Source organism: Phasianus colchicus, chromosome 4, assembly GCF_987193195.1.
Source record: "Phasianus colchicus chromosome 4, bPhaCol1.hap1.1, whole genome shotgun sequence".
NCBI classification, from domain to species: domain Eukaryota; kingdom Metazoa; phylum Chordata; class Aves; order Galliformes; family Phasianidae; genus Phasianus; species Phasianus colchicus.
Genome location: NC_143439.1, coordinates 48,902,802 through 48,974,890, shown reverse-complemented (window position 1 = coordinate 48,974,890; position 72,089 = coordinate 48,902,802). Strand labels below are relative to the sequence as shown.

The 72,089-nt window shown below is 35.5% G+C and overlaps 1 long non-coding RNA gene across 3 annotated transcripts; it reads left to right on the top strand.

Annotated features, from left to right (window-relative positions):
* The first annotated feature begins 16,814 nt into the window (after positions 1-16,814).
* On the top strand, positions 16,815-39,864 carry LOC116226045 (uncharacterized). Of its 3 annotated transcripts, XR_004166217.2 has the most exons (5): positions 16,819-16,887; positions 31,273-31,392; positions 36,774-36,880; positions 37,667-37,725; positions 38,983-39,864. It is a non-coding gene; the product is annotated as an uncharacterized LOC116226045 (long non-coding RNA). The 3 variants fall into 3 exon arrangements; XR_004166218.2 differs by lacking the exon at positions 31,273-31,392 and having other exon boundaries at positions 16,815-16,887; XR_016466466.1 differs by lacking the exons at positions 31,273-31,392; positions 37,667-37,725 and having other exon boundaries at positions 16,815-16,887.
* Positions 39,865-72,089: the final 32,225 nt, after the last annotated feature.

Below are 72,089 nucleotides of genomic sequence, written 5' to 3'. Positions count from 1 at the left end.
TCAAATCTTTCTAAAATGAAGGAAAAGTAATGAAGATTGATTTAAAAAAGAGATTTCCCTGTGCAACTACAGGAGATGTAGAACTGTGTAACTGATAATTTTCTATCAACAAGTAGTGTTTGTCTACAGAGACCTCTCATTATCAGTTTTTAAACTGAGAGCTAAAAATTGCATCATATCTTAAAAGGTTGACTATGTATTGTATGATGTTAGTCTCCTTTCAGTCATCAGATTGAAAAGAAATGGGCTAGAATACTTTGAATGGAAATGAAAATTAGATAGTTCTTGCATATAAAAAAGAAAAAAGGTGAACAATTATTTAGAACAGTATTAAACCTGAGGAAAAGAAAACATGCCATTTTGCATTAGACTATTGACTTTGTAAAATATACTCTTCTTGAAACTAAGTTATTTACATAATTTTATTTCTTCAGATTAGCAAGAAGTTATGTATTATGGAGTCCAGAGAATAGCTTCTCCAGTCACAATGTTTCTATTCACTTCACATTTTACTTCCACCTTCTCTAACATCAGTTCATATAAACATCTTTAGATTCTTTCCTTTTCATATACTAGCCCTGTAGAAGATTGACAGCTATATTTCTGGCCTTCTTTTGCTATTCAGTAGTCTGATAAATGGATTCCTACAGGATCAGGTAAATTGAGGCAAATGCTGCATATCTGTGGTATTCAACAGTTTTAAATTTGAATATAACTGATCATTAATTACATGTAAGAAAGTATTTCAGTTTTATCACCTTGCAAAATTTACGCGTGTGCCAGATAGTGATAGAGATATGTGTTGTGATAGCTGAAGGTGGAGGATTAATAAGGATGCTGAGTTGAGTAGCAGTGACCCACTGCAGATCACAGGGAATGAGTGGAGCAGTTACCAGGTCAGCTACTCTCAAAGCAAAAAAAAAAAAAATCAATAAAATGCAATCTTTCTTATAGCTGCTAAGGGTTTATTTATCAATCCAATTATTATAACCATTATCCTGAGTAATTTGCATATTAAAGCTTGGAAATGTCCTTCTGTGAAGCAGTTGTTTTCTGTTTTAGCCATGATGGAGGAATGTGATTTGCAATCAACAACTTTATGGAGCTTAGAAGAAATGCTGTGAAGCAGTTTGAGTTATTTAATTTAAGAAAACATTCTGAATGGATTTTCAACTAACTTCATTCTAATAAACACACAGTGATCAGAATATCAGACATTCTCAAGTATCTTTAGATGTATGTGAAGATGTCATAAGTTTGATTCCCCTCTTGCCCCGATTCTGTATTATTCACCTCTTTTTGCAGTGTTGTAAGTAAAGATTTCTTCATTCTGTTTCCCAGCTTTTAGATGATGAACATTTCATAGAATCGCAGAATCATAGAATGGCCTGGGTTGAAAAGGACCTCAAAAATTATCCAGTTTCAACCCCCCTTGCTCCCTTGTGGGCATTGTTGTCAAGCCACCAGACAAGGGTCAGGCACTGCCCAGAGCCATACAGCCTAGCCTTGAATGCCTTCAGGGATGGGACATCCACAACATCCTTGGGCAAACTGTTCCAGTGTGTTAGCACCCTCTGAGTGAAATATCTAACCTAAATCTCCCCTGTCTTAGTTTAAAACCATTCTCCCTTGTCCTATCACTATATACCCTCATAAACAGCCATTCCCCCTCCCGTTCATATGCTCCTTTCAAATATTGGAAGGCCACAATGAAGTCTGCCTGGAGCCTTCTCTTCTCCAAGCTAAACAATCCCAGTTCTCTCAACCTTTCCTCATAGGAGAGGTACTCCAGCCCTTTGATCATCTTAGTGGCCGTCCTCTGGACCCATTCCAAAAGCTCCATGTCCTTCTTGTACTGGGGACCCCATGCCTGGATGCAGTACTCCAGATGGGGCCTCACAGGAGCTGAGTAGAAGGGAACAATCACCTTCCTCTCACTTCTGGCCACCCCTTTCAGATCTTCTGTAAAAATTATTTTGCATATCTGTATCTCTTTTAAATAGTATAAAGTAATTGTTGACAATCATAGATGAAGGGATTTGGAATCTCTGAAAAAACATTCTGAAAATGTTAACTGATTACATGGAGTTTTGTTGTGCTGTTATTTTCTAAGTGTCAGCTCCTAATTGTTTTGTAAGTTTTCCATTATGTTTCCCAAATAACTTACGGTATATATCCTCCTAACAACATAAAAAAATGCACTATTGCACAGCTAATTGCACTTATCTGTTTATAAATCTATTTAATTTGTCCATAAAAAAATCAGAGAGGCTTTTTACACTTCTCTGACAATTCATAAAGGCAAGATCCAGAATCATATTTCTCAGAAAAAAATGCAAAGTGCTAACCTCAGTATTAGAGCTGAACCTCTAACAGGCACATTCAGAAGTCTGCTGAATTACACTGCTATGTTTGATTTTTTTTCTTTATACAGTACAAGAGGAGACATCTCCCAGGGTATGTATCTGAGATTTAAATAAGGTTTCAACACAGTTAGGATGTCTTGTCCAATATTGAACATATCTAGCTGAAATCAATAGCTGCATAATTGTTTACCACCCGTTAGCCTTCTTATTAAAGACAGAGAAAGGCAGTACTCCGGCTTACTCCTACTGCATGTATTCTTATTATTCCATTCATAACATGGTCAAAGAACAAAAGATTTTATTAAAAAAAAAAAAAAAAAAGGAAACCTAAAAAGGACTACTGTAGGAATATGCAGAATATGCACAGCTGTGCTGTTCTATGAGGCTGTTTCTAAGTGTTTGAATAAAATGTTCACAGAAGAAAATAATTCCGAAAAATGTAGTGCTGAGCATTTCTGTTATTTTTGGCAGCCATAGAGCAGCTGCTTGAGATTACCCCTAGATTATATTGTCACTGAAATTATTACCAAATTATAAATGGTTTTTCTCTGTAACCCTGTAAACTCATGTACTCTCTGAATTAACAATTTCCATTTATTTCATTTGTTATTATTTAAAATATATTCAACTTTTCCTGCTTTTGGGATATTGAGATCAAGATACAGTCATGTATTTTGCTGGCTTTCCTCTTACAATGCCATATGCAGCTTTGATTGATTTCTGGGTCCACCTCTAGGCTCAGTGCCTTGTCAATCAGCAGCACATTTCCTACCCATTTGTCTGCATATCCACTGCCCGTTAGGTGCAAACATTTGCAAAACTCCAATAATATTTTAAAAATAATTTTGTCAGCAGCACATTCCACCAATCTTTCTGGTCAAATCAGTTATTATAGATCATTCAACAGAACTGATTTCAGTCCAGTTCTGCCCTGTAAAGTTCAATATCATAGAATGAGCAGCATGATAGCTATCAGTTAAGAGGACAGAGTGAGCTCCTCCCACCCTTAATCAGCTGGATCCTTAAAGACTAGGTAAGCTTAAGAAATGTTGTTGGCATCGGACTCACTTGTCTGTCAATAAAATTATGTTCTAAGATTTTTAGAAGAGAAGGTCACCGTTTGAGCACATACTATAGTATGCAGTTGTGCTTTTCACTAGAGATGTCATTAAATTAAATTAGGAGGAAATTACAGACAAATGAAGGGAGTTTGTTTTTATATAACGTATAAATAAGCTGTGGAGCTTCTTGCTGCAGGATGAATAAATTAAAAGTTATTCTGCAAGTTCATAGAAGAAAATCCATTAAAAACATTTTAAATCACAAAGTCTTGAGAAGCCCCTGAATCACTAATTACTGGAACCAGGAATGCTACTCAAGGCAGTGTCAACACATCCTTCTACCCTTGTGCTATTCCCTAGGGAAGTGCTACCTGGTGTACTTTAGAGACATACTGGTGCATGCAAGCTGCATGCAATGCCCACTCTGCTGTACAATCTCATGTTTTGTGGAGATGCTCAGGGGTCATTCATTCTGTGCAGAGGTAACTAAGGTTTCCCTCTCTAATGGAAAGGGACTGTTTGTTTTCTTTTACTTGTGGCCCTTTCACAGTCTTTCAGCTGCAGTCAGGGCAGCTACTGATTAAAGTGTTGTCAGATACAATAATTGAAACAGTTCTTTGAACATACTGCAAAGAATTTTAGCTCTAATATGAGCATAGATTAAGATTTACCTCATTTGTCCCTGTCTATACAATGTGTGACATTTAAGAAAGGAGTTAATTGTAATTTTCCTACTCATTCATTCAAAATAGTTTCTGGCTTGCTTAATTCTTCAGGCGTTAGCTTGATGGCAGGTTGTATGTACCTTATACTGCGGATTCCTTTGTGTTCTGTTGCTTCCCCACTGATCTCAACACTCGTATCATTCAGACTGCTAGCACAATCAAGTGCCTGCCTCAAATGAAACAATTGCCCAGGAGCCAGTGAATTTTCAGACCTGTGAAGGAGCAGTAGGAGTTTGATGTGGCTTCCAATGGGAATGCAATTGAAAAAGAAAATCACTCCTTTGGAGAGAGCTTGGCAGTTCCTGGAATAGAACAAGAGAGCCATTAGCTGCCACCCTCTCAGATATCACAGCTTCACAGGGAGCAGGCTGGCTGGAAGAGTTTTTCTGTTGGCTCAGCAGGGAGCCCCTAAACAAAACAAAGCTTTATGGAGACATCAAGAGGTACATATGCATACTCGGAACTGGTGCATTCCTTCTGCCTGCTAAATTTTAAGGACCTCATCTGCAACTATGAAGTAGTTTCTCTGATGTTCTGTAACTGTGCAATCTCAGACACAACAAAATCTAAAAGTTAAAAACAGTGACTATCATCAGACAGTATGACAAACATAGATGTATTCTATATCTGTATCCTTTCTGGAGGCAAAACAAAGTCCTAAAGCTTTCAATTTTTCTCCATCTTTTCTCAAGCAGGAGTCACTGTAATTTAATCTTGCTTGAGGCACTGAATTGGCTGTGTCCTTCTGCAGATGTTAGCTATCAATAAAATAACTTTCTTCAGAGCTATTATGCTACCTTTCTGCCATGACAACTTATTTTCTACATCTTCTCAAGCTCTGTTGATTTCTAGTAATGTCTTTCTTTGGCGGCATTTTATGGCAGGACTTTGAGGAATGAGTCAGGGGTTTCTGATGGTTCTGAGTTTCATACCTAAGGAGACAGGACCTGTGCTGAGGGCACTGGGACTGTATACAAATAGGTCAGCAGCATACCTTCTGCCTCCCATCCTGGTGAAGAGACTAAAGCAACAGTAGAACCCACTAATAACAAAACAACAAAAAAACAGACATCTAGACAGAGAAAGCTATTCATTGCATATCTCATAGTCACTATTACTAACTGGCTAGGAAAAAGAACAGGACTCCAGGCTGCATAACAGCCTTTCAATTCTATCTCTGTATGCCAGAAGTTGTTAAAACTCTTTCTTTAAATAATGGTAGTGGGTTGCTGAAAGGTGGAGTGACAAGTGTAGTTACCACAACAGATATCTGCAGTCCTGGTTAAACTAGGACTAGCAACTGGAAAGAAAACCTGCACTGGAGGAATGTTTTTTTACTTGGATTTAGTTTATGGGAAACAAGACAATATTACTAAAGCAGCTTCATATAATAGAGAACACAGGAGTGAGTGTGGTTGCAGAGCAGGAGATTCAATGGGAGAAATGCAGAGGCACCCATTCAACAGTCTCTGTGTGAGCTTGCATTGTCATGTGCAGAGGTGACTGAAGAGGATTTTGCAGTCTCTTCACAATGTACTCCCTATGCACTCCCTCCCAGCCACATGGTCATATCATGATGGTGAGATCTTACTGTCAGTGCCTCATGAAGATTCATCAGTGCATCTGAAGAGGAGATAAACCCTTCCCGCTGCCTTTTTCTGTCAACTGGACCCAAGGATACAATTTCCTGAGTGACTTGAAAAATGCTCTTCCTGTGATCCTTTTTCTCTATAATATAAACAAGTACTATTTGTTTCTGTGTCTGTTCAAGGTGCTACAGACCACTGATTCTGTTCAATGAGTAAATACGTATTAGTACTATGGGAGTAATAGGAGTATGAGAAATAACAGTAAATAACGCTAACACATGAGATACTAGCTTGTAGAAGAAAACAAAAATTAGGCTTAATCTGAAGCAAGATCTAGATTTACTCTGCTGCTCTTGCTTCCAGACTAGAAGGTCTTTCCACATTTTATGAGTATATTGACATATAACATAATACATAGTAACATGGAGTTATTTAAGGGACATATGAACACAGTACTAAGGGACATGGTTAGCAATGAGATTCAGTAGATCAGGTTAATGGTTGGACCTGATGATCTTTTACATCTTCTCTAATGCTGGTGATTCTATGAACACCATTAAAAAGTAATGTGGAACATTATAGGACTGATGGACTAATATGTCTTGGTTTATTATGCTGTCAGAGAGAAATTAATCTGATAGAATGAAGGTAAAATATTCCCAAAGTATCAAAATAGGGATAGTAGTAGAGAGTGGGAGAGACAGAAAAACAGGCTTTCGCAATGACAGACCTGATCTCTGCTGGGTTGTTTTTTTTGTGGAGAATGGATCACAAACTCTCCTACACTGAAGAATGAATCTATCACAGCATGCATAACTTCTTTTCTATCAGGAACAAAACAAATATCTTTTTTTATGCTAAGCCCTGTCTTAGAAATAGATTTTTGCTGAAAGCAGTTTTGTCAAATCAATTTTATCCTAATTCTGAACATTAAAAATTTTCTCCCTCTGTTTTCTCTAACTTGATGTAGCTATGTTTTTGGAGATTATATTTATTTTTTTTGTCTTGAACACTATAGGATTCATGCAAATCTCCAGTATTAATTTAAGGATTTATTCCTCTTTTCTGTAGAATCTAAATGTATACTTCTGTATGTGTTTTGTTCAAGCTTTGGCTTTCTAAAATAGAACCTACTTATATGCGTGGCTCTTCAATTAGGAAAGTAATTAATGATGCAGTGGAGTGAAAGCTATCTACAAGATAACCTGTATAAATATATACTGTTGGTGCCAAAAAGTTAAAATAATGTGCACATTTCAACATTTCAGGTTTTCAACTATAAATCCTGACAGATCAAAACACCATTTATCTGGAGGGCACTTCATAAGACCCATGTGTGAAATCATTCTTTACTTGTTGCAGCCAGAAAATTGTTTATGAACTATTGTTTCTGGCTATTTGGAGGAGAGAAAGTTCTTTTGCAAGAGTCTTGCAATAGATTTCAATTAAACATAGAAATATACAATAAATAAAAGAAAAACAGAAGTATTAGCTAAGCATGGAAGTGCACAGTAATAATAACTTACGCATGTTGCCATATGAAACATTTCTACATATTGCGGCATGACAAAAATACAGGAGGACCAAAATATTTAATGTATTCCTAAAATGCTTGAGTTTACAGTGTCTCTCTTCATGTATGTTTATGTGTATTATGCAATGTTTATATAGCTATGCTCTTCCATAAAATCAGATACCTACCCTTCCAATACTTTGATTTAATCACATCTCTCATCTCTTAACAGGAATCAGGAAAAAAAAAAAAAAAAAAAAAAAAGCAACCAAAACAACAACACAGATTTAACAATAAAGTCAAGGAGCATCATGGAATTTAGTCAAGTAGAATCTTCAGATAATTATGAATTTGGTAATCTCTGTGGTTATAATTAAATATCATTGTCAATGAGAAGATGCACCATATTCTTGCAAGTGTGATTTTGATGGATTTTGAAAGAATTCTTTTGAGATGTGGTTAGTTTTAAATGTCTTTTTGAAGAAAAAAGATAATTAGAATGGAAAAAATGCTTTTAGAGGCTTATGCTTCAACTATTAAGATTGAAGAAACAAATGTTTAGTCACTATGTAAGTTGGCCCAATACAATATGAAATATTGAGTTGAAAATTAGGAGTACATCTGAAAGACAATCAGTAGTGTTTTAATTACTTAATAATTCAAAGATGTAATGGAAACAGATACAATTATTTGTATAAGACAGTTCCCTTGAAAGGCCTTTGTGTTGTTTTCGTCTCCTCTCACTCTTTTCAGAGTTATGATATAGTATGTCCAGATTTATTTTTAGTTTTCCCCAAGCATTTTCTAGTGTTTTGAACATTGGCAAAACATCATGATTCTGACCAGTTTGGCTGCACTCTGTAATGTCAGCCCAGACCAGATGGCGAGCCTCAGCTGCTGTGTGAAACAAGTTAGAAACCAAAAAAAAAACAAAACAAAACAACCCACCAAAACAACAAAAAAAACCTATGAGCACTTAAAATACTAGTGGGAATTTTACCAAAGATATTTTCCAGAAAACAAATGTTGTGTTTTTGTTTGTTTGTTTGTTTTTTTACTAAAATCTTATGAAACTGCATATCATGTACAGGTAGATACATTTGGCTGCTGAATGATCAACTCTGTTTTTTGTCTTCTATAGGTTTTTCTTCTCTTTCTAATATACTGTCTGCAACGTTGATTTGACAGATGTACTTCACCACACACACTTTTTTGCAGCTTGCAGGGGTTACAAAAGAGGCTGCAGGGAGAACTAGGGTTTGATTTTATAAATAAATGAAAAAAAAAAAACTTCCTTCTGTATTATACTTTGTTACTGTATGGTGCGTACAAGACTGGGACCAATACAAGACACAAGAAATATAGATAGGTATAGATGTAGGTTAAAGTGTTTTTAGGTGGAACAGTGGTATTGAATGAGTAACGTTTTCCTTTCATGCATGGCTGTCTTACTCTATGGAAAGAAGATTTTATTTTTCCAGTGGGTGTTAATGAGAGTAAGTTGATGTATTTTTGTTCCTTGTTGAAGTGGAAAGGAAACTTGAGCCTTAATTGCCCTGATACTTGTTGACCAGTGGAAGGAGGTATAACTAATTATGAAACAGTAGGACGTGGACAGTGGGTGCAGAAATGAAATTGGATATTGGATATTTTCACCAGTCCTAGGTCCAGCTGTTCCTCTAGACCTTCTGTTTTCTTCTTCCTCCTTGGCTTTGTTTCCCTATACCCTTGCTTTTACTCTTTCCATAAGACTTCAAAACCTACAGTCAAGAAGTCCAAAAATGGAGTATAATATACAATTTTTGTCACCTCTAAATACAACTTAAGATACTAACAGTAGTGTTAGTGAAAACAATTCTTCATTAAATTTACAACTGTAGAAAAGTAATTGCATCTTCTTTTGGGGGAGAGAAAATTACACTATGTAGCTGGAAAGCCAGTGACGCTGAGTCATTTCAAAAAATAAACACGAGTCTTGGTCTTCCTTTTTGGAAAGGCTGTTAACTAGTAACAGCCAGATTGATCATTCATTCTTTTGTGGATGGGATGAATTATTGGGTGATGTTATATTACTTGTGGAATGTAAATTCTAGGTGTTATATGCCTTAGAAATATGCCTTATAAACATGGCAATGCACATAGTATTTTGGATAAATCCTTCACTGGCTTCATAATGGTTTTCAGCTGTAATAGTAATTTAGTAAAATAGTAATCTAAACAACCTGAATAGCAATACAACATACAAAATAAAATTTCTGCAGCTAACAGGGTGTGTGACTGACATTCATGGGTTGGGCTCAGAAGATAGTGTCAGACCACTAAAAGCTCATAGAGCTGGTTATTCTTTGAGCAATATGAGCATGCAAAAAGTAGGGGTGTATCCATCTAGTGGGTAATTTCTTGCCACAAGAACCATTAGTTTTACACATTGCAGCTAGTACACAGCACTACCCACTCTTTGCATGGCTGTAACTATTCAGTAAGTTTTACATAACAAATACAAATTCAGTCATGGCTACATACAACTGATTGTTATTAAAACTATTCTCTGCTGTTGTTTTTAAGTGGAGCAACATCTTGTTCTGCTGTAATCACTGCTGCAGTTGTGTAAGGCTTTTGTGACAGTGCTGGGGAAAAAAATCAGCTGCTGCTGTATAATGTGAGTTAATGAAACAGTGAACAGACCAAATCTAGAATGAGCTAACAAACTCCCAGTAAATCTACTTCTGGTACAGAAAGATCTAAAAGACAATGTAGCCTTTAGGAACTAAATAAAATATTTATAGTATCTTGTTCTTTATTTATCAATGCCATCAGCAACAAAACAGTTCTTCATTTTACAGAGGCTCCATTTATATAGCACTGCATAAGGGAAGCAAGTGAAAGTAAATGGACAGAGAAATAACCTTGTTTTTAATGGAATTTAAATTAAAATCAGACAAATGCAACCCTGGAAAAAAAAAAAGAAAAAAGAAAAAAAGAAAAAAAAAAGCAAGCCAAAATCAAATATCAACACAATTCTCAAACTTTAGTATATTTATGTGTGTGTAAATATGCATGTGCTACATAAGTCATACTTTCAGCTATAAAACTTGTATATGGTATTCTTCATTTGATCTCTTCTGACTAATTGTGTCAAATGAGTGACGTCAGTTTGGATAAGCTTATTTTTGTATTAATGCTTTATTTAAAACAAGAAATCCTGCTGCTTCATCTGCAATTGCACATATCCATTCCCTGTGGCTGGGAATAATTAACTTATCTAAAAGCATGAGGAGAAGGAAGAAAATCTCATTGTCTTATTGCAACAAGTTCAGGTGATGCACTGTTTTCAAATGTTTCCATGTGAGCAATTCTATAAAAAAAAACATTTCCATTTCAGTTTATATATTTAATTCAACTACATACAAAACTAAGGAAAATGAAAACTTTTCATATGCACTACTTCTTCTTCTTCTTCTTCTTCTTCTTTTTTTTCAATTTGATCAGTCAAAATCTTTGTCCAACTGAGTGTTCACAGAACTTCACTCTTGCTCAGTTAACTTCTGTTCATTTCTCTACAGGTTTGTGCTGTCTGACTATAAGCCAAATGGTGATTCACAGTGAGCAAAGAAAGTGAAGTCCCAGTGGCCAGTCTCATCACCTTTAGTGCTTACTTTAACTCATTTAAAAGCAAAATGAAGTGCAAGTGAATGAAAATTGCAAGTGAAATGAAGTTTGACCATAACTGTTATGGACGCTCTTCCATGTTTTTGCTCAGCAGAGAAAGGATTCACTTTTAATTCCTTTGTACCTTAGCACTGCTAACCACCTTGCTCATAACCAGGCAGAGAACCTGTTGCCAGCTATCATGCATCTTTAGTGTGCCTCAAACATAAGACAGAACACCAAGAAGAAGCAATAACATTCTGAAGGTGATATCATGAAGCTGAAATGTGGCTATGACATCAGACTCTCATGTTAGCTCTGTATTTTGCAAACTGGCTGATCAAGCTGGAGCAGAGGAGGAACCTCAACCTCACAGTATATATTTGCATGGCATATTATGCCCTAGGTTTATAGGTTGGATAAGTGTAGTGTTACATGGTAATGAGGAGCACGCTGGAGTGAAAAGCTTTTCTGTTTTACTGGAAGGCATACTAGGTTGGTTATCAAACGTTATCAAACATGGAGTATTATAAATATACTCCATGCTTGAACGTTGTAATATAGCACCATACTCATGAAGAGGAATGGTAATGGTCTCAAAGTATATTAATGTGCACTTTTCCTTTTGGATGCGATTTTTAATGTGATAATCAACAATTTCATATCTGACTGGACTCTATTAGATCAGACAGGACTGCATGAGTTCTGTAGCTATTTAGCTTCTGGGAGGTGATTGGGGAACCATCCCTGAATATGCTTAAAAACTGTTTGGATGTGATGCTCAGGGACATGATTTAGTAGATGGTTGTTAGGGTTGTTTGGTTAGGTTGTGGTTGGACTCGATGATCTTTAAGATCTTTTCCAACCTGCACAATTCTATGATTAAAAAAGACAACATACTACTTTACAAATGAAAAGGAAAGGAAAATCTCTTTATGTTGTCATCTATTTCATGTTTCAAATCCATTAGCAATATTTTAAATCTTTGTGTCTATCTGCTTTTGTCTGGCTCAACAACTTTTATCTCCTGTCCTGGGAGAAAATTATTGATCAGTTTGAGATACAAGTGCATTAGTACATAAAAAAAAATTTTGGGGACTCCTTCCATAATGAAGAAGTAAAGGATTACAATGCTGACTGGTATTTTGAAGAATGGCTTATTTGAAAGAGACCAAAAATCCTGACGTTGCTAAAGCTTTATTCAGTTCCCTGAGCTGCCTTTGTGCAGTCAGTGTCTTTTAAATACTGTTATATAAGTCAGCTCACATCCTATTTTAATAGTTCAGGCTTTTGAAATGAGCTTTTTTGACAGTACAAGAAACATTAAAAAATAAAAAAATTGATTTTAAGGAGTTCTGCCAGTGAGAAGCGTGTGTTCATTGGTCCTTTTTATTCTTTAAGACCCACTATCTTTCACCAGTGTTATTAGTCCCTGAGGAAACTCAAGTTATCCATACTCCACAGTGAATAACAAAGATTTTATTCTTTTGTAAAATATACGCCCTTCCAGATTTTTCTGAGGTAGGAAAAAAGCTGTTGAAGAGAACTGAACATACTTTTTCTCCATCTGTGAAGGAGAGAATGAAAAATATCTCAAATGAAAGAAAAGTCTTAGATTACCTTTCTTGGAAATGTTATTTTTTTCCCCGTGGTTGTATTTTGTTTTAAGAAGGCTGGAAATAGCTTATTTTTCTCCTCCTAGTATAAGATGAGATGTGAGGAAGAGGTCTCTCATCTCTTTTGAGAACAGTAGTAATATGGTTTAAACTTAGCAACTCCCTAGGTAACACTGTCAATTCTGTTTTGACAATCAGTGATGAAGAAAAGTATCCCAGAGCAAGAGATATTAATATTTTAGTAGGTGGCATCCTCTCCACTAAGTCAGTATTGCTAAAGGGCATTTTGATGATGGTGTTTCAAGATATAAAGCTATTATCCTGGTCCCTTGCAAATGCTGAGATACAACACAATGATAATTTTACAAAAACATATAAGAATGGGCATATTTACTTGTGGTTTTCTTCATCTTTCCTTAATGTAAAATGAGCTGAATGTGTGTTCCTAATGTCCTTTTAACTGTTTCAAACAGATTTGAATATAATCTGTGCCCTGACAATGCATAACTACAGTTAATTAACATCAATATTGGGTTTAAGTCATTATGCTAATGGACAGCAAGTCATATACATCAGAAATTTTTGTGAGATTTAAATAAACAAAAGTCTAGCCTGATGATAAAATGCTTTGGGGAGAAAAAGCTGCACAAATGGATGTTATTTATTTCTTACAAGGCTTCTTTCCCAAAACCTATAAGCAGATCTCTCCTTTTGTAACTCCTGCACTCTGAACTTCTTTATCTGATGAGCGGTTCTGCTCCTGAGCACTGTGTCAGACTGGGCTGGGATAATGGACATTGCCTTTATGTTTATAATCTCTTGTGAAAATTGATTTATATTTTCTCTGTATGTCAGGAGGAAAAGTCACAGCTTGGACTGCAGCTCTGCAAAAGCAGCTGGAGTTCTAAAAATCCCATCTATTCCTGTGTACAAACCAGTCACTGACTGTACTGTAACCATGGAGACCTGCAGTAGATCCAGGAGCTGATTTTAACACTCATGCTTCAGACCAGAAGATGTTGGATACTCTGCCTGATGGAGGTCAACCTCAGAGGAAGGTCACTGGAAATACAGCACCCTGGAGACCTCTAAAATCACTAGGGTCTGGGGTCTTCTCAGAGAAGACTTTCACTGAGACAACCTCTGCATTTCAGGCAAAAATAAGAGCGTGAAAGGTCAAAAATCTCTCATGCCATTACTTGACTTTCAAAAATACTTTGAGTCATGCCTATTATCTAGAAACCCATGATATTTTAGCTTCTCTTGCAGAAAACTTACCCATAACCTTTCTAGCAAATAGAAAACATGTAGTAAGATTACACAATTATATCTCAAATTCATGCAGCTGTATAAAAAAATCCTTATATATGTATCATGGACAGAAATCATTGTGTGGAGTAAACTGCTTACTTCAACGTTGTTACATTATGGGTACATTTGATTCAATGCATAAATATTTTTTATTTTCTTGCTCTATATTTTTTCCTTGTTCCACATTATTCCCCTACCTTAGCAATTTTTTATTAGAGAAATGACTTATATCAGATCATAAACAAATAGCAGTTTTAAGTCATGTCTCCATTAAGATCTCTAACTGCATTATGTTGGGATGGCAATAACTGCTGGATATTTCTTGCTGAGTATGATCAAAGATAGGGATCAAAGAGCTTTAAATAGTGATTTAGCATGAGAAGCTATGCAAAACCAAAGCTGCTTCAATAGCAGGAAATCAGGGGAGCAAGTTGTGAGCTGAAAAAAGAATAATGGCTAACTGCGAAGAGTAAAATAAAAGGATTTTGGTAAAGGAAATAGAGGAGACAGAACATGATAGAATCTTTCTTTTGCCAAAACTGACACACAGCATTTATCAATCATATTTTTCAACTCAGACCAATCATACTTTTCTATTCAGACAGCAGAGCTTTCAGCATTTGGCTTAGCTTACTCAGTACCATGAGCCCTGATATTCCAGTAAGTGATATAAGTCTGTGTGCCTCAGAATAAAGAAGATATATTGTTAGGTGCAGCTAATATTTCTTCTGTATATAAGGTAGCTATATTATTGAACAGGGCAAATGATTCTTAAGACTGTCATTTCCTAATTGAGTACAGAATATCTGATGTTAGGAAGGAAAGAATAAATGGAGCTAGACATAGGAATTCAGTCTCCGAACTCTAAAACTCCTACTCTTCTACCTTTTCACACTTTTCTTTATCATTTTTAGATAATTTTCAAGCATTTAACTGCTACCTACTACTATCTAGACACAGGAAATTCTGTCTTCTATTTTGCGTGAAAAGACAAAACCATTTGAAGGGGGAATTCTGCATTTGTTATTTTTCCCTGATTCTGCTCTTTGTAATACGTTATGCATGGACAGGATGGAGAATTTCCTGTTCTTGTTTTAAATGAACAAGAGTGATTTTGTGCATTAAATACTTCCTTTACTAATGGGCTATGAACTTTTGTTAGATCAACCAGTAACTAGGTGGCTGGAATGGCCCTCACTGAAATTGCAGCTTCTCTTTGCTCACCTCCAATATGACTCTTACCTGCTTAACTGTGATATTGATACATTTTTCCTCTCCGAGGATGAGCCTTTCTTGGAAGTTGTTCCTACCCTGTGATATATAAGAGTCAGAGATTCTGATTTGGCTATGTTTCCAATACATACCATCTTGATCAGAAGAGAAGAAAAATGAAAAAGGATAAGAAGGTAAGATAAGAATGCCTTTAGTCAACAAGATCATGGAATCTGGAATACTAGATAGATGCTGGAGAAGCAGGACTATAGAAAAAATGAAAGAAAAAGAATAACTGGAGAGTAGTCACTCCCAGCTGGATTGCTATAAGCTCTTCCAAATGTGGGAGGTGACCAAGGCTAAAGGATCGATGTTTATTTATATAGATATTGAGAAGATAGGGTGGAAAGGTAATATGAAAAAGGGAGGCATATATAAGGAATAATAACATGATAAAAGGCAGAGAATATGATGAAAAAAGAATAAAAATAAATATATTAAAAATGAGGACTCAAATGTTCAAGAAAAATAAAACTAGAAAACAAACAATCCTTTCTTTCTAATCCTTCAATTAGCTACTGCAGTTGTGGATTCTTGAAGATAAATTTACAGTTCTTTTTTTTTTCTGTAAAAACTTAGAAACATAGCTCTGTTTTTAATAGAAATCTTTCAGTTACATTAATGCTTGCCTTTAGGTTTTGAGCTTTTTTAAGAAAAAAAGATGAATTCAGACTCATGACAAGAAGTAGGGATGTAAATTGTTGTGATGAGGAAAGATCTGAATATGATGGAATGCTCAGCCTATTGCAACTACCCTCTTTTTTCTTCAACTTCTTCCTCCAACGTAGCCTTACATGTGAGGCTTCCTTAGGTATTTCTTGTAATAAGACTGACTTGTCTAGGAGATGAGTGATGGGTGTTGCTGTGTGGCAATCAACATCATTGTGTGAAAAATTTTAGAAGTTTGCCTCCGGAAGAGAGTGCTCAAGAGCACTGGTGGAAGATCTAGCCTGTGATCAAATAACTCCAGCTTGCTATGAGAATGCCACTGTATCCTGTGAAGGCAAGATACAAGTTGGTGCCTCTCTACACCCTCTTATCTGCTGGCAAGGCCAGGAAGATAGAAACAAAGGAGTTTCTGCTGAGATCGCAGAGCCAGAAGCTGCCACTCCAAGAAGAACTGACTCAACCACTTTGGATTTGAGCTGTCACTCCAAAGACAGTTGACTCGACCACTTTGAAAGCATTGAAAAGGGGTCATCATCACCGTGGTCACCATTGCGGTCATCGTCGTCAACAGAACAGACCGCTGCTGAAGATCAGTGACTGAACTATGAGCCACGCTGGATCCATGGTGGTGACTATCTCCCTCTTGCTTCCTATAAAGACTCCTTGCTTCTTCTTTCCCATCTTTTCTATTGCCCTCCTTCCCTTCCCCATTACCCTAATTCATAATAGTGTCCATCCTCCCCTTCCCCATCTCCCTAATTAAGATTTGTAATAAACTGGTTGGACCAACATTTGAACTGTTGTTTCTTAATCTCACGCCAGGTATACAGATATTAAAATAACCTCCTCTCTGTCCTTGGAGCAAAATAAAGGCCTTGCCTAGGAGGACAGTGAGCAACAGTACTGATAACAACCACAAAGCTGTTTCAAATTAGGCAGGAAAGAACTGTTAGCAGACACCTGGTTCAACAGCTGAGTGCAATTGAGCACGTGCCTTAGAACCAGCTTATGGCTGAGAGTCAGTCACCTTACCCCACAAGTTATAGGCAGTACTCTTAAGTCTACTGAGCTTTTTTGTATGGTGGCTGATTGTATGATAGGAGCTTCCCTTAAGCAGGTATGCTTCTTGAGGTTATGTCTGAATAGAGATCACTTGTATATTGATGTCAAGAATCCTTACTGATGCAGATCTTTAGTAGTAATACTTTGTCTTAGGCTTTGTTAGCTTTCCTAAAATCGTATCTTAGGTGATTGTAAGCTTTATTGTCTCTGCTGAGATTCAGTCTTTGACCTTGTTGCTCTCTTCAGATATCTGAAGGGTGAGTGTAGAAAGAGGTTGGTCTTTTCTCACTTATCCCTGGATGAAGAGAAATGGACTCAAATTGTGTTAGGGGAGGTTTAGGTTGGATATCAGAAAAAATTTCTTTACAGAAAGGGTGGATAAGTACTGGAGTGGGAGATGGTTGAGTCACCTCCCTGAAAGTGTTTAAAAACCATTTGAATGTGTTGCTCTGGGTCATGATTTAGCAGAGGGTTGTTAAAATTAAGGTAGTATCGTTAGGTTGCAGTTAGACTTGATGATCTTTAAGGTCTTTTCTAACTGGAGCAATTCTATGTTTCTATCTGTAATCCATTGACTGAGACTGGGTCTAGGAGTGGATTCAGCTGCACCTAGGCTCTTGATCTCTGTGGCTCAAGGAGCTGAGAAAGCAAGGGAGGGATTGGGGGGGGGGGGCTGCTCCGTATCTTGTAACGTAGTGGGAGCATTAACTATCCTTCCCAAGTTCCCTTCTATGGAGATATTCAAGAACTGTCTGAATGCTGTCCTGTGCAACTTACTGTAGGCTTTATGGAATGGTTTGACTCAGTGATATCTAGCAGCCACTTGCAAATCCTGCATTTCTATGATTTTGTTGAATTTCTCTAGTGAAAAAGGCTTTTGTCATAGCTAATCATAATTCTAGTGTTCCATCTTGTGTTCTTTCTTGTCTTATCAGCATGAGCCTTCAAAAGCAGTTTTGCTTTATTGTTTCTGCAGCCTTCTATTAAATAACTGTGGACAGGATTAGTGGATACCTTAGCCCTTTCCTTTTAAGGCTCTCGTCATACATGTTCTAGATTTCCAGTGGTCTTAATAGCTCTCCACTGGGCTTCCTACAGTTGTTGAAAGTCTTTCATGAGCTTTCAAGCCCAAATGTTGTCCTGTATGTGCTCAGAAGTGTCCAATGCAAAGGAAGAATCATTCCCTTGTTTTGTAGGCTACAGTTCTGCTATTAAAGTTCAGTATGCAATTAGGTTTGATTACAAGGGCACACTGCTGTCTGTGCTTCTTCAGATTTTTTTTGTGTACTGGATTCTTTTCTGAAAGGCCACTCTCTAATATTACATCCCTGATGTGGAACTCTGAATTTGCTTGTGCTGAAATTCATTGTAATTCTTTGTAAAAAGTTGAGTTTTACACAAAGGTGAGAAGAAAAATATATGGAAAAACTGAGCTGGAGGAAGAAAACAGAAACATAAAAGAAAATACTTTCAAGGCAGAAGACAAGAATGAAGACTAAGGGAAAAAATAGGAAAGTGAAAAAGTACAACAGCCATAAAAATGCATGTTTGCTTTTAAGTTGCATTTACATTCAAAAATGTGTCAGATCTAAGAAACAAGGAAAAAAATCATTGTTACATTTCAAATACCATCATTCTTTTTGAAGTGGCTGAATTAAAAAGTGTAAGAATATGTATGATGGTGTTTGGAGCAGCTGTAAGTTCTCTGATTGGATCTGCCAAATGTAAAAATATATTCTTTAGGTTCATGAACTATTTTGCTTCCACCTCTGTGCAGGTGTCACAATTCCATCTGTATTTCTCTCTAACAATCTGGGTGACTCGTTCTTAAATTAGCCTTTGAAGAAGTTTTTCCTATAGCAATAACACCTAGCTGGTGCACAAAAATGTGTTACTGTCAGGAAAGGTTCGTTGTTAGAGCTGATTTGCAGGTTTTTATTTTTTGTTATTGCATTTTAAAGTATAAGTAACAAAGTAACAGACAAATCCACCTAACCCTCTCCTCCTCCTTAACCCATACTACTGTGCTAAACATTAAAAGGAAGAATCTATATCTTATAGAAACTCAATTTTCTTCTCTGCAAATATCAGACTTTTTTAAATCATGACTGGTTCAAAACACTTTCCCACTTGAATCAAACAAAATTCAAGGTTTCTGAACACTTTTAACATGATTACTTTAGCAAAGAAAAAGAAAAGCAATTATGAACCAGTTTAGTTGACTAATTACACTTCACAGACTCCCACATACTCATTTCTGTTAAGAAATGCTTTCACTTGTTTGGTGTGTATTCAGACCTTTCTAAATGTCTGTGGACTATTAAGCTTTATCTATCACTTTTCCTGAAATCATTGACTTATTTGTAAATGAAGGAAAGGCTTGAAATGTTCAGCTGTTGCAAAATAGAGGACTTTGAATACTGTTAAAATACAGATGGTACTAAAGGAATAGCAGAGTAGAGATAATATTTTGCTACTTCTATTGCATCTTCAGCATTAGCACCTCAAACCATTTAAAATGCAACAATAAATTTACTTATGAAATGATTGAATACTGTGGAAATACTTACCCGCTGTAACTTATCATCTAAAGAATTCCAAGTTCTCTCGGATAAATTGAGTATATATATTTGTGTTATTGAAATTGTTCTTGAAAATATTTGGAGTCAAGAATGACATTTCATTCAGTATACAGAAGGCAGAAGTCAGTAGCTAGGAAATAATCTTTACTTGCTATTAGAATTCTGTTTACAAAATCACTCAGCTGTGTATTTATGCTCTGAGTTATAAAATGAGTCTCAAAGAAAAAAATAAATTCAAATGGCCACAATTTATGAGAAACCGTTTGCCACACGGAGGAGTCACACCATCATTCTTATTTTCTCCATGGATTTGTGTTTTTCTTGATAAAGATGCTTTAGGAGCTAGTAATTCTCACAAATGTAGGAACTCTGCACCCATTCATGAAGTCAATGAAGTTTTAAAAGTTTGAAAATCAGACAAATTGTTCTTCCAATCAAAACTATTTTTTTATTCACAGTTAGTGAATAATTCCTGACACTAAAGAGTTACTAATCTTTCAGAACCATAACTGTCAGGATCACTGTTGCAAACAGAAACATTAAAAGCTTAAACTTTTTTTACATGGAAGTTTTGCAGTAACTGACTGGTCCAAAACAAGAAGGGTGATTTAAACAGAGATGCATAGAAGACTGATTTATTTCTATCATTTTAATATATAAAATATTATTAGTAAACTGTACATATCATTTTAAACTATGTAAAATTTGTATGTTATCAATGGTCCTTCAACCTGATGAATGTCCTTCAACGAAAAACAGTGAAAGAAAAATATGGGAAGAAATAACGGGGGGGGAGGGGGGGAAAGTTCTACAGAGGGCAGGTGGAGAAGATGCAACTTTGAGGCATCATAAAACCAACTTCATCAAGTCTTTGGCTGGTGTATGTTTACAAAGAATTATATAGGCTTCTTCTGGGAAATGCATCTGAAATCTCTGGAAAGACAGGAGAGTCTGAAAGTGTACAATTTAGAGCAGTAACACTCTGAATTGTCTATTTGTTCATTTTAAGATCCAGTTTGTGGTGATCTATGGAAGCTGTCAGTGAGCAACAAACCGTCTGTCTGCCTTCTGATGTTCTTGTATCTTTCAGTGGTATCTTATTAACTGGCTGTAGTGCACTTATTGGCTTTTTCTGGGAAGGATTTCCAAGGTAAAATCATCACCATTCATTCTGAAAGTATCACCTTTTGAAAAATTAGTATGTCCACATTTAAAACATGCTATAAATCTGTTCAAACAGATCTTATTGTCTGGCAGGCATTTGCTAACTTGTTCGTTTCAGAAGTTGCTTTAGCCCACCAATGCTACGGTCTTGGTTTTAAAAAGCAAATGTGTGCCACTAGTCATTATACAATGTTTTATGAAATATCTTACACACTTCTGAATATAACTGCAGAAGAACATTCCTTCATAGAGCACTACTAAGTAATGTTTCTGATAACTCTATGACCCTATTTATGGATAGCTTTCATTCACATCAGAAGCAGAGGATTTAAAAGCACTAACAAAACTAATTCCCAAGGGAATGGATGTAATAAGAAAGTTGGCACTGACAAGTGAACTCTGGAATATCTCATCACAATGGGAAATGTAATATATGTTACACTATACTTAATGAGTTTGAGAAATTCATTTTAATTCACAACAGAAAAATAATGTGCCTATATTACAAAATCATAGAGTGCACAATCAACAGTATTGTGCTAAAAAAGCAATGTGGAAAGGCAGAAGCTATTGTCTGGTCCCTAATGATTTAGGAAGGTAGGACAAATATAGAAAAGCATCTCTACTAATGAGGAGCTAAAAAACACATCTGTACTCAGTATCATTAATTCAGTGGGGATATTCAGAGAATAAAAGTAAAAACACTGCTGAAGAAAAGGTTAGGGCAAAATGGCTTAACTGAGAACGGGATAATTCTGTGTTTATCAGAAGAACAGCATTTCTATAGAAAAGATTTCTACCAGTATTGGCTGCAGTAGTCGCACTGAGAAGAAAATAACTGCAAGATGATCAAATTACATTCCTGTGAAAATATGCTGATCAGTTAGAGAAAGACTCAAGACACATGGCCAAGAGATATGTATGTATTTAAACACTGAACCTCTACAAAACAACATCTTGCATTTTAGCATAATATAAAATTCATTGCTTCAGGGAATAAGCTAGGACTTTCTAGGGTATTTCTGCCAGTTCTAGAAAATGTCATGCATATGCAGCTGAAGTGAGTTTAAAAAGAAATAAGCAAGTGAAATTAATGTTAAAATTACTACTTAAACATTTGGGACTATCTCTAATAGCAAACACAGTGGAATTATCCCACATGGCTGTCCTGACACAGAATGAGATCCTCTAATTGGTATTAAGAATTTCTGTAGCTGCTGTCACCTAGAAGTTAGCCTGATTCTTCTGAGCTGTGACAATTTCTAAGTGAATGTTGAATGTAATGGTACAAACAACAGTTGCATGTAGGAGACTAAATATGTACTGTAATCACCTGTTTAGAGACCTTGTCCTGGGCACCTAAAAAAAAAAAAAAAAAAAAAAAAAAAAAAAAACAAAAAAAAAACAGAATTTCTTAGGTAGCTTTGCATGCTGTTTCCTGATAAAAGCAAGGCATTATGGAGTGATTATCTCTAAGGACTGTTCTTTTCTGTCTTTAAAACAACTTGAGTAGAATACACTTTGCTGTGATTGCTAGAAATGAAAAATAGGGTGAACAGAAGATATTGTGGCTTATAAAAACTTGTATGAGTGTAGGTGCATATGATAGTGTTTTTTAGATATACACCTGCAACAGATAGTATTATGCTGTAGATGTTTTATTGTGTGTGCACATTTGAAAACAAGTGTAGCCTTACCATTCTTCCCATGGTATGCTTTTATGACAAGAAAGATGACTCCACTTAAAACCCTAAAACTCTGCTCTCTATTTAAATAGTGTCATTACTAGTCAGAAAACATATTTCCTTGAACATCTGTTATTAACAGTTACTGGTGCACCTACATTTTTTTTCTCTCAAATACAGCAGATTTTGTACAAAGCATGGGCAGGAGTAAAAAGACATTTTCATTTAAACTTTTTACTTTTGTTTGCTTGTTTACCTTGAACTTGAAAACACAGTTTGCACACTCAGTGAGACTTTCATTGTACTTGTATTTGGGGAAATGACTTTAAAGGATGCTGCAGGTCTGTAGCAAGGATAATTTTTCTTGATCCTTAACGGCTTTCTCCAAATATTGCAACAAAAATTGCAATAGTTGCAATTCTTCTGATGAGCTGAAGTGGGTTTGTACTGGAAACAGAGCTACCCTCAAGATAGCACTTCCTCTGATGGCTTCCTTGTTAGACCCTGCATTAGCTTCTGGATTCAAGAAGACATTGTGACCTACAATGTGGTTTCACTGATGAAAAAAAGTGTAACAGATAAATCCATAACACTCCCTCTGATCCTGTGGGCTCTCCATTGATACTGAAATATATTTTTCTTCTTTCACATAAATTTACAATCTATGAGGGAGATGGGCCAGCTAAAGAAGGTACATACTCAAGTTGGTTCTGCAGGATGCAGCACTGCTACAGCCTAGAATGATGTTTTGAGCAAAGGATTTTTCTTCTACTCTAAGGCATTTGAATTCCTGGTAATAACAGGACAAAATCAACCTAGGAAAGTGGAGTAGGGTTATTTTGATTTGGTGATACACCCATTGTTTTCAAAGATGATAAAAATAGCATATTTGTCTAAGATATCATTTCTATTTTATCAAATTTTATTATTTGGCAAGTGACTCTTGTTTTGAAAACACTTTGGTATAATAAATCTGAAAGTTTTCTTCTTGGTGACACTAGATTCTCTTCTGTGATTTCTTAATCTTTTTACTTACTCTGGTGGTCAGCTCACTTGCACTTCAGAGTGTCAGAAAATTTCTAGGGTAAGGTGGGCTAGTTTTTACCTATTTGTTATGAGGATTGAATGATACTAAATAAAGACTAACAAGGATTTATTTTGATGCTTTAGATTTTAGAAAGCTATATGCTTCTACCACATTTGGGGCACTGAGTAACCTATATCTTTACAGAACACAGCTTTTTTTCTGGAAAGGAGAGCTGAAAGGAACTAGAAAATACTATGCAAATACATACTTTTGACTAATCTCAGAGCTGTAATAGTGTTCAGTACCATTTCTATATAGCTTCAAAATATTATGTGCACGCAGCAATTTAGTTTATGCTCACAATATTAATATAGGAGAATATTCATCACTCTAAACTACTGACTACACAAGCTAAAAGAAATTCTTGATATTTCACAGTTTTCTTTAACAGAAAATATTAATTAAACCTGATCTCTTTTCACATCTTACCAAGACTGTGTGCTTTATGCTTACTTTAAACTCATAAGAGAATATTTAGAGAGCATGAGAATTAAAGTGAAATTGATTTGTGAAGCTGAGATTCTAATTTTAATTTATGTGTTATTGAGGGTTAGTTTTATTGTAGTAACACCTAGAGTTCCGAAGTGGAATGGGCTCTTCAAAATTCTCAACCTTTTTTTTTTTTTTTTTTTTTTCTAATTAACTCCTTAGAGTTTTGGGTTCCGGGTAATTTTCAGTGTTAAAAAGAAAGGTACTTTTCTGTACTGCTTTCATTAGAAGATAATGTAAAATTTTGGAGGAAAAATTGTTTACTGGAATCTATGTTGTATGGATACAGTAAAACTGTCTGCTTCATCACCCTAATTTTTTACTCCTTATGCCTTTCATACCATATGAAAAGGGGGAAAAGAAACCTGGACGAGTTCTCAGTCTGACAAAGTGCTGTGGGATGAAACACTCTAGCCTACTCAGGGAAAATCAACTTTTCTGAGAGTTTTCAGAAGTCAACTTAATTTTCTGCTTATTGAAAACATTATACTAGCATAGGGGCAGTTCTTCCTTAGTTTCTTATTTTTGTTGATGCAAATGGCTCCTCATGACCACTCTGATACCAGAGGTGATGATTACAACTGTTTCCATGGGAAATGGTATGAGTTACTTGTCTCTGCACTAAAAACAGAGTAAATGTTCTTCTCCACATCCCTCAGTTTTAGAAAATGAAAATCTCTAAAATCTGAATTATCTCCAATTCCTTGTGTTGATTACTGAGATGCTCTTAGAGAACTAAAATTCTGGTGTCTGAAGTTCTGAAGCTTTTGTGATACTTGTACCACCAAGAAAATCCTGTTGCGTAGAGGTTGTTTTTTTTTTCTAAATCTAATCTTATTTTTTGTAGAACCATGTTTAATTATATGTGTATTATTGTGTTTATTGAAAAAAACTCTTCATTTTCTTTGAGTATAAATCCAATAAGACATAGCATTCTTTTAGAATACATAATGGGCATTAAAAGCATTTCAAAATAATGTTTTTGAAATACTCCCTCCTACATTGAGAGAGGAGTGTAAATATTCTTTCCCATGGTGTAAATGGGAGATGCAATAAGCAAAAAATAGATGTGGAGAAAAAGAATGTGGGATGCAATCTTCAGAAAACACCTGAAAGAAATAAGAATTTAGATAAAAGGTCCTAATTTTGAGACAGATAAATGCTTTTGCATGCTTTCAATGATCTTGTCAGTAGTCCTTCAAAAGTGTGATAAAATCAAATTCTTTAACAACATATATATTGCATCATTCAATATCAAAAGCCTACTCAGATGTCAGTACGCTCAGGAAAAACAGCTTTGTTTTAGTATAAGTGAGTGTGCTGTTTGCTATTATTTACTCATCACCATGTGTGGCTGCTGCTAAAATTCTCAGAAGGAATACAAAATATAGGAACTATTATTCTTTTATGAAGCAGGTGATTTTTTTCAAACCAGAATTATCACTGCATGGACTCTTTAGAACACTTTTCTAAAATGTGAAGAAACAAAATCCCAAATGAAATAGGAAAGGCAAAGAAGCCTAAAAAAATTTGGAGCATGAAGCATGAGAGTATTAACAGGTTCATAAGATGGTGATATGGAATATAAAACTTTTGATTTGTTCGGTAGTGCATTCATGACCTCAGTTGATAATTCATAATCCATTTTTATCTTGTGGGATTCTCCTCAGACAGCAACACAGTGATCTGTATGATGCTAACTGGTTAACTGAGAAGTATGATCTCTCTCATGTTTCACATATGACATTCCCGTAGTTTCATGGAGCAAAATGAAAAACAGAGCTTTAAAATGTGAGTGGAAGTCTTGAGAGTTCTGTTAAGGTCAAGAGGAGACACAATGTGCATTTCTGATGAAAACCAGCAGTTGTAAGAATGATGTCAAACAAAACTGTTACAGCAGTTCGTTATCCTAGGTAGTCATCTACTAAAGTAGAACAGGCAATCTTCATTTTCCAAGGAATATGAAAAACAATGGCTTATGTTGTCCTGCCTGATCCTTTTTTGTATTAAAGAACCATAAGGAATATGATGGAACTCTTATTTCAGCTTTGTTGTATCTTAGTGGACTACAGTGGGTAGGGAACTGTTATTTCATTGAATATTTTCAAGCTCTATCTGAAGCACTTCAGAGATAACTGTGAGTAATTGACTGTATCTTGGCTTTTGTTTCTTGTCATTGTTTGTAGTGTTAGTGTTGCCTGTGGAAGTGGAGAGGAAATAATAGTTACAAAGAAAAAATACACTTTCTAAGCTTAACAGAAATCTGAGTTGCAGATTTTTGGATTCTCCAAAGTAGTTAGAACTAGCTACTGAATAGGGAGTTCTCTTTCAGATACTGAGTCCCTGAAGTGTTTGCTAAATTCTGCAATGGCAAATCAAAGTAGCCTTCAGGAAGGACAAGGTGCATAAGGAGAACGTGGTACAAATAATGAACTATAATTTCTCTGCAAGTTCCTTCCATGATATCCTGCTACTGCCAAAGAATACAAATGTCAAGATCTATTAAGAGGATGAGTGACCGTTATGGATGCAATGAGGTGTCTGCTTAAGGAAGTCACAGTGCTGAGGAAGGCACGGAGGCAGAAGAGCTCCAACAAGTAGAAAATTCTTTTGTACGAGAAAAATCTCTCAGGTGAAAATGTGTGAACTCTGTCAGATATTGGAATGCTGAAGTCATTAGTATCTTTCATTAGCTCTTACGCAAGGGAAAAGTACCTAAAACCCTTTGTCAATGGTATAAATGTGTAGTACATTCTCTATTTTTCTCATAAATGCAATTTTGTATGTTACATAATGTGTTCAAGTTGTATTTCATTTTTAAATTAGTTGTATCTTTCCTCTTTCTGATCAGAACCTGTCAGATCAGTTCATACTCTTCTCCTTTTTGAATTGTTACCTCAAAAGTTCTGCTTTTGAAACATCGGGTTCTGCTAAGACCATCTTGCTGAGTACAGTTTCTCTCAGAAGCTGTGTATGAAGACAAAAAAAAAAAAAATTATTCTAACAGCAATATAAAATAAATGACAATACTTTTTTTACTTCACTGAAGGGGAGAAGAGATGATAGAATTGTTCACAACTGAAATCAGGAATGCCTAGAGACCCGAGTTGAAGGCATTTTTCTCTGTTTTTAAACTTCTCCTCTGTAACTGTCTGCCAACAGTTTGCAGTCACAAAAATTTTAAAGATGAGTCTTTCATAAAAGTGATTAGATAGTAAATTTTACTTTGTTTGAAAAAGCCATGAATTTGCCACCTAACAGTATAGTTAGAATACAGATATTTGCTATCCTCTTGTTATACATGATGCTGGCATTCAACTAATGTATGGAGATCTATAACTATAAATATCAGATTAGAACAAATACATATTTAAACTCAGACCCTTTAGTAGATGATATTGTGAATGTATACTTGAAGGTCTTTTCCAGTCTAGATGATTCTATGGTTTTCTATGTGACTTGTACTATCACTAACAAGCATTTTTTCTAGAGCTGCCTATCAGATTCTAGCTTTTGAACAGTATAGAAGGAATGATTTTAACTTGATGGAGTAAATACTCTAATGGCTTAAAGAGCATTTATAGAATGCTACTGTGTTTTTTTTTTAAGCGTGAAACTAGAAAGTGTAGTTGTATTTCCACACTTTTTCCTAATGTGATCAGCATTTTGTTCTGAGATGTTCATGTTGTTGTCCAAACTCTTGTGAAGACATTTTGCTGTTGGCAGTGACAACTATGGCTTAAGAACAAAAATGGAATTCCTGGTTTATTTTAAACTTTAAAATTATGTTGAATAGTCACAGTGCTTAAATCTAGAAATCTCCAAGTCATTCTGTAGATTTTTCTGTAGATCCTCATTGTTACTCACATGAGGAAGAAGTTATCAAAGTTGAATTGAAGTACTCTCCAGAGTAAGGACTGCTGCTAATGGTTTTGGGAGGGGAAAAAAAAGCAAAAATGTTTAAGAATGGTGGCCCACTGTTAGAAATAGGAATGTGGTATACTTAGGATCTTGAGGAAAGAAACCTTTCATAGAGTTAGATACTCTACTGCACTTCTCTATGTGAATAGTGCAAGTTAAATAATAAATAAAACAAAAAGCTTTTCTTCTCCTAAAATATGCATTATCTTAGTAATTAGGGCATTGGCCTGAATTCAAATCCCCATTCAAATCTTCCTTCTGTTGAACTCAGTTTAGGAATTACAATCTCTATCCTCCAGGAATACACCATCTTTAAACTATTGAGTGTGTTAGCCTCAGCACCTGTTTTCTCTCTTTTTGGAAGTCTTCCACTTTATATAAATAATTAAGAACTGCAAGACTGATGTGGATCTGCTGTTCTGACACTTCTGTTGGAGATTTAACCACTGGCCTGCTGGTTGCAGTCAAAACATTCTTATCTGTGTCAGGTATTCTTTATATGGAACAAAGTATTTATGAAAATACTTTTCACCTCAGTGATAACAGGACAGTGGGAAAGAGGATTATTTTAAGAATTCTATCACCTACAGTATCTGATTCTTCAAATAGGCCTCAAAGCACGTTATAATTCATGTGACATCTTGAGGCTATCACAGTCAGCAAACTGTTGAATCTCTGTTACATAAGGAACTTTCCTGCTAGCAGGATTGGGCAGAAAGGAAGAATCATTGACTGAGGAGTAAAGTGTCCATCTCAATCTAAGGAAGAGAAGAGGCTTTTTTTTTCACTAAGCAAACTTTTTCTGAACATGTAACATCAATGATTTAATTAAGATGTCTTATTTTATAAAGGAAGTAGCTGTTTAGTCAGTAGCAGATTTTTGGCAAGGGAAGCTTCTGTGTAGAAACCATGTTAATATTTTTGGATTTAGCTTCTGTCAATGGAAGCATTCCCAGAATTTGAAATATGGTTGATTTTTAAAATGCTTTGTTGCAAACTGTGGTCCTTACAGCAGATAAATGCACTCAGGTTTCTTGTATTGGCCTAAAGGGCTAGTCTGTATGCCCCAGATAATCAATTCAAATTTTTAGTGATTTTTTTCTTTTTCCTTTTAAACTCCCTGAGAAGCTCCTCTGCTGTAAACGTCTACTTTTCCTCTTCTGATAGGCTGTGTACGTTACTACCTTGTCAAGTGTGACTCTGAAAACCGAATAAATATAAATATAAAGATTTCAGTTGTTCATTTTAGTGTCATTGATTTATTGGTTTTGTCTTCACCATACAGCTTTTAGAAATTTCTTATTTCCCTTTTACTTTTGTGATCCTTCCAGTGTGATTTGGAATTCATATTTAACATCTTTTTGTAGCCAATGGTGGTTTTGAAGGACTGCATTTCAAAGGGATGCTGGTAAAGAATGAATATCATTTTAAATGTCTTTTGAGGCTCTGTGACTTACAGTAAGTGTTGTAGAAACACAAAGAAAACCTGTTTTCTTGGCCTCAAGCTCTAAGAGGTTAATTTAGATTATCGTTCTGTTTTTACTTGTTTTATGTTATGAAATAAATCAATAGACCTCCCTTTCAAATAGAAGTCTAAAAATTATATATAAAAAAAATTCAGCTGGGATTCTCACCATGAAACTTCCTAGACCCTTAAAGAAAGTTTCTGTTACAGCATTATTTAAAGACAGAACGCAGTTTGGGGGAAAAGAAAGAGCGTAGTTAAGCTGATGAGAGGAAAGAAAATCAGATGTGAAGGCTTTAGAGGATATATCCATTCAGTGTTTGCAATCTCCAAATGTAGAATGTCTGGAAAATTACATTTTGCAGAGGTGCTGATTGAGTAGGACAGTTTTTCCCTCCCCTCCCCTGTCTTTAAAAAAATAAACAAACAAAAAATAAAACACTCCACACTTAAAACATCAAGGAAGCCATCAGGCTATTGGATTTCCTGTTGAAATCACCTTCTGAGCTCTCAGATGAAGTATAGTCTCTTTTTGGTAATGCTTTACAAGATCATTACTCTCAACATGACTCATTTCCAGAAAGAATGAAGCACTAGTGATTGCAAGAGATTGCTGAAATTAGTTCTTTTTTGTCTGCCTAGGTTAGACTGTACCCATGTTGCCTTTGCTCTTCTGTCTGATTTGATCTACTTCTTTGTGTATATGATAGAAGTCTGCCTGAACTGACAGATTTGAACAGTTGGGAATCTCAAAATATCTTCCTTTTATATAGTTAAATCTTAAATTAGCATTAAAGAAATATTTGAAGTTTAATGTCTTAAAGTCTGAATCATCCATAACATAAAAAGGCCAAGAAAGAAGAGGTCTTCAATAGTAAACAGTGACAAGCAATAATGAGAAAACATCAATTTAATTTATGAAAGAAAAAAACAACATAAAAACAATAAAAAATGCTTTAAACAGAAATCAGACATCAACATTACTATATCAAGAAATATTTATCATGAAAAGATTTCTTCAAACTCTTTATGTTTCTAAACAGCATTAGTAGAAAAAAAATTGTCACAGAAATTGATGTTCACTGCAGAAATTGGCTTAGCAGTTGCTCCTATATGTAATTTCTGAACAGCTGCCTAGGAAGAAGCAAATTTCAACTTTCAGATTGTATTAATATAACAAAGATGGCATTATGTCAAGGACAAACTGCAGATGATTCTCACATCAGACTGGTAGAAATCAAAACTTTTTCATCTGCCTTCTGAATGGCTGCACTATTGGAAGGGGAAATCAGGCCTCTCTTCTTTATCTACATGCTTACATAACATATTAGGACAAGGGCTGTTTTTTTTCCCTCTTCACCTCCTAAATATGATAATGTTTCTTCATTTGCATTAGCTTTAGTGAAGTCTATTCTAGTTGAAGTATGCACCCCTCTCATACAAATCAACATATCATCATTATTCTAAATACCTCGCCAAGCACATAATCCGTGTTTGCTTGAAGTACACAGTGAGTCTTCTACTGCTTTGTTTTGCTGAAATTCATTAAGTTCTTTTATTTTAATTTTCTAAGAAGTCTTTTCTTTATTTAGAGCTAATATTTAACTGTTTTTTTCTTCAACAAGATTTAAAGAAAGAATAAATTTAAATATCTGTAATTATAGAACTTGAAACTGTTAAGCAATAAAGTAAATGCACTGTTGATGCATATTCACTCTCTGTGGGGATATTGACTTTATCATTAAATGGTTCAGTCCTGCAGTTATTAAAACTCTAACTGTTTTCCCAATAGTCATTACAACAATTGCTTTTGCATTTGAATGCTAAATAAATCTACTGTGGTTCAGCCTGCTGTGACAACCTTATACCGAAATACAGTTCTAGCTCACTCTTCTCCTGACTTCCACTTAACTATTTCAGTTTATTCCACTTTTACTGCTCCCTTATTTTAGTCTTTCCTCTTTTAATGTGTTATACCTTCAAATCAGTATGGAATGAGTAATAAGCTGGAAAATACATCAAAACTCACTGGTCCTCTTCACTACAGGGTTAAACTTCATATTTGACAACAATGCAGTAACTCTGCAGAAAGATTGATACTTTGCGAGTCCTTCAGGTCCTGTGTACATTGTAAAGAGAAATTACTTTTCTGTCAGTATGAGCAGAGGTAAGATCTGCAAGGTAATTTTTTCTCTTTTTTTTTCCCCCAATATTTGATTTGATAAAATGCTTCATAGTAACCATAGTATAAACAATCTTTTTATGGACTAAGATTTGGCATCCTATTTAGGTAGTCATGCCCCTGTTGCCACTGGGACGACTCATTAAATTATGATCCATCTGGAGCTAATGTGACAGAATTGAACCTATATCAAAGCCAAGGGGGGAAAAAAAAAATTCTGTAGTATTAATGCAAAAAAGGTGCAAAATTATATGAGACTTTAACGAGCCTTGACATAGCCACAGTAATCAAGAGCTGGAGGTGGTCACGACATCCATCAGTTGTGGCTCTCTCCCCCTGAAACAGTATTTTTGTGTCGGTCAAATGCAGTTATGTTTTATGAGCGTGTAATGCAGTGAAATGTCATAATTCAGAACCAATATCATTCTCATTAATGCTGTCATTTTGACTAATATCAGATATGACTGCCCTGATTTGACCATTTCTGGTCAATAATGTTAACAACTTTTCCAAATTTACATCTGAATGTAACTACAGTATTTCATCTGTGCTCTTGCCATGATTAATTTGTTAAGACTTTTCAAATATATCAAGTATCATTAATTTCCCATAGTAGGTTTGCATTTCTTAAATTTAATTGAAGATTTAAACATGCTGGTATCCATTAAAATAAAATATTAGACTGTTAATTTACACTCAAGGAAATATGATTTTGTGCTCATCTGACACGTATGTAATAGCTCTGAGTTAAATTTGAGAAATTTTTATTCTTGGAATAGGTGGCATAGGCTTTGTTTTAGAATCATACAGCACACCATGAGCCTAATCTCCTCCAATTGGTGTTCCAAAAATTCATTATGAAGTCAGCTAAAAACTATAATAATAACACCTGTGTTGTTTGTGATGAGTGTAGAAACACAGTACAAGTAACTCTGTCATGGTTTTATGGAACTGTGAGAAGCAGCGGGACCAATGCCCACATTCTCCACCAAGAATGTCAATGGTTTATAGGCTGGTTCAGCCTAGTTCCATGAAAGGGGAAAGGGTGGAGAGATGGGTCTAAAAACAAAACAGGCAACAATCTGAGGAGAAACAAATTTAATAAATCAGATATTGGGATGCAAGATAACAGACTATAATACAGTATAATTGGCATTGAAGATAATAAATCAAAGAAAGAAAAAGAGAGAGAGAGTTTGAAAACCCAAGGTCTTACTCTAAGTAAACTGAGGTATTACTCTGAGAGCAGAGACAAGCCAGAAGATTGAAAGGGTGGTCTTGATCTGTGAACAGTTTTTATCTTTCCCTCTGAGTGGAAACAGTAACAGAACAACAAACAGTTCTCAGAGAGATGTAGTTCTTCTCTTTGGGGACAGGCATGCAGAGCTGGAGCATTAACTATTTAACTCCCAGTGCACTACGTGATGTTATGATGTGGAGTACTGGCAACCAAAAATCATAAAGCCACGACAAACTCTAATATGTAATTTGGATCTGGCCACCGCCGGGCTGTGGGTACTGAAGAACATTACAGAAGAAATAGTCTAGAGAAGGAAAGGTTGAAGAAGTATGGTAGGCTGTGGAGCAGATGGAAAGAAGGCTGCAGAAAGGTAGATATTTTTCACTATAAGGAATATTTGGGCAGCACAGGCTGCCCAAAGAAGCTGTGGATGCTCTGTACTTGGAGGTGTTCAAGACCAGCTTGGATGGGGCCCTGGGCAGCCTCATCTGTGGACAGCCCTGTCCACAGCAGGGCATTGGAACTGGATGAACTTTAAGGTTCCTTCCAACTCAAGCCATTCTATGATGACTTTGGGCCAGTAGGCGTAAAAATCAAATTACGTGGCAGGGTAAAGGCAGAACTTTGACACTTTTGCTCTTACAACACTTAGTGACAGTATCCCCTCCTCTCTCTTCAAGGGCTTTACTAATAGATACTGTGTACTTTCATTCATCATTCTTTAGATAATTGGATGCTATGTGGACTTTCCATAATTGCTCACTACCACAGTTGTCTAATACTTCCCAGTCAGCACAGATAAGTATTATTGAATAATATTCATTCTGAATAATGGCATCCAGTGGCACACTGAAACATAACTATGATTGTGTATACAAATATGATTTTACAAAACAAAATATAAGTTTTCTGCGTGAAAATCTAGAGATGGAGAGAGTGAGAGATGGTGGAAGTTTCTTTCTGGATACAAATGAGAGCAACAGCAATAAATGGCTTAATTAAAATAGCTTTTTTTTGTAAGAGAGAATAAAACCATTAATACAAGTAGATATCTTTGGATGCTGGGAACCCTATTGCTGTGCAAATACCAGTAGTTCAATCATTTCCAATGAACTTGTATATACACACAGTTAAGCCCTTTAATTACTTGCTGTGATGTCACTTTCTGCAATAATCAGTAAAAAAATAACCCTGAAGATGAGTTAGTCATACATTCAGTATGAGTTTGTTGGTATTGAACTGACTTTCACTAATTTAGTGTGAGACACTAAAGAGTAATTTAGTGATGTTCCTTCACTAAAACTTGCTGTGAATATAATGTTTCTGTAATAGTGGCATTGTTTTTGGTAGGAAATTAAAAGCTACATGAATTAAAAGTAGAAGTATCTGTTGTTAGCTGATGATACAAGATGAAAACATAGACTTCACTGCTCCATTTTCACTTTCTTACATCAGTAAGACCATTTCATCACAGTAATATTCAAATATTTCAATAATAATGTTCAGACAAATACCTCAAAAGCAACATAAGGATATTAATACTAGACATAAAGAAATAACATTCATTAAGGTGGTTCAGATACAGAAAAATAGTTATAATTATTTGTTTTTGTCAGGAAATGTGGTAACTTGTCTTCAAAATGCAACATTAAAATGTCTTTTCAACAGGATTCCATTAATTAATAATGTTTAAGATAAAGAATTCTTTCATATGAAGTACTGTGATCTTATACCAAGGAAATGCTCCTAAAGGGAGCTTACAAACAGGAGGAGAATTGACTCTTTGAAAGGGTAGATAATTGCAGGACAAGGGGAAATGGTTTTAAGTTGAGGGAGGGAAGATTTTGGTTGGATGTCAGGAGGATGTTTACTCTTTTTGAGAGTGGTGAGGTGCTGAAACAGGCTGCTCAGAGAGGTTGTGGATACTCTGTCCATCCCTGGAAGTGTTCAAGGCCAGATTAGATGGGGCAGTGGACAGCCTGGTCTAGTATTAAATGTGAAGGTTGGTGGCCTTGGACGTGGCAGGGGGGTCAGAGATTCATGATCCTTGAGGTCCCTTCCTAACCTGGCCATTTTGTGATTCTGTGATTTGTAAGAAGGCAAGTTCCTGATAGACCTCACAAAATCTAATGATGAAATTGAGAAGTATACTGGAATTATTTGTGAGGTACTTTTTTATGTTCCTCTGTTCTTCTTTTCTATAAGATCATACTAAAAATATTTTGAACAGTTTGAGATTTGATAGCATGTGATTTTTCTTTATTTTTAAGTCAACCAGCATGGTGCCTTTTTAGTGCACCCAAGGAATTCCTAGGTAGAGTTCTTGCTTACGGGACATGAAGTCTATCAGACACACCTCGAGGAACAGTGAGGAGATGCAGTAGAGAAATTCTGTCATGATTTTGCAAGCTTTACAGGCACTGATTCCCAAGATAGTTGTAGAAAGTTTATATTTCCAAATACTAAGAGGAAATGTCAAGGCTATCATGACATCATTGGCTTTTTCAGCTCATTATAGTAAGGGAAGAAAGAGGAAAGAAATAGCAGAGTTATTTAATGACAGAATTGATTGAATTTTTCATCATTTCATTTTTTGTTCATGTAGTATTCCTACATTTTGTCACACCTCTTACTAACAAAAATAACATCCAAACTCAATAACAGAGGCTTCAGATCTTAGCACAGTTCTGATTTAGGAAGAATTTTATTCCACTAGAAAACATAAGGGGGAGACTTAGAGACGAAATGCAGAACACCGTTTCTTACATCAGATGGAGAATGATTTCAGAAGCAGATCAGTAACGGGGGTGGAGGGTGAGTAATCTAAAAAGAGTTGTTAAATCCTATATTTGACTTTGGATTTGTTTTTTCCTCTCAATTCCACTCTTCATCAATAAATGACTTTTTCATAGGATAACAAAGGAGGAGAATACAGAAAGGAGAAAAGATGTAAGGAGTATAAGCCTAAACTTTTCATTTTTGTATATCAAACTTGAGCATCTCAGCAGCTGGCACTTTTCACCTAACAAAATGGACAATCATGATTGCATCTCAACAGAGCTTTTATTTGCTGATTTGCAAATCTGTTTTACAACATTTAAAATAGAAAACATGTATTTAATGATTACTTTTGTGGACATTGATTCATGAATGTACTTTTCAGCAGACTGCCTGTCATCACTGCTGCTTCACAAAGGAATGCTCTGTTATTTCTATAGAGTCTTTCCTTTTTCAGCATTTGAAGGTCCACATATATCTAGAAGACAGCAAAATAGATGGTACTTGACTCCACTGAAATAAAGGCATTTGTTATCCTATGCATAGCCAGGGCCAGAAAGGTCATTCTTTTACTGGGTTGTTTTACCATTCCTCATTTTCATTCTCTCTCCTATATCTTTTATTTATTTCTTTTTTCCCCTCTCAGAAATTCCTGCAGGACTCTGTTAACTAGGACATAATGTCATTGGCCAGGTTGAAAACATTTTTTCTTATATAATGTGATATACCTTTTCTTTTCAAATATATTTCTTACCACCACTTTTCAATGATCCCTCCATAAATCCAGCTGAGGGCAGGCAAGATCCATGCAGCTCTGATAAAAAGGGTAAAACTAATTTACTAAAGATTCATGAGTTGTTTCCTCACACTCTGCCAGCTATTATGCTCTAGTATACCATATCTGATAGAATTACCCTGAATGTGAAATAGTGTCTCTACTGCAACTGAATTTGAGAAAGATCATCACTAGTCTCAAAAGAAATAGAACTGCTGTCTCTTAATTTACAATAAAATATGAATGTTTTAGTATATGAGTCTAAAATTAACTGCAATGACAGTTTAATTTTTTCAAAGATGATGCTGTACTCCAGCCTTGCATGCATTGTGTCTATTTACATACAACATAATGCATTCTCTGCATGCTCAAAACAGAGTGCATGCAAAGCGGATAAGATCTGAATAAAATTGGGAAAACTGATACTGTTCCACTGTATTTGGCAGTGCTGATTTTGCAGGCATCTAAATTGCAAGTGTTTGCATCTATGTATGAAGGACTTGTTTTTAGTTTCTTGTATTTTTTTCCTTTTTAAATTTTTTTTCTTTTAATGAGAAATGCCTTGGCTTTCAGGTCCAAGCAGCTACAGAAGAACAGCACAGCCATATTTGCATGTATTAGGCATCCAGCTTGCCCTCTTCATCCACACAGGGAAATCCATGTCCATTCTCCTGTTGGTGGTAAGTGGTTGTTTGAGGAAGTGGCCTGGTTATGCCATCTCTTCCTTGCTCAGGTTTGTCCTATTATTGCACTAAGAACCACGTGTAACAGGCCAGGAAAAGCAGCAGCATCCTTGTCAGTCAGGCAGGGACGTTTGTTATTTGTTGCCTTTACTTTCTATACTCTATGGGATAGTGATAGAGGCAGGAGAGGTGCTGGCAAAGGGAAAAGTGAAGAATTTATCTTCTTACTACCAAGTTTGACACACCAAAGTGTGTCATGTAAGTTTTCCCACTGTTTCTTGCTTACTACTATATTCAGTTTGAATCTGTATCTCAAGGGAATCAGATGTTAAGAAAAAAGATATTGACAAAGAATATTAACATACATCAGTCTGGAAGAAAGATAGACAAACTTTGATGAGAACATACTTAGTGATTTAAAATAGCATTATTTACGTGGGGGTTTGGGCTAAGAACAGTGTTCTATGAATTGTGATCTCAAGTAAACAAGTCTTTTCAAGTAGGTTCAGAGTACTCCAGTGGTCTGTATAACAAATATTGACTACTCAGCTGAAGAGAGGAATGTAATGAACTACATCTGTCGCTTTTTATATTTGTTTGGCAAATGAATATAAGGAATGAAACATTGCTTTGTAAATAGGCCTCTTTGGGAAACAAGGATACGGGCTTCATAAAGTTGCTGCTGAACAGCTCTGGTATTGTTTTATGGCCTAGGATGGGAGAAGACTTTTTTCATTATCTTCTGTTTCCTGAGGAACCCTCTGCCCCTCTTCCTTGTTTCAGTGCAGAGCCCTGTGACTAAGACTGTGCTGTAAGATAACTCACTGGCCCCACAAGACTAGGTAATAGTTCTGTATATGCTGTACTGTTTCAGTCCTCTTAACATGGAATGATAGCTCCTATGGGGGAAAAAGGGTGTTGTTATTAAGTTAACTTTCTTTAACAAGCCATTGGTCCAATCCAATATAAAAATCAATGTTTTTCAGAGCTTCACAATGAAGAAGTGTAATGTATTTTTTATTGGTTCTAGCCCTGAGCTGTCTTGTCAAAAGTCAGCAAAATATTGTTCAAAAATCTCTTATCTAATCAGAGGCTTATGAGTTTCACATGATGTTTTCCAAATACCAAGGAAGCTAAATGATACAAAATCTCTGAAAGAAAGAAAACAGAGAGTTGTGAGACAGGAATTTTAGTTATTTGTGGCAGTTTTCTAAAAGAGTTAAGTTTTGATTTTTTTTTTTTTTTAAACATACATTGAAAACTCCTGTTCACTTCTAGAGATGAACACAAATGAAGATAACAACTAATAATATCAAGTAAATGACCTTATGGTTTCCACAAATCAGGACAGTTTTATCAGTCAGTAGAATTCTAGATCATTAATTAATGTAGAACAGCACTATTTACTTTCTTTTCAGAAAACTGTACAAGAGAAACACCTGAATTTTAACCAACGTCTATTGCTGGGAGAAGTAGTGAAAAATGTTTGCATGATCTAGATCTGAGATTGTTCAGTTGTATTTATTGTAATACATAATATTAACCACTGTCTCGTGTTAAAATCATAGTGATTTTAACAATATCCCAAGCAAGAGAAGAAAAACGCCTAGTGTCATTCTATCAAATCTCCTTCTCTCATTATTATTATTATTATTATTTTGGAAATTAGTCATTTAGATGTAATCTAGGTTTGAGAAATTCACCTCTCTTTTGTTATATAAACAAAGGTCAAAAACAAAGCTAATTGCTATTCAAAGCACAAGGCTTTTTGTTTTTAATGTCTTCTCTCATTTATACTTGTTCTTTTGAAAGAAAAGAAGACCAGCCATAAAGCCCTGGGGCACTTGAGACCTCTTAGAGTCCTGTATTTTACTTTCTGTAACAGCAAACTCTAATTTCCAATTTGATGTTTCTTTTTAATCAGCTGATTGGTCAGTGAAATGAAGTAAAGTATATGACATAATTTTATGTGGAGTTTAAACAGTACATTGTGAGGTAATTTTCCTTGGGGAATACAGAGAAATTCTGGGCTGGGTTAGGTTCAGGGTTAAAGCCAGAACAAAATTCATTTCAAAACTTTTTTTTTTTTTTTTCCCAAGCCGAAGAGGAAGCTCAATCCTTACTCTGATACCCTAAGTCAAAGCAAAATGGCAGAATCAACCTAAGAGATGCCTAAACTTGACCAGCATCTGGAACAAGAAGTTTTCTGGATCAGCATAGCATTCAAATCAGCAGAGACATTAAAGGAAAAAAAGAAAAACAGTAATTTTTCTCTTGGGAGATTTAAGACGTTATTTTAGCTTAGTTCATTTTATCTTGTTTCATGCACAGTTTTTGTCTTTGTCCTTTTTTCTTCACCAGCTGGGAATAAAAATGTTATTCAGTGAACACTTTTCTCTCAACTCAGGCTAAATAATTCAAGTTTGGATTCTTACTGAGGTAATTTCACTATTCCTTGCCCACTAGGACATCTTATCCTCAGATTTTCAGTCAATTAGTTATTCTGAGTAGTTTGGGAATAGTTGTAGCTATGAGGCCCTCTGTTGTCACTTCAGCCATCCAGGAAACTTGATATGCCGTCCAGCAACCATGCTGGATAATCAGAGATGGAAAAACAAATCTGCATTATTTTAGTTGAAAATCTGCTATGAATTTTAAAATGGCATTGATTTTTAGCTGAATAGTGTCTCTAAGTTTTGTGTAAATACATCTTGTCATCTTTTTTTTCTCACTGTTTTTTTCTTTTTTTTTCCATTGTAGCAGAGCAAGCATTGCACTTGAGTCCCAAAATTTTTTGAAATGTATCTTGGTGGATTTATAACGAATGTATTTTTGTATATGTTTGGAAAAACAACATAGTTTTAGGGCCTAGTCCCTCAGCCTGTCATTCAAATGTGAAATCTGATTGCCTTCAGTGAGACTCTTTGCATTTTGCCTAAAAATGTCTGTTCGGAGAGATATAGTAAACACAAATTAATGGATTTTCAGTGCTTCATTCTAATATTTGTTAAAAACTAAATTAAAAAACCTAAACCCTTACTATGCCATAAGCTCTTCCTACTTTATTATAAAAGAAATTGTCTTTTATGGAGTATTCTATAGAACAGATTCAGAAATCTCAGTCTTCCTGATGTCACATGACATTTTTTGTAACATTCAGACCTCAACTATATCCCATAACCACACATGTTCAAAGTCATGTTTCACAAAGAAAATGGAAATACTGGAAGAACTCTAGTAGCCCAGTGGCGGTTTTTCCTAATCCAAATAGGAATTTGGATTTTTCAGGCTGTCTTGAAATGAAAAAATCAAGGAGGTTCTATTTACTACAAAAACAAATATTTTACAAAATTAGAAACAATGAAGAAAATTATTACTTATGATAGATTAGAAACACTAAATTTCTACATGACATTTAAAATGCATAGGTATCAATGGAATACACTAATTTTTTTATATACAGACATATCTATGATTATCTCCTCTTCCACATTTTTTAATGTAAACTAAATTCTCATCTTCAGCTTTCAAAATGTAGTTTCCTGTTGTATTAGAATTTCTTTCAAGTATCAAATCCCTTACTGATTAATAATGGCCTTTATGAGCATCTTGCGTATTTAAAATGATGTTTTTCTGAAATATATTGCAGAAGCCTCAGCTATCTGAAGTTTTTGGCTTTCATACATTTCTACTTTTAAAATGAGGGTTACTTTTTCAGGTTTTGAGGGCTACTGTATTTTCATAGTTTTATCTATACTCATGCAATACCAAAATACCATGCTTTCCCAACATTTGCAAATTACTGATGAATGGACTTCAGTGTCATGGCAAGCTTATTAATATAACTAGGAATTGGTGTAGGCAATACCAAGGGTAAAATACAAGTCGTGTACCTGTGGGAATAACATTAGAAAGCATCTTAAGTAGTTTAGGGAGTTATGCATGCACATCCACACATATGTGAAAATATTAACCGATTAAAATGAGAAAAAAAGTGCTTTAGGAACAAAGGGCATTATGACTGGGGGGAAAAAAAGAAACCTGCCTAGTTTTTAGATGTCTCTTGCAATAACTTGCTGACAGTACTAAAGATGTAATATAATAATCTACCTCATTCTGTTTCAAGTCCTCCACCCAAGATTACTTTTCAGCATATAAAGAGGCATGGGGAAGTAAAATTTTTTCAATTTCTTATTCTTGTTACATTGTGAAGACTTTAGGATTAGCACCAATGCTTAATTATCAAAGAGAGAACTAGTGTTACAAGTAGTGACGATCTTACAGCACTGATTTCTGAGCTTCTCTCGAGTAATATAGTTTGCCATTTCTGATATGATTTATTTTCTTAAATAATATGGAAAATCCAGGGTGAAAATTACATTTTGTCTTGTATTTGTTTATTCAGGGTGTTAAGAAATTGTAGCTTATCTATTACTACTGACTTCTGATGAACAGATAAGGGAACTCTTATTCAACCATAACCTATTTTCTTCTTTTGAGCTTATTATTTCAGACCAAATACATTTACTTTATGGAACTTCAAAAGTTTGATTCTTTTGGGGATGTTGTGTTTATGTGATGAAGCTTGGTCAGATCAGAGAGACATTGTGTCCTTATTCCTGGACTTGAGTACACACAGTAGTCATTCCCCAAGGAGAACAAAATCTGCAGCCCTAACAGTACTTATGTTCTTTACAGGCAGACTGCTGCCTTTGGATGCAGTCTCTTGCTACCAGAAGGCTTCTGTGTGTGGACAGAAAATCTCTGTTCTGATCATAATAAACAACTGTTGAGCGGGAAGATATAGAAGAGATCTGAGTTAAAAAGGAAATAGTGGGGAAAAAAATAATAATGGAGAGAAAAAGATGTATACTCTTAAAAAAAAAAAAAAAAAAATTGTGTCTTTAAGAGTTCTTTGGTCACCCTTTGGCAACAGATTCCTTTAATTAAGAAACAGAATTTCTTTTGGCTTTATGAAGCTAGATTTTTTTAACAACGTAAAATGTAATGCTAACATTTTCAATAATGTACCACTGAATAAATTGAAGTACAGTTTTGATTAACTCTAGAAATCATAATATTATCTTGTCTATTTTCATGCTCTGTAAAAGGCTCTAAAATGGTAGGATCAATTAGTTTTGATTTCCATACCAATCAGTCCAGATGGTTCCCATTATTTTCTGAGGATAGCTGCAAATTGAATTTTTTGAGCCCGAAATTCACATTATGAAAAAGGTGATACTTTTTGTGCAATAACCAGAGCTGAAGATGGCCTAAGCTCACAATTTTTCATACTTGAAAACAAGTTTGAAAAGTAAAATTGAGTATTTCAGAGAAAGGAAAATCTTTTTGCATTCTTTACAGGGGAGGTGAAAAAAATGTTTCCTTAGATAATTTCATAAGTGATGTACATGCTATGTTTTTCAAAGGTATTAGAAATGATGACAGATGATTATGTGTACCTTACTGTAAGATAAGCAGTGATTTGGGCCAGAAGATATTAGTGATGTTCCAAATATATTTATATAGCTGAACACAATCTATGGTCTGATTACTGTTCATAGAATCATTTGAGTTGGAAGGGATCTTTAAAGGCCATCTAGTCCCTGTCCCTTGCAACAAACTGTTGGGACACCTACAGCTGTATCAGTTTTCTCAGAGCCCTGTCCAGCCTGGCCTTGAGTGTCTCCAGAGATGGAGTATCTATCACCTCTCCAGGCAACCGTTCCAGTGCCTCACTACTCTTATTGTAAAAAAACCTTTTTCTTGTACCCAGTTACTGTTATTTTTATCATGTCAAAACAACCTGCCTATCTGCTAATATCAGTCAGGAGTTCTCTGAATCTATATAAAAAGAGGATCCCCCAAAATCCACCACGATGCTACAATTTGTCTGAACAGCATTTGATAACACTCCCTTACACATAAAATTCAAGCAGTTTTTTAGAGTATCTGAATCTTAAATAGCTGCTTTATTTCATGCATGTATCTTGGATCCACAAATAAAACAAATACATCGTAGCTCTCCTACGATGCAAAAACCTATTTGCATCAGTTTGGCCTGGGACTGGTGTTGCAATGTAGTTTGAACATTACACTGTTACCCTTGAGAAATAGGAAACGCAAGAAGTGCATACACACACTGATTATATATAGTTGTGTATTAAATCAATACATATATTATCCTTATGTATATCTTCAGTATATATCTACATATAATATCTTCAAATGTACTGTTATATTCCCATGAAAAGCTACTTGAAATTTCTTCCTGTAAGTACTTTACTTTGTATAACTCAAGAGTGAGTTTGAAGCATTCTCAGCTGACTTGCAGTAGACCAAAGGAATGGAAATTTCAAAGGATAGTAAATGTAGCTAGCATTGGGCTTTGCAGTATTTGGCTTCTGGTAGAAAGTTTATCTTTGTGTGCAATTAGCTATCAGGCACTTATTCCTCTTTTACTATCGTATGCTTTCCCAGTTCCATGATTTTATTTTAATGTTCTTAGCCTGATTTCCTATGAAATCATGATTTCTGTGATTATATCATCAGCCTTTTTTTCTTCCTCTTTAGTAATGACTAAAGAATCCTCTGGCTAATTGCAATCCAAAATAGGTAGATGTACAGAGGTTTCAAAAATAATTAAATTCTTACAGTCTTTGTTAAAGTAAGCAGCCAAGGAGAGAGGTTCAGATTCTGGATGTGCCTGATGGAGGGACTGGCAGCTGTGAGTGTGTAGCTAATTAGACACTGGCAAGCCCATAACAGTGAGGTATAAATGTCTCCGTGGCTGGAAAAAAGCTTCTGCAGGATCTTGTACCTTCTCAGACACCAAGATAATTGCAGCCCCATAAGTAGAAAATAAAGCTTGTTTTCTTCGAACTTGGGAAGGCTGAACTATCTAGCTATTATCATTAGTGGGAACCAGATGCTGTTCTCATAGCTGATTTTTACAAATTCCTCTAAGAAATCAACTATTAGTTGAAAAAACAGCTGCTGAAAACAAACTTTATAATGCCCTGCAAAGTTTTATATTTGGATACTCCTGCTTAGAGAAGCTATAAAGTAAATGAGACTCAGTGGAAAGACTAATTGAGCCCTTCAGAGACTGTCAGACCTGAGACCTAATAAACACCTCGTGATGTTAGTAGAGGTAATTGGCCTGTAGCTACCGAAGACTCTGGGAGACGGCTGAGTTTTACGGGAAAAAAAAAAAAAAGAAAAAAATGTATCAATATATCTTGAGCAAAGATCAGAATGCCTTGAGTGTGAATTATTGAGACCAGGTAATGCTATCAGGTACCTGTGCTTGGAGAGTGATAGATGACAGAAAACTTGCTAGAAAATTAAAAATGAAGGCTTATATAGAAACAAAATGTTATATAGTAAAAACATAGTTGTGTGTAGGGCAGGTAGAAATGACCTTGCTTTGCAACACTTTACTTGTCTTTAATTGTTATGTGATAAACACGATGGAAATGAGTTACATGCAAGTTTATTCTGATACTGCAGAATTAGGGTCATCCTTATACTTGCAACTTATCTGAAATAAAATATCCTGGAGAAATACCAGAGAACTGTGAAACAAAAAGTATTATAAATTCCTGTCTCTCATGATAGTGTCGCAGTAGCTGACACCTGCTGGCCTCCATGGCTCAGAGGTTATGATGATCAAAGCAGCCTGCAGCCACTGGTAGCCATCAGTTTATGCAGCGCAGTGTGAAGAATCTCTCCACCTCCCACCTGAACCAGGCAGAGTCACCCTTAAGGGACTTTCATTCTCTAAGGCTAACCTCTTTCTCACCTTTTTTGGAGGATTTCTCTGACTGATATAGTATAACATCCAAAGGTATGAAGTGTCCTGTAACTTCTGTGATGCCCTTATATTTTTATTTAATTCCTATCGGTTGTTTTTCCTCTTTTACATTAGGAGACAGTGCTGTAGTTGAAAGCTATTGGATATTCAGTTTAATTAATGCTTCTCATATTTTACTTATGTAAACCAGAGCCAGGAGAATGCTTACAATAAATCAACCTCTTTTGTAGCAGACGTGAACAGGGCTTGCATGCCAGGACATCTCTGGTTTACAATCAGTCACGCTGTGCCCTAGAGCTGCAGAGGTTTCTTGGGCTGAGCTGTGCAGAGCACAGCCTTACTTACATAAGAGCTGCTGTTCCCAAGTGCAGGCATGCTCCTACAGCAGCTGAAATGCAATAGCAACTTGTCCACCGTGTCCTTAAAAAGGGCCTTTGGAGAACAGCTGCGATCACAGTTGATGCACAAGAGTGCCTACTTTTAGGTAACGTGTATCACAGGGCATTTTGCTGGCACAGCCAGCCTCTTCAACCCTTGCTGCGGCATGGAGGAGTGGAATGCACTCTGGACACTTTTTGGAACCCATCTCAGCTCAAAGCCTCAGGGAGGACTAAGCCTCTTGTCATTAGATGAATGTTTATTATAGTATAGTATGATCAGGGGCCTCATTACAATTGGTTAAGTTTTTCATAGATTGTCACTGCTTATGATGTAAAACTGCAGATGTCTGAAGGATGCCCACATGTACACCTTTCTGTATTCATGGCGATGAAGGTGGTGGGTCTCGAGGAGAAGATGAGAAGTGAGACTGAAATCCTTAACTCTCTTTTTGGGTTGTATGTGCCAAAAAAATAAACCCCCAAAAAACTAAAAATGAAAGGTAGTGAATAATGGAGAAGAAAGTGATGATGATCTGTTCTAATTAACTCTGTACTTCACTGTCTCTTCAGTATTTTTGTAGGCAAAATTGGTTCTCTCAGAGCAGTTTGAGGGTTGCTGTGTGGGAAGAACTCCTGTGCCCCATGCACTGAGGAGTCCTGTGCTTAGTGGTACTCAGAGAGAAAAGGGAGATGCTGCAACAAGTAGGAGTGGATGAGTACACGAACGTAAGATCTAAGTGTAAAAGATCTACCCTCACTGTTGAGTAGTGAGAAACTGAAATCTGAGGAACAGCTGATAATTATTTAGAAAAATGTTTTACTGTCATGAATTTGTTTAGACTTTAAATTGGATTTTCAGTGTAGATTCTTGGATATTTGGGTCACGGACTATCTGTAGCATGTACAGCAATGAGTGACAGATGGTGAATGTCTGCAGAGAAAATAGGGACAATGAATGTTCTTTCTTTATCAACAATCCTCATATTTCATAGTTCATTATTAAAAGGCCTAATAGAGAAGTATATATGCATGTACTTTCATTCAAATAGTGTATATATGTATATACATACAAATATGATATGATTTCTTGCTTCCATTTTGCCAGTTGAATTGATTTGGTAGGTCTGTGGTTTAATAAAGCTAGATCTCTATCACAGAAGTCAATTTTATTCTAGCAATTGATACTATATTTTGTCTACTCTGAGTGCATGGCTGAAAACTTGGAGAGAAAATTTGAGATAAACTTTAGAAGTGCAATAAAACACTGAAAATATAACTTTGTCGTATAAATTTTACACAGAATCATATGAGTTCACATCATTCACATTTGAGTATTAATTTATTCACTTCCTGTACAAGGCACTTCTACATACGAACTGTCTTTATTGTCAGTTCACAAATGATTGGCATTTCTTTTATCCTCATAGACTGTGGTTCATACATAAATATTTGTTCCTATTTGTCCAATCTGTCCTTGAGTGCTGCTGAAAGAGAATGTTTGAAAGTGTAACTTTCCCATCTACTCTATCTGGAGACTATAAAAAGAATATAAACATGTATTTATGCATGATCTGTAATAAGTTAAGTTTCATCATCTACAGTGCTAGAAAGTTTAGCTGATAGAAACCTGTTCAAAAAGATAAACTATCCTTCAGTTTTATATTTAAATCCTTACATGTAATAGATTATAAAAACTCTCAATGATGTTTTTGACCTTATCACTTTCAAGGAAACACAAATGCACAGATCTTTAATGCTGAACAGAAATAACATCAATCTGATTCACTAGAGTTGGAAATGATTTTACCAAATAGCACCACTGTGATCTGAATGGAATAGCTCAAAATAATGTGCACATGAATAGTAACTGAACAGTATTTTAGCACTATCAAATTGTGTTATATATGTTATAGTCTTTTACAACCTATTCCATAGTATTTTGGCATGAATAGGTGTTAAACAAATGCTTAACTGCCTTACCAAAGCAGCAGTAAAATTAAGCTACATTGCAAGTATAACTCACTGCACATTTTCTGAGTAGAGAAATCAATCAGCCTGACAAACTGAATACACCAACTGGTTTAGCAGCTACACATCCCTGTGGCCAAGGCAATGAACACAATATGGAATGCATCTGTAACAGCTGAATATAGTCAGACTTCACTCTACAGTATTTTTCTTTTACTTTAATAAATAAATACAGAGGAGGAAAATAGTTCCATATTCTGGTGAACTGTTTTATAATTCATTTTCACAAATCACAGATATCACAATTTACACATCAGTACTGCAACTGATGAGCACCTGGCAGGATTACTCATTAACTTTCAGTTCAAAAGGGATGAACACACATTGTTCTGCAAGTAGGATGAGGTCAAGCACAGTAACCCCCATTTAAAACAGTAAGTGAAACCTGCATTCTTCCCTATAGGCTGCAAATAAAACTGAGACCAACTGTGGTACTCGAACAGCTCACATATTCAAAGGTCAGGAAATTTGGAGCTTTCTCTGTAAACTCTGGAATTTGTGTTCTCGACTCTCAAACGAAACTTGACCTTTAAAGGACTAAAAAAGCCTTGTCTCTTGAAAACAGAGACTCTTGATGCCCAAGCACTTCCGATCTCTACCAGAGTTAATGGAGCAAATATTTGCTCATGGATATAATCTGCCGCTGATTTAGGATTGCTTCTAATATATACCCTCAGATGAAAGTTAATCATATTATAGTTGACTCATATGGATAGAATTAAAGTAAAGAAGTTTTAAAAGGTCTATAGGAATGTCAGAGAATCCGAGAAAGAAAAATATAGACTTGCTGGAAATATGCCTGATTTGACCCTTCTCTGAATTTTTCCCATAAGTGATAGTAAGCAGTATTGATATTTTGCCCAGAACTCTTAGAAAGAGGATACTATTCTTGTAATAAATATATATAGTCATATTAAAAAATGTAACCTCTTTAGCCATTTAGGTAAATCTCATGTAGAACTTAAACCTATGTTATATGCAATTTTTAAACTTCCTATTTTTGTAATATGATTTTGGCTACTCAAAGCTCTGTAGGAATCAACTGAGTCAGAGGTCAGCTCACCGTCACTCTGTATTGCTTCACCACTAGAACGTACAGATTTCAGTTCTGACAGATGCAGAGTACCTCCGTCTCTTTAGGACTTCTCAAATACCCTGTCTCTTCAGATTTCATTTTGAATAGGGTCACTGCCATGTTCTGTGCAGGCTGTGAAAGGGCATATTGCTGCCCGTTTGCTGAATCCTGTCACAGTTTTGGCTGAAGTTTATTATATATATATATATAAAAGTCACTTAGCTTATTGGAATTCTCATCAAAGATCAGTGTATTTGTTTAGGAATGTTGTTTTAGAAGTAGGGAGAAATATTACATTACTTGCATTCAAACAGCTGAAAAATTTTGTTTCATTTTAGCATAGTTTGTTTTATATAGGCAACTAAACACTTCAGTACTGAGCTACAGAGGCTTAAGGAATTATGTTCTTCTCTGTATCGTATACTAGAAGTGGTTACGGATGTTTAATTTCTCAGATATTAATTTAGGTCCTTGTTTTGTTTTAGTGATATAAGATTAGAAAATAGCTTTCTTCAACATAACATTTCATTTTTGTTTGTAACGTCTGATTGGAGCAGGAACAGTCTTTAGTTTTTCTAGACAAAACTCATGACTACCCTATCCTACTTAATTTTTCCTATTTCTGTAGAAAGCTTAGAATGTGTAAAACACATTTTTCACATTGAAAACAATTACTTTGTAAAAATGGTTTTAAATGGGGACTCGGGTAGCTGATAAAACAAAATTGATTAGTAAATAAAAGAAAAATATGACTTGAAGTGGAGAAGATAGCAATTTGCTTTCTATTTAGTTCAGGAGCCACTGAAAAGGGACAGTTGTAACTTGGTGCAATGTTATAAATGTAAGAATAGTGTTGTGATGGTATATTTGAAATAAAACTGAAATAATTACATTTTAAGTATTATTAAAGACCTGAACTGAAGCATGCAAACCTTACTCTAGGGAAGAACAAAGAGGCTGAAAAGAAAAAAACATGGTATATTACGTACTGTCACCACAACCAGTCTGACTGGAAAGCAATATAGCTTAACAAATTGGGTCTGAGGCAGGGAATGAGAAAACCTAGTTTCTGGTTTCAGCACAGCTGATGACTAATGGAGTGACCCTACTGAGTCATTACAAGTCAGTGTGTCTCCAGTTTCAGATTTGGACTGGAAATGCTTTTGGGAAGGGACTGTCTTTTTCATAAGGTCTGCATAGTACCAAAACAAATCTTGGGATTCTGTGGTAATACTCTGAGATAAAACCTTTGCTAAAACATGAGGTGACCCTGAACTAAATATTCTAAGAGGATCACAAACATTATGAAGCAATCTTTTTCTTTGTTTCACTTTGTGCCCTTACAGACTGTTATTCTTGCCTCCGTATAAGAACAGAAATTCAGGCTTCAAAATGCCTCAGCAGAGGCCGTCTTCACTACAGCTGTTCCTCTGCAATTTTGCACCCCAGAATATTTCAGTCTTCCAGATTTTGAGGTCTTTAATTAGATGCTGTCACTGAAGTAAACCCCTGAATCTTTTTGTTTTAGTTTAAGTGGGAGCTTTAAAAAAATGTAAGGCAACTTTTATGTACAGTGTTCCTATCCTGAAATCACGGCAATTCCGTGATCTATTTATTTATTTATTTACTTATTTTCAGATTATTAAACACCGACTTCAAAATACTATTTCCTCAGAGGCTTGTCTACCTTCAGAAATGCTGAGAGGCATTTCTGACTTTAGAAACATTTCCTCTTCAAAAGTAAGATATTACACAATAAGCACACACAAAATCTAATTTTAAACATTGAAAGGGCTTATCTGTCTTAAGTTAGCAAGAGATATAAACATGACAGGGAAAAAGTGATGCTTATCTCATTTGATAACACTGCTACTGCACTGCAAGTGGCTTGCAGTTTCTTATTTAAATCCCTGGCCAGAAAAAAAGGAGAATATAAAACCTTTGATCATCATGAAGTTAAGGTCAGTCATATACAACAGTGAATTCAGGACAAGAACACTATCACATCATTAACAAAAAGTCATTCTTAAAAGTCCAAAAAGTTAAATTCCTTTGAAATCTGGGGAGAAAATGAAAGTTGCTACAACTTTCTTTTCTATAGGTCTTAGTGGTTACATGAGGCTACAAAACATATGCTTCTCAGCAGTTGATTGAAGCTCTTCTGAATACTCAGAAAACTCAGGGGACTTGCTCAGCTTTCTCTGACACGCTGTGCTCCTGCTTGGGAGTCTGATAGCCCATAGTACTTAAATTATTTTTACAAAGCTCCCTGGAAACTTCCCAATCATCTACCTGTTCCTGCTGCCCTTTGAAGGAGATTCTTATTTCACACATCCTTCTGGCTCAGAAGTTCTGTCAGTTTATCTTTACTGTATTCTTAAAAGCTTTCTTGGTTTTGCCAGATTCCATCTCTTTCTTTGCCAAGATTTAGGAAATATTCAAATATACTCAAAATGATTGTGTCAGAAACATTGATTTCAGTGGGAATCCAAATGATCCGATTGAATTTATGTTTTCAATCTGTAAACCTGAAAACCATCATGAACTTGGAATTCGTCCATAAGAAAAGGTATCAAGATTTTTTATCTTGATATTCTGAGATATCAAGGAGTTCATATAATGTTTTGAATTGACTGAAAGTTTACAGAGACCAGAAAGTGAGGTAGATGTGCAGACAGATTTTTACAAGTGCAGCATGTAGGCTCTTCTACATTGCCGGTGTAAATATGTAGCAAACGATTGTGATTATGCAGAAATGTTTTGTAGCTGGGAATTGCTCGGTCAGGTGGTGTTATTGTGCTTTTTGAATATGTTGTACTTTCCATGGAAATAAATAGGCTGCATTACTTTTGGAGCAACCTACATATATTCCTCCATTGTTTTTTCTTTCTCCCTCTCACATACACTCACGTATACATATGAAAATCTTGTTTCATCTTACATTGCTTCTTAACAGCCACTCTTTTTGGAGAAGAACAGCTGTAGTGAAATTTATTGGAAATTTAGTAATCTAGTCTATCAAACACATTAAAACAGACTCCTTCATGTACATGTATAAAATATATGACTGCATGCTTTTCTAACTGATGACTTACAAATAAAAATGTTTCTGCTTCATAAGCAAGCACTGACTAGCCACATATCTCAATTTTTAAATGCATCATGCTTATAAAGACTTGAAACAAATGTGAACGTTAAGTAACGGGCATTTTATAGTCTATAAGATATTCCTGAGTTCCTTGTATACTTTGTTTGCTCACATTTTCACTTGCTCAGGTACTGTATTTTTATTTTGACTGCATTTCAGTCCCATTAAATAGACATGCCAACATGAAGTCAATCCAACTATGTGACATCCAGTTTTTCAAAATAGAGTTTTTAAATTGAATAGTCTTTTTTTCCCTTGAAAAAAAAAAAATTCTGAGTGAATAAATAGTATAGTGTTAAAAAGGAGATGTTGTGTTTCATCTTAGAGATTTGGCTTTGGTTTAATGCTTGTCACAAAATGCCTAAGACATTCTGTTTTGCTTAACTTTCTTCTACTTTTATTTCCACAGGAAGGCTTTTGACAGCATCATTTATAATAACAGTGGAAAACTCAACTAATTGGATAAAACTCTGCAAGTCTGTTAACAGCACTTGCATTTCTTCACTACACTCACAGTCTTAGAGAGTTTGAAATAGAAAAAGATAATTCAAAGACAAAGTGGTCTGTTTTGCAAGTCATATATACCCTGAGAGCTTATCAGCATTTCAGGGCTACATTTCACAGGAATATGTATTTTTAAATGTGATTTAATAATTCTAGCTGTGTACTTCAAAAACACTGCAAATAAGTAGATTTGTGAAGAACTGATGGAGCTGAAAAGTATCTAAAATCAGCTGATTAGAGTGTGGGTATCCTTCCAGAGCACAGATCTCAATGTAGCAAAGCAATGTATGGAGAAATGGAGAAACAGTAGTTGTTTTTTCTGGGTGGTTGTTTAATTTACCTAATTAAAGGTCCTGTGTCTGTTTATGAGAGCACATCTACTTCTTCTGCCTCTTCACAGGTGTTTTCTACTGGTACTTCTCCCACTTCCACTGCAGATTTTTTAAATTCTACTTTCACCCATACTATATTGCAAGGCTCTTCCTAAAATCTGTCCCTTTAATTAGGTCTTCCATAATTTCTTCTTCTCTTCATCATGGTGTAAATTTGTCTCATTTTCTATGCATTTGTTAGGAACTACACAATAGAAATTTATCTTACCTATGATTCCCCCCTCTTCTGTTAACTTTGACTTGATTTCCTAGTTGCTTCTTTGATTACACTAATTGTGGTTTAAATATTGTTTATCTACATTTCTGGTAGGTCATGGCCATTTCTTACAATCCAAGCAGGAGAAACACAGATTGTTTGGATTAACAGTAGATGCATACCTTCCAATCACTGAAGTAATCCTGGGAGAAGGCTGGCTATAAGCGCAGGTAACGTGCAGCCATGGTCAGAACCACAGAAAAGTCTCTCAGGATTCCTAGAAACCATGTGCCTCACTTTGTTCTTCATTGATTTATCCATGAAAGACAAAAAACAAATAGGTAAAATCTACTCCAAAAGCTCCATACAGCCATGACTGATCAAAAAAGTGGAATTTATTTTTAAATTAATGTTTCCCACTGTATAAGCTTTCCCCAGTCTCTTATGGATCAACAAACTCGTTATTTTCCCTCACTTATCCTCTGTCTAATAAATTAAAGTAATTAAACTTGTCTAAAAGACTGTGCTTTCTGCATTTTGAGAATAATTTATTTATACCTTCAAGCTATTTTACACAGTCTAATGTTCACCACTGAGAACTTGTTGTTCTGAACATTCATAGTTGATTACTTGGTCCTGCTATGAGTATGGTCTACCACAATTATCTTAATTTATTTTATGTAGAAATATTTTTAAAGGTTGGGATTTAAGTTGCTTTTTCTGTGTCTTGCTTCTCAGACACTTTTGTGTTGTCTCAGAAAAATTATTCAGTGGAAACAGTTAAGCTTGGCCATGACTTCTCTGGACTCAGGACTATAGCTTGTGGGACAGGTAATCACTCCCTTTTCTACTTGCTTTGTGGAACCTGTCTGTCACTGCAGATTTTCAGCCCTGCCTTTCCTTTTGAGGATAAGGGAAAATGACTGGGCCTCTTCGCTGCTAAAGCAATGCTGGCCCCAACTGCTTTGGAGTACCTTTGAGATTTACTAACCGCATATTAATCTCTAGGATTATTGATATTACTTTTAGTTGGCCTTGCTGTAGCTGGTTTGTTTAACTTTGAGGTTGTTTATCAGAGAGTTCAGCAGTAAGGTCCTGGTGTTGCCTCTACTGGGTTAGTAAGAAATGTAGGAAGGGTGAGTGAGTCCTCCTGCTATGCAGAAATGTGGGGAGCAGAGTGAGCATGGGAAAGGGGATAGCTGCCATTCCACCCAGATCTGCAGACAGATCACAGACATGGATTACATAGAGCTTCAATATGTGAAGAATGACCTGCAAGCTAACTAAATAAAAGCCATAAGCAATTAAATGGGGATTTTCTACAGTAAATTTGTCCCAGCACTGCTTTTCAGAAATTGCTTGGAAGAGTCAGTACAGGCTTCATCTGTGAAACTACAAACTGGTTTGATTCTTGGTAAATTAGTAATATTTTTCAGATTAACAATGACAAAGTTTTCTGATCCAAGAGATCGTTTCTTGGAAAAAAACAGGAAGCTAGTGCTAATGTCAGTAAGAAAACATTCAGTGCTTTCAATAAAGCAAATCATATTCCATCAGAATAGTAGGTTTATCAAATTAGTAATTCCAATTTGTTAAATTATAGTTAAGAAATTAATCAATAGCCTATCAAGTGCACAAAATTCTCATTTTACAATTACAAAATTTGAACTAGATTATGCATCTTTTATTCTCCTCTCTAACCCCAAACACAGAGAAATGAAGAAAGATCCAATTCTTTTTTTTTTTTCCCCTCTGGCTGTAAAAAGTCATTAGACTTTATTCTAGACATTTCTTTTTCATCCAATTCATTCAAATATTTAATTTAAGTTACAGTGAGTGATCATTTCATAGTGATGGATGTGCTTATACTGATCTTTGTCAAAACTTCTCTGGACTTTATTACCTCCTTTGTGCTTGGCTAGATTGAACTGAGCATAGGTGTCTTATTTATATTACTTACAAGGCTTTCTCATGGAGTACAGAATCAAATACTGTACTGGATAACAGTGGCAGATGAGATCTGAACACAGGAAATAGTGAAACATTGCAGAAATAATGTTGAAGTGCAGCCATCACTAAGATGTTACAAAAACTAATTAAATAAATCTCACATATACTGAAAAAAGGCAATAATGAAATACCATATCTTCTTAACATAGACGATGTATAACTTGATTTTAGGCATAGATTGCAGTGTGTGATCCTGTTTCACTGGGAAGCTGAAGAAAGGACCTTATTAGAATGTATCTGTACCTCTGTTTTTGGTCATGTTCTTTTCTGGGAAACCTAGGCATGGGAGTGCCCTATGTGCCTTCATATGTAACTAGGACAAGGCCAAAGCTCCGAAACGCACACAGCTGGCAGATTTCATTTTGCCTTTTAAATGCAATAGCCTATTCCTCCTCCTTATTTATATATTTGTTTGTTTGTTTGTTTTATTTTGTTTGTTTAAAACAGTGATGGACTTAGAACTTGATCCAAGATCACGTAATTTATTTGGGTAACTTACGACTTATTTCAATGGTCTTTGAACCAATTACTGTACTGTATGTCTGTGTTAATTCTGCACAAGAGAAGGTGATATACTTAAATGGGCATTTTTACAGAATGCATTTGGTGAAGTTTAATAAAAAGTGTGTAGTTAGTACATGCATTTATTTTTAAATTCAATAACACTCATATCTAGAACTAGAAAGAAAAATTGGCACAATATTTAAATGGGGTCACTACCAATAACTTTGAAATAATAACAAAACATTAAGTATAGGTATCAGTGGTTGATTGCCCAAGATTTTAAATAGGGAGTACTTTATCCAGTTAGCCTATTGGACTTATTTACTATTTATGTTGTCTTAGTGTTTATAGGCTTATATAATGTCTGATCTTCTTCCTACCCAACTTTGGAACTTAGAAAAGTGATTTTCATATCCTTTACAAATGAATCTCTCTTTGTTCCCTGACTGACAGGTTCTGAAGTATGACTTCTTTCACCATGGTTTTTCCTTTTCTTTTGTTATATCTTAAAAAGGTACAGTCATAGATGACTCTCTGTGGCATACAGTGGTATATATGGAATATAGGCAAAGTCGTTTTGCGGTTTAGCTTAGACATCAGGACCTGCAGAACTATTTTGAAATGCTACTTTTGTACAGATTTAACTGTATGGACTCAAAGTACTTCCCTTTACGGTTTCTCATTACATAGTGATCTCAATTTCAGCTACTAGCTACTAGCTACTATACAAACCAATGGTAAATCTTTGTTTTCACTTGCAGCCTATTCTTCCGCTTGATTGATCTACATGTCTACCTACCTGTTCAAAACTTCAGTTCTGCTCTTCAGAGCTGCTAGTAAATCAGTAAGCACTACTAACTCATTGCTCAGTTATTTTCTTTCAATCTGATCTGTTTTGCTTTCCTTATGCCACTGGCCCTGGTACAAACCATTTTATTTTTCCCTCCATCATTTCTTCTTTCTCTCCACCCTTCTCCCCCTATCCTCACTTTTTCCTCTTTTTTTTTTTTCATTCATCCAGCTTTACAAGCCTTTGAAATTAACTTATAATCCTGCTGTGTCACCTTTTACTTTCTCTTTGCCCACATGTGTATTGGCCAGGAGAGGAAAAATGTAGATATTTGTTCACTGTGTTTGCTTAGTTCTAATGCTTCCTATTTTGGAATAAATGCATTAGTGTATGCATTATGCATATGCATATGCATATATATATATATATATATATATATATATATACACACTAATGCATTTATTCCAAAAATATATATATACTCTCTCTCTCTCACTCACTCTCTCTCTCTCTATGTATTTGTGTAGACTAATCAAGAGTTCAAGACAGATCTACTTGCAGTTTGACACTTAAAACAAGAGGTTACCCAGAGCCCAGTAAAAGTTTGCACATAGCAGCATTTGTAAGAAATTGCTTTCTTCCTATTGTGACAGACAGCTTTCTGGCCTGCAGCATACAGCTGGGGGAGCAATAAGTCTAGCAGAACATGGGCAGAAATATCTATTAAAAATTTGAAAGACACACACTACACTATGAGTATGGCTACAAAAATATTAGAACTTTAATGGCTAGGAAAGGGTTTAAAGAAGGTGATAGATAAAATCTTTTGGAAGAATACAGGTAAAAGATACCTAAAGGCGATGCTCCCAGACACTCTTAGGTGGATTTTTCCTAGTACTTGTAGTTTATTGTGCAGAAGAGTCAGGTAAACATGGGCTATATCAGAATGGATACACTCTCTTCTCAGCTTTATCATGGCTTCTTTTTCCACATATCAGTGCTTTGACTTAATGGAGAAGATAAAGAAATATTTTAGAGGGAGACTTTAGGAGAGAGAACACATCAAGGATATTTATTAGTGAAGTTTTCTGTCACATCTCTCACACCTCCTTCTTCCAAAACATATTACTTGTTATGTACAAACTGCACAACAGGTGCAAACATGCACAAATGTCTCTTTCTCAATAAACAGCAAAGAAAACACACATGCTACATTTAATAGCTATCAAATTACCACTTAATTTGCATTATATAAAGCTAATTGCAAGTATCTGCACATAAGTTACATTTGCAAGTGTTGTATTTGTACACTTGTCTAACATGGGATAGCTCTGAACCATGTAAATTCTTCATCACCACTGCATCATCTTGTCGTATGCAGGGTCAAGGTTCTGCACTAAAGAATTCTTCTGCCATGCTTGCTTGGATATGCCTTGGTTCCCAGTAGTGAGCCTGTAGGCTACCAGAAACCTCAGAATATCCACATGCAACATGTAGCAGAATTACATGAACTCAAAGAACTAAATGTTCTTCATTAGCAGTTTTTTGTCCTTTCACTTTTTAAGCAATTTTGCTAATTTTGTTTATTGTAAGAGTCTTTTGGAAACTTTTGATATTTTCTTTTTTTGCTAATGTCTTATTTCTGTACATGCACAAAAAAAATATATATATATATGCTAATGGACACACAAGGGATAACTTCTACTGTCATCTGAATAAATATACTCTCTCAATCTTTTTAGTGGTTCTCTGCAAGTCAAAAGCTGATCATTAAGGTATAATAACAGTCAGACTGTAGGTGTGGTTTAGTGCAGGCATATAATCTTTCCAGTTTATAGTTTACACTCCCCTTATCTTTTAATGATGTTGGTATTAAAAGAGTTTGGATCAGAAATTGGTATTATGTTTTAGTTTTTGTTTTCTTGATTCTGGTAAATCTTTAGAAATTTTATCCTCCCCAGTTCCCATATAGATTTTGTTTCAAATTTTGGTGAAAAAAAAAAAAAAGGCCTTTGCATTTATGAAGCATCTTTTCTTAAATGGGCAAGATCATCTCCAGTTCAAAACAGCTTCTGTGACTGACATGTCTGCTGGCCATCTGAATGATAGCTGCCAACATGTGTCATCATCCTAAAAGACTGCTTACTGTTCTCCACAGCAGGGAGCAATGCTACTTCTCTGTCTGAGAGCAGAAACTCTCAATTTTTTTTAGTGTCTCATGACTTAAGTAACGTTTGTGAATATTTTAGTTGGTTTCTTTTCCATTTCACTCAGCAATGAGACTAAAATAATTAAGATCTTTATGTCACTTTATGTTATTAGGATAGAGTCTGAGTTTCTTCCAGTTGTACTAGTTAAAGGATACTTTCATTAATGAGTGATGATATAGTGGTGCAAATAAAGTGTGTTAAAGGAAAGAAGGATGTCTGCGACAGTCACTACCTAATTGTGCTAGAGAACCTCTGTGAATCATTTGCAAAGCACCGGAATATTTTTCAAGTACTGTAAACTACTTGTAAAATAGCTATGGGTCTAAATGCACCATGGTAACTTGATTTCCTAATGAATCTCAACATATAGATTAAAGTAATTTTATTAAGAATTTCCATAAGTCATTAACAAATAATTGAACCTTCAATTTTAACTGGTCCAAAAGAGAGATCGTCTGGGATCTTATAAGAATAGGCCAAGGAACCAAAGATTAACATGAGAGATTTCTGATAACTGTGCATTTAGGTCAAGTTTATGTAATAATATAGGATGAAGATAACATTAATTTTTCAGTGTGGTTGAACTCAGTTGACATACATACAGACCAGAGGTAAAATTAATGGTTGAAAAATATGGAACTCAGTTGACATGTAAACTGGCCAGAGGTAAAATTAATTATTGAAAAACATATCCATGTAATTCAACTTTTCATGCAAAATATAACAGTGAGTGAAACAAAAAGTTAAATATTCTACAATTATGTAGTTTTTTCATCACTGACTCTAATACACTCTAATATGTAATGATGGTGTGATATAAGAAACATTTTAGCACTCATTTCAATTCCATGTGGTCAAATGTCAGCTTTGAATCAAAAACTGGCTACAGTCTGAGAGTGTATTCTTCTGTAGCTATGGGGATGGAGATGTCAGAGACAGATTCTTCACAATATTGCACAGTGTGAGAGTGACAAGGGAACTTAACTGAAAAAAAAAAAAGTTCAGACTGAATATAAAGAAAAGCTTTTACCCCACAAAGACAGTTCTGCAGTGTAGCAGGATCCCCAGACAGGTTGTGCAGCGTCCATCTCTCGAGGTCTTCAAGACCTAAACAGGTCAGTTCCTTATGGAGCTGGATTGACCTTGGAGCTGGTCCTGCTCTGAGCAAGAGTCTTGACTAGACTAGACTAGACACCCTCTGTGGTCTGTTTCAACCTGAATTATCTCATGTTCCAACAAATCCACTTGCTCTCACAAGAAACACAGAACAGGGTTTTTTAATATATTATATATGTTAATATATTATATATATTATGTACTATTTTTAGCCTATCCATCAGTTGTGCTTAAATGACACTGTAAGGATCTTGGAATCAGAAAAGATCAATAAGTCCTATATTTGTCAACGCTGAGGTTTGCTGGAAGATCTTTGAGATCTGCCATTCAAAGTAACAATAATGTAAGACGGTGTAACACCTTGATAGTTATTTGGCACTGTAGGCACACAAAGATGCAAACAGATGCAAACACGCTAAAGGGATATGAAAGTACCTTGGAGCTAAATATTTCATACTGAAAACTTTAAGACAGGATTTTGGTCTGCTAGCTGAGCTAGAAGCAATGATATAAATTTCTGAATTAAATAATGTTCCTTAGTACTTGAATCATTTTCTATTGAGTACAGTTCATGGCAGATAGTCTATCTGAATGTTCTCCCAGCTTTTAATCTGAAAGCATGAAGCTGATTCTACAGCATGAAAACCAGCTCTCTCCTCCCGAGATAAACTGAATTTCTAAGAGGAAAAATAAGAAGGGCTTTCAAGTTTATGATATGCACCAGTTCTCAAGACAGATCCACGCTTTAAAATATCACTCTGTGAAAACACTTAAAAAATTATGGGGCACAAATTGAGAACTTGAATATATCTCAAGAACTTTTCCTTGCACAGATGAAAAGTTGTATACATACATATATATATATATATATATATATATGCATATATATACACACACTGTATTTATCTTCATATATGTATACATTTGTTATATACGTGTGTATATTTATAAACATATATATAACATTTATATATTTGCCCTCCAATGATTTTTATACAACTGTCCATACAAAAGCTGCTTACAACATTGATTTAGAAATTATCACCACAAATATATCTCTAAGTTAATTAATTTGGCTGAAATTGTCATTATATCTCAAATTCTGCATTAATGGACAATGTTCAACCTTCTCAATACTCAAAGCAATTGTTAGATAAAGTGTTAAAGAGCAAGATAGTTCATTTAGTTAAGAAAACTAAGACTTAGGTGAATTTGGGTCAAAGTTACAATACAGCCACAGGCTGTATATATGCTGTTTAATTACTTTGTGTTTCAATTAGCCAGCTGTAAATTGAGAATCATAGTAATACCTGCTTTTCTGCATATACAGTCTTTGCTTTAATGAGTTTATCAGCTAAATAGGAAGACAAAAATCTTTTTAATACACGGGTGTAGTAACATCTCACAGAACACCTTTGCTGGACTGCTAGGCATTACTATGATCATCATTGCAAATAAGCAAATAACATCCATGCTGAACACAACTGTCTAATTCTGCAGCTGGAGTTATTTATCATAATTACAGGAAATCACATAGGCATGCACCCCATAGGGAGTATCTTTGGAGGTTCAACCTCTAAAACTTCTGCAGTCATGAGAAATTACATGTCACATAATCTTATCACTTGCTAGATGAATACAGCTCCCTTTGCACAGTTAATAAAATTAAGAAATACAACTATTTCTTTTGAATTGTTTGAATAATAAGGTGATTTCATAACAGATCTATGTGAACTGGTGCAGACTTTAAATTTCAGCTACCACGGTTCATGTGAAGAGTACATATACTGAGTAGAAGAACCTTACAACACACAGTCACCTATTGCAGTATGAATATGTAAGCTGTTAATTGGTTTATTACAGTTTCTTACAGAAAGGATTTTGAATTCTCCAGCAATTTTTTAGATTAGTTATTTGCCACCAGCACCCAGTGGCTCCAGGGATTAGACATGCAGCTTGAATTTTCAATTAAAATTAGTCTGTCTTTGAAAAACAACCTTGTCTGCAGTCAAAAGCTAAGAGTACAAAGGTTTCTCTTCAGTCAGTGATTTTCAATATCAAATTCATCTTTTGGTACACCTGAAATAAACAATGTTATACTAATAATTATAAAAAGGCAATGAAATTTTGAATACTTAATTTGATTCCGAGCTCAGTATAAAAGAATTGTTATTAATAGAAGTTATTACTTTTGTACTTATCATCAATTTGCACTATTTATGTTCAGAGGATAAATGGCTAATTTTATGGCATTCAATCAACAGCTTTGGAGGCTGAACTTCATTTAGACACAGACTATATGTGAAATGAGCAGCAGCTGCGCAAAGCTTGCAGTACTGCCCTGCCAATGTGGCATACATCTGGCCAAAGGGAAAATCCCTTTAAGAGTCCATTTGATGAACATTATGAACTGAAGGCATTTGTTATAAGGTACCTGGAAAAGAGTCTGGTTCTGTGTTTCATTTTAGACACAAGAAACTGCTTATAGTAGTCTTTAATGCTGAGAGCATTTTCAAAGAAAGAGGAAAGAATTAAATGTCCTTGTGCCTTTTTTCTTCCTCATGTGAAGCAGAATGATAAGATAACAAAAAGTGTTCAAAATGTATTGTCTTTGAGATGCTTAGTGTCATTTCATGATAATTTCAGTCGTTGAGATATTTCAGTTCAAAGGCTGTGACTGGCTGAGAATAGAAGTGTCTTCTCAACTTCTGAACTATTCAATTGTGTGAATATCTGTATCTGTACACAGAAAACCTATATAATATAAATTTATCAAAAGATGTCTTAAATATCTTCTCCACTCATTGTGTAATCATGTAGCTCTTGTCTAAAAATACCTCATAGCACATTTTATTTTCAGAAAGGATCAAAATGTCAAATCTAGGAACAATTTTAGTACAGATACTATTGTTTCTATTAAATTAAAAAGAAATGCAAAGGTCTCTGAATAAATTAGAACAGTTGCCATAGAAACATACCAGGAAAGAAATATTTATAGTTGCTGCAAGCAGTGATTTTGCAGTTTAATACTTTAAAATGTCAAGCAATACATAATCTCTAAGACAAAATAAAATGGGATTGATTGTTTGTTTGTTAGTCCTTATATTCAAAATTTTCTTTTATAATATATTTTCATTTCTTGTCTTGAGGAAAATAAAAAAGAAGCAAGAAATCAAATCCCAATGTTTCCTCATTGGCTAAAAGCATTTCAACTGTAAAGACAAAAAACATCTATCTTTCCAGACTTAAGACTGCTGTTATACATATATGATATCATTGAAGCCAACAACTATAGATTTTTCAAAGTTAATTAAGTTAAAAATCTTTTTCAAGTATCTAAACTCTAATGTTAATTGCAACTTCCAAAATGTACATTTCTTATTCATAAATGGGAGTTATCTTGTATCTGATAGTCCTACAAATGAGTGTTATTCCTAATCTGTAAATTTGAATAGTACGTTAAAATAGCAGGAAGCAATGGAAAAATAACTTAGAAAGTATCAGATATATATATATGTATTATATATTGTGAAAAGATATTGGCAACATAATCCAGCTTTCACAAAGCTTGCGCCTCTCTGAGGCTTAGGAATGCATTGGCTATATGGTACCTGATATTTAAGACCTAATGGGCCTAAACATTAAAGGTGCAGTTGGTGGCCATCTGAACATAATGTGGCAGAAGGCTATTCTCCTTCCCTCTCACAGATGGGGTTAAGGAAGAAAAATTTTGATGCACTTCAAAGTAACACAAGCTGTTTGTTGCACAAAATATGCCCTTAAATTAAATATTCAGTTCCTATACTGTGCACTACTTCAGCAGTCTTGTAAATGGTAATGTGTTTTTAACTTTGACTTATTTAAATATTTGAGCAACTGCCATACAGGTTCTGCATTCAAGTGAATCTTACCTTGGCACATCACTAACTATACGCACACTTGCATACGTATGGATCTCTCTAAGGAAATCAAAGGAGGTTAAGAAGATAGATGGAATGAAAAGACTACAAAATAAAGACAAATAGTTTTTACTAAATTCCATGAATGAGGAATGAATCCCCAATTAAAGTGAGAGGGATTCATTCCTTATATTGTTCGAATAGGGGCTAAAAGCTGAATTAATCTTACCTGTCACAAATAGCGATACAAATAATATGAAAGAACAGAAATAAGCCAGGCATTTACTTTTGATGTACACTCATTTATTTTCAGGGTTCTGCACTGCAGATAACTGCAAAATGATGTAGCAAATCATTTCTAGGGATGATGAAAGCACAATTATTGCACTGGATAGACACGTATGCATTTAAAGAAGGCCACTCCTTCTAAAAGTTCATCTCCTCCTATTCAGCAATGCAGAACTTGAAGCATTAAGAGTATTAAACAGAGGCAAACCATTTAGCAGGAGGAAGAGCTCAAGTTTTCTTCTCTCAGGGAAATGTGTTTCTTCATATGACCATATATGATTTTACTGTCAATCACATCAGGATCTGCTGACTGTCTGCTTTGTTTACCAAATTGGAAATGATAATGTGTTTATTTATATAACACCCTGGGAGAAAAATGAAGTTGACATTTCTGCTTATATATTGAAAGTGAAACTTCTGAGTGCTGCGCTTGGAAATAACAAGAAGTTTTCTGTTAAAAGATTTGGATTTCTCGATTGTTTTAACTGTGCTCTAAGTTGCTTTAGAAGATGTTTTCTTATTTTTGTCACGTTCTTCATCTTGAAACCTATTGGTTTGCTCTGTCTTTTCCTGTTAAAGAATTGTTTCCATATATTTGGAAGATGTGCCTGTAGCATGATTTCTTTTGCTTTTTCAGTTTAAAAAATATATTTCATTATTTTTTTTTTTTTTAAATAAACAAATCTCTCCAGGAAATTGCTATATATTTAAGCTCTGTGTTATCACCCACGATGAAAAACGTAACTTTAATTGCCACTGCCATACACTATATTCTTAGAAATGTCTTTTTTCTAATGGATGAAATTCTTTTAATGTATATATAATAGATATTCTAATGTGCTGCATTGTCAGCAGCATTTTACAAATGTGTAGTGTCACTGATGATTAAGTGAATTGAAATATTTTTCAGTGCAGCAGCAAGTACAAAAATAATAAAATGTATTCAAGGAAGAACATCACATATATTAAAAAAAAAAAAAATTGCATATTAAACAGTGGGCTGTGAAGCAAAGAGAAGAATAAAAAATATGCAGCTTTACCTCACATACTCCTAATAATCTAGATTAGGAAATACTGTCTCACACTTATTTACATGCCAGCCTCCAGCAGGATGCAGCTTGACCTCAGGTTGACTCCACAGTCACAAGCTAAAAGGAACAGTTATGCAACTCAGAGTGCCTAGAATTAACCATACAAACCCCCAGAAGGCTGGAGAGATGGTACCTGGAAATCATTGAAGTTTAAGGAATTATATTTGCTTGTTTCATTGAAACAACTGGCTTGCATTATTGCAGCATTCATCTTTACTGTGCTTACAGACCATTATCTTTCAATTTCTTGGCATAATTTTCTATTTGACAGCTCATTTGTTCTAAAATACAATAATCTACTCTTTAGATGTAAGTTGTTTAGTGAAGGCCCAGGAGCACTTCTTTCATTTAAGCAGAGAGAGAAAGAGAGAGAGAGGGAAAGGGAGAGAGGGGGATAAAAAGACATAAAAATTCAGCTGGGATTTTTCTTTAAAAATTCCAACTTTTTAATTATTATCTGTTTCCTGCACTATTTCTCCAGTGAAAGAACATAAATCCTTAAGCAAGAAACAAAGTGCAGATGAGAGGAAGAACAGGTCCTCCTTTTCACATTTTTGCCCTTTTGGTGACTACTGCAAGGCAGGATAGGACAGAGCTATTGCTCCCCAGCACCAGTTAGAAAAGTGGGACTACTCCCCAAAGTGTCTGTCTTTTCATAAAGAATAAAGATACTGAAAACTTCCAGCAGGTTGTTTGTAGACCCACAACATCTCCTGAGATTCCCTGTGAGTACTGACCTTAGAAAGCAGTAAATCAGAATTCTTATGTTAGAAAATAGACTTAATTAGCAATTAATCCAGAACAAACCCAAAGGGCTAGTCTGTCCATCTCTACTTTTAGATACCATTGCAAGAACATGCAACAGGATTTAGCGGGATTTAAATACGATTGCGAAAAACATACCTGACATTCAGCCTTGGGTCTCATGCCCCAGTTGTGGCACTGAGATCCGTCCTGAGAGTCCTGAAGTTTTGCTACCGTGGGAAAATAGTACCTTATGAAAAGGTTTGGCAAGAAAGAAAGACGGGAAAGACACTAGTGCTACCTGCTTCCTTGTTGTCCTAAATAACACCTGGAACATGGGCCTTGTGTTATTTCAGTCAGATCTTTACATTTCCTTTCTCCACCAGTTTTACTTTCCTCCTTCTTTCATCTTCTGTTAAATAAAAGTCAGACTTATCAAATTAAGCTGCCATCTTTTGCGTGTTTCTCTGCACCTCTGTACTACAGTAAAGATACTGCTAACAGGACTACTACTTTGCTGTAGCACACAGCTAGTGCTCCACAATAGATGTCTTGTTAAAGCTGGTAATGACCTGTGTTGTGTTCACATTACATTACTCCACTCCAGCACTGAGGTTCAAAGTAAGGGTCAGCTTTAGAAAAATAAACCATGTTTTCTACATTTGCAATAGTTATATGTTTATATTTGCAGTGGGAGTGCTTATGGGTAGTTGTTGAGGGGGATTGATGATAAGAGAGAGAACAGTTATTCCAGGTCATTTTAGCTTTTTCTTTCATTCCACCTCCAGAAGGAATAATTAGTACTTTCAGGATCACAGACAAGATGTTCAACTAACGCAGTCCTCTATAAAACCTGCAGAGAAAGGTGCAAACATTTACAATGGTATTAACGGTTTACAGGCCATAAAGCCATGACAAATGGAAAGATTAATTATTTATATTTCGAACACCTAAATTTTGACTGGTTGGTTGGCTGGAGGGTTTCATTTGTTTTGGTTTTGTGTTTTGCATTTTGCTTGTTTCCAAGAAGTCTAAAAGATTTGTAATGGTCATTGTCTGCCAAGAGACTTAAAAAGCCTATCTCTATAACCAAAACTTCAAATATTTAATATTGTAGAGTGAGAAGTTCATATAGACTGTTGTCTGAAAGGCAAATACTTCCTGGAAAATGAATATCATCTAGGGATATTAGCAAGCTGAAAATCACTAAATCTCTGACAGCTAGACATTTGTTCTGGTATAGAGAATTATTAATTTACTGAACTTCTGACAGCAAATTAATGTTTTGTTTAAAATACACAGTACATCTGAAGCCCAGAGAGTATGCAAATTATAAAGGCTGCTGGGAAAAAATTCAGTGAGACACTTTACAATATAATTTGGAGACAGAGTTTAATATAAGCATATAAAAAAATTGAGTATATTTTTTCCTTTTTTTTTTTTTTTTTTTTTTTTTTTTGTGAGTAATGTTGCAGTTAAATCTTCCCAGGCTCTCAATTTTAAGCATTTGCAAAGCTACGGTATATACCTGAAAAAGAAACAGGAGTCCAATTCAAAATTAAATCAGGACCATCTTTCATACTGCAAGGAAAATGTTGGTAAGACTTATTGCGCACTAAGAATTTCTTCAACAGACGTTATTAAACTGTTGTCTGCCTAGAACTGCTGACTACAATATCACAGCTAAAAAAGAAATCTACTGAGGTCACGCTGTAGTAGTAGTGTGCTCAGAAGTACCACACACTAGAAAATACAGGAGCTTATTCTTTCTTCACTGAAATCCCAAATACAGATATATTTGGCATCATGCAAAGAAGGTGGTGAGCAACTGCATTGTGCATCACTTTTTTGAAGATACATTATCATCATTACTATTGTTATTTTCCTTTTCTCTTTCTTTTCTGTCTCAGTAGTCATCTTTTTTTTTTTTTTTTTTTTTTTTTAAATCTCAACCCACAAGTTCTACTTTTTTTTTTTTTTTTTTTTTTTTTTTCTGATTATCTCCTTCACCTCATCACTCTCTCTCCAAGATGGGGGAGTGAGCAAACGGCTGTGTTACTTTAGCTGCTCACTGGGTTAAATTACAACACCTACACACATATCTTTTTAGAAACAGTAGTAGACATCTTCCAAGACAAACATTCAAACTTCTTTATTTTTATGATTCTAAAGAAAGGCCAAGAGTTTATTCAAATACTTTTTTCTTTTTTGTCTAGGTAGAATATGTGCATGCTTCAATATGCAGAAAAATTCAGAAGAAGAATTTTCTATAAATATAATTTCATTATTTGAGCTCACAGTGAAGATGGATGATAGCTCTAAGTATGTTACTTTGCAATAAAATAAATAAAGTAAAAGTTGTTAACAAAATTTTATGACCTCACATGCTTAATAGAAAATATTTGATAAAATTCCCTTTATTGTTGTGTTAGAAGAAAGTAATACTTTAAGACTGAAAAGCTGTCCTTTTATTTTCTTTTGCCATCACCATCAAGGCTTTGCAGAGTAATGAAACTCACATTTTACAATCTTAACTATACAAAGTTTTAAACAATCTGGGGGAAAATTGCCAATTAGGACACTAACAAAATCTGCTTTTTCATGTGTGGCTATGTACGTATACGTCTGTATGTATATTTATGAGTTTGTGTATGCGGGCAGTGGGTGTGATTGTAGCACTTGAGCTGGCAACATCCCCTTTAAAGATGTCTGGCATTCTTTCAAACAGCTTATGACTTTGCCAAATCTGAAATGTTTGGATTGAAATTTTCCACAGTAGGTTTATGCATCAGGCAGTATCTTATTCCAAACAGTCAGACAAAATAGCTCAGCTATTTCAGAGAATGAGATTAGGCAAAGTATGTTGTTTTATCAGTGTTAAAGAATATTAGAAAACAGTGCCTTGCAAAAGCTGGAACAGAACCCAGGAGCTGTTAGTTATGCCACCTCTTTCTGGCAGCATAGAAGCAAAGCCAGATGCTGACTCAGTGTCTGCTTTGCTTTCCAGTTCACAGAGAGGAAAGCAGAAAGATTTTGTTACCGCTCTGCCTAAGGCAGTCTCTACAGGTCCATTACCTGAATGTGTTGATTGTGCTCCATAACTAAAGAATTTCATTTTAAATGCAAGTTAGGAGAAAGCACAGAGAAGATGGAGTCAACATCTCTCTACTAAAATGTAGTTCATGTTACAAATTACAGAGAGTAAACAGTGGATTTTATTGTTTTCCTGCATTATGATGTTTTTCTTATTAGATGATGAAAAGACTTCCCCCCCCACCTTTCTAGAAAATTGCTGTTTCATCCACTGATCAATTAGCTGTTGAAGATCCTAAATACTTATTCTCTTAATTATGTAATGGAAGAACTTTGGAAGACATCTCTCATCTTTTCTCTAACAGATGACTTTTTAAAACTGTCTAAGGGAATGAATTTGGAGCATATTTGTATTCAATAATGGAAGTCCTGACCAAATCTAAAAGAGCAGATATTTCTGGAAAATTCATTTTAACTACCATGTAGCACATTTCTGGACATGATATCTCTCACACGAAGACTTGGGGACCATGGTAGTGATTGACATTGAGAGTCTGGTTCAGTTGAGAGAGTGGTTCAGCTGAGACAGTTAATAGCTCATCTGGAGCAGGGCCAAGCTGCTCTGTAGGAAAGAGCTGCTGTCATGATGATGCAGCATAGAGGGTTGGGTAGAGCCAGGACAGATAGTCTTAATTAGGCAAGGAGTAGGCGTGTGCAATATTCTATACCATATGACATCATGTGGAAGTCCACAGAGCTGTGGGGGCAGCCCCTCTTTAGGGATTGACTAGGCATCCGTCAGCAGATGATGAGACAATGTGTGCTAGTGGGGCATCACCTGGTGCCTGGCAAGTATTGTGGGTATTTGTATATATTGTTAGCATTGCATTTTGGTTTTCATTTTCTGCCTTAGCAAGTGGTTTCTATCTCAACACACATGCTCTATCTTGTTTCCAGTTCTCTTCCTCCACCCACTGGGTGGGGAGAAGTGAACGAACAGCTGTGTGGTACTGTGTGGTACAGCTACTTGCTGGATTAAACCACAATGGAGTCATACAGATTAGTTTTAGCAAGATCTATGAAGAGTAATCTACTTGTCTTGCATTGAAGATTTAGATGAGAAAACACATTTCATAAATAATGTGTTCATCTAGCAACTAAAGTACAACAAAAGCAGTTTCTTTATGGGGATTCAAATAACAGAGGCAGTCACAACTCACTCTGTCTTTAATGTAAAATCACATTCTGTTTTCCTAAAAGCTATCCTGAGTGTGAGTTTGAACTCTGAGATAGGTCCAGGAAAGGCTCAGGTACAGGATTGATCAAATCACCTGAGGGCATGCACAGAAGAGCGATTTGATCCTCACCTGTAACATCATCTTTCCCTGCCAAACCAAATGATGCTCTTGTGGCACCCAGACTGCATGCCAGGAGCTGACTTGGGGGGCTGGTCAGAGATACTGGCTCCGTGGACATAGAACAGAATACAACAGAACAGGATTGTATCATTGTTTGTGAGAAGTCTTAGCAACTTGAATAGGCTCAGGGTTGCATTCTTGCTATTTATCAGAGAGCTGTTAAAAATGCATTCCTACAGCCAAAAAGATATTAACAGCCTGAGTGAAGAAATGTCCATGAAATGAAGTTCTAGCCATACCCTGGATCTTAATCATCTAATTACGGACTGGCTTGAGTTAGAAGAGACTCCTTACTGCAGGCTAGGTTGCCACCCTCTAGGTCAAGCTGCCCACGGTCCCATCCATCCTGGCCTTGAATGTCTTCAGAGATGGGACATTATGCTTTTCATCCTTTGTGGGCTGAGCCCAAGGGAGCCTCTCTGCTCCCTTGCAAAACTCTCACCAACTTCAGTCAGAACTCAGAAACAAACAACTGTGGAAGTGAGCTTGCTCATTTTATGAAAGCGCTAAGACATGACTTGAACCAACAACTGAGCACTTGGTAGGAAGGTAGGGCCAACCAGAGGAGCTCAGGTGCACGCAATGTACTTGAGTGACGAAAAGAAGTGGAGCCAGGTTCCACCCCTTCCCAAACCTCATATAAAGGTTGGTAGGGGGAGCTAAGGGCCTCTTGCTGGAGGTCCCTACATACCTGAGGCCTTCTGAAGGTAAGTAGTTTTTTTCTTTGTTTCTGGTGCATGTGAGTAAATCTTCGCTTGCTGTAGCTTGGGACCTACCTGCTCTGCTGTTGTTGCTATGTTTTCCATCACATTACAGATGTGTATGTGAGACAGCCCTATTCCTGGAAATGTTCAAGACCAGGGTGAATGGGGCTCTGGGCAGTCTGATGTACTGGAAGTTGTCCCTGGCTATGGCAGGAATCAGATGAGATTTAAAGTTCTTTCCAACTGAAATCATTCTATGATGATTCTGGTGATTATTCACTTCTAGATGTTTTTCTATTACTCGCTGCCTCTAAGTTTGAAGCTGGCTTCTAGTTGACAAATCTGTGTCTGGCAGTCTACGCAGATGCTGGGGCCCACGAGAGGAAGTGTACTGCTGCTTCTGTTTGTGGAACAGTGTGTCCTAATTAATTCACAGAGGGTTTGGTTAAGCAGTCTGTTAAAGTCATTAAAAAAAAGTGGGTGTAACTGTGTTTCAGACAATATTCCCTCTCTTAATGGCTCTGCCTCCAACCAGGCAAGGTGGCAGAACTCAGTAAATCTGTATTTATCACTAAAGCGAAGTATTTCTAAAATCTATTTGGCACATTATGAGGTAGGTGTGATTTCACTGGAGAACATTTTAATATCAAGATATTAGACAGTGTAAAATGTTGTCAGCTAGGTTCTGATAATCAGTACTTACAACTGATACACAAAATCTGCTGGCGTCTATTTTTTCACACCTGTTTAAAAAGAGCTTCTTTTGAACCAAAAATATAATTGATAGCTAATAAAAGAACATAATAAGCTCTTCACAGTAAAACTTGATATGGTGCAAATTGTTATGATACAAATGAACTGAGTGGTGTCAAGTGAGATTCAGGCATGAGCTAAATGGAGTAGTGAGGAAATTTGTGTCAAAAGATAATATCAAAATAACTGAAAATTCATAAGCAAATGATGTAAATTCTTTTGCTATCTATACAGTTATTTTAAAAATCTGATGGGAACAAGAAATCTATGTAAAAATAGAGGATACATCTCACTGGAAGCAGAACTGGTGCTTTATTTTATTCCTATATGCTATTCAGGCTGTTTAATTGGATTCAAATTCTTTTCTATTCATGTTTTTACATTTTCGGTAACCCCTATTCCAGATCTTTTACCATCGTACTAATAAATCTTCTTATTTTCTGATACTATGAGTTGTCTTGTACTTTTAAAATAAGATTACTATTAAAATTTAGCTTTGGACATGTTTGGAATTACACCTTATCTATATCCTGTAGTCAATGCATTTTGTACATACTAGATACTTAAACAGTGGCACAGTACTTCTATTAGTGTTTGCAACATTTGACAATGACAGAGGGGCAGCTGATTTCTTCACTTCATTAAAGCAAAAAGACGACAAAAGCCTTGCTGAGCATTTGCAGGCTTTGTTCTTCCAGACACTCAAATGCTCTAAAAATTCTGTTTCAAGTAGCTCAATAGCTCTTTCCTGACTTAGGTATATAGGTGGGATCCACTTGACCCAGTGGGGTAATAGCATGTTTGCAAAGAATCTTACCATCCTGATGAGGGTGCTTTAACCTTGGCATGCTGATAGTATTTTGTAATTAGGTAAGTGAAGAGAAGTCAGTAGTGGAAAATGCATGAAACAGGATAATGGAAGACACAGATCCTTCTGGATGAACAAAGCAAGTGGAAAAGACTAACCTTTAATGCCTGTACACAAATATATGCAGCCTGAGAAACAAAAAGTAAAGCTGAGACTCTGCATGTAGAATTGACACTGTTGAAGTAGTGGGATAGGTTGCATGATAGGAAGACTGTGATAGGTGCTGGGGGCTTTATAGG